Genomic DNA, 72,089 nt, shown 5'->3' on the forward strand with positions numbered 1-72,089 from the left:
ATGCAAACGCATTCTTGTCACCCTCTGCTTAAAACTTCCTGTCTGGATCCTACTAAACTTTGAATCAATTTCTGTCTGTGGCTTATATCTTCTGGAGTGGGACACTGTCTCCGTCTGTACAGTCATACCCTACTTACCATTCTTCCCTTCTGTCTTGTATCTCAAGCACACTGGCCTTCTGGCTCTTCCTCAAAAGGCCAATCTTTTTCCTCAAAGATTTTCTTAAAAAAAAAAAAAAGATTTTATTTATTTATTCATGAGAGACACAGAGAGGCAGAGACACAGGCAGAGGGAGAAGTAGGCTCCCTGTGGGGAGCCCAATGCGGGACTCGATCCCAGGACCACGGAATCATGCCCTGAGCCACAGGCAGATGTCAAAGACAGTTGCTCAAGCCACCCAGGCGCCCCTCCTCAAAGATTGTCGATGAACATTGTAATTAGATTATTATTTAGCAAATGCTCATTTCTGCTTCCTCCCAGAGTGGGTGGAACGTACTTTCGTACTTTCGCACTCTCTGACCACGATTTCAGCCATGAGGCTTGCTCAGTTAAGGGGATGTTAGCAGACATTAGGAAAACAAAGACTTGATGTTTGCAGCCTGGGGCTTGCCTCCTTGCTCCTCTGCCACTGCCACAAGAACTTTTCCTGGATGGTCCCCAAATGAGGAGAAATATGAGTCAAAGCCAAACTAGCTGTCTTGCAAGCCTGCAGTGTGAAGCAGAGCTTCCTAGGCTTAAAGCAGAGTCACCTGAGCTAACTCACATATGGACAGGATTAAATAGTCTCTTTGAAGTAACAGAGCTGTAGGGTAGTTTGTAATGCAGCATTTTTGTGGGGTTAGTTGACTGATACAACTATTCATTTCAAAACTCATCCCACTGCTATCCCATTCAATCTTATAGTCTTTTTTTGTCCTTTAATATTTTGTCTTCCGTAAGTAAAAGCAATAATCATCTTTTTGTGTCGGTTATTTCTTTTGCTCTCAGAACACAGATTAATGCTTCCCCCTAATGGTAACTCAGTAAATATTGTTAATAGGATGAATTAATAAACTAATGAAATTCTAAGCACCCCTACCTGATGGGTTTAGGGTAGCTATCTTTCCCTTCCCTCTCACAAGGACATTCTCATTCTCCAATCTGTGAAGAGCGAAATCCAGGAAGCAAATTGCTAGCCAAATGGTATGAGAGAATTTCTTTCTTGAAGGGAGCCTTTATACTATTTTTAATTGCAATTGACATTTTGCAAATTACCATTTTTTTAAAAAAGCAAGAGTACGGTAGTCCTAAAGGCACACATTGGTGTTTCCAACTTGGTAAGCCAATTCGCTCAGAAAAAGTAAGTAGGGCAGGTAGGTAGAGGCAGAGAACTAAAGTGAATGAGACAGCATTCTGGGTCAAGAACCAGCCAGCATAAGCAATACCACAGGCCTCAGAGTAAACTCGAGATGAAACCTGAAAGTCATTCCTTGAGAACCTAGTCGATGACCTGTTGAGGCATGGTGCCAGGTTAATTTGATTTCATGTAACGCAGCACACTATGAAGGAGGGGTCAATATTATTTCCATTGCAAAGCTTAAGACACAAAGCCAGTAGAGAGTTTAAATAAGCATGAGAGGGGGATCCCTGGGTGGTTTAGCAGTTTAGCACATGCCTTCGGCCCAGGTTGTGATCCTGGAGTCCCAGGATCGAGTCCCACATCAGGCTCCCTGCATGGAACCTGCTTCTCCCTCTGCCTCTCTCTCTCTCTTTCATGAATAAATAAGTAAATCTTTAAAAAAATAATAAATAAAAATAAATAAATAAGCGTGAGGGGACTTATTAAGGCTGGGTGAGACTAAATGCTTTCTATTACATTAGCTCATCGTTCTAGTATCAACACTGGATCCAAGCACAAGGTAAAGAATATCTTGTATTAACATGCTCTAGAAAATATATGCCAAGAAAATATAATTTAACATTTTTTAAGTAGAAGTACATTTAGTAAAAAGTCAGATTGGATTGGATTTTCGAACTGATCGCAATTCATCAGTTTAACCTTGCCTTTCTTCCTTTCCAGGCTTAAGTGTGTATTGATTCATACCCACTAAATAAGAAACTTTTTTTATGTATCTTTTTATCAGAGAGACTACCCAGAGGCTCTGCAGGCACTGAATTGTTTTAACTAGGGTGAAGGATTAGAAAGTCTGAACAAAGAATGAGGAGGAAAGGGAGGTCACTTAGAGTCCAAGGGGGAGTCAAAGTGAGTAGTAGCCTTGAAAGAACATTTCCCACTTTGTACTCTAGGTGGAGGCACTAGTACGTATAGAATGAAAATACCAGAAAAGCCCTCAGGGTACCGGACCATATTTTTAATGCTCTCCTAATTCCTTAAATCAAAGAATGTTGGAACTGAAAGGGGCTGTATGGAGCAACTAGTCTTATACTTTAATTTTACAGGGAAGGAAACATGGACCTAGATACGCTAAGTGGGTTATAAATTTCCTCCACCTCCAATCCTTTATCACGTTGGTCATGACTGCTCAGTCTAACCTCACTTCTTAGCCTAAGAGAAAGGTTATTCTCTCAACATCAATCAAACTATTTTGAGAAATTAATTTATCCTCTAGGAGTTTCTCTAGTATCAGTACAGCATTTTCACAAGTTGGGAAGCATCGAAGGGTATTAGTCACTATAAAATGGGCTTTCTTTTTGAACAGACCTCTCCTTTTGTCCTTTCCTGTTACTTAATATCTTGCTTTTGGCATTATTCACTTCCATTGCTATCTTTCAGTACACACAAATCTGTTAGTTTCTAAATCATAGATTCTTTCTTGCTGTGATCTTTTGGCTCCTCCTCTATGTTATAATATCACCTTTTTTCTATACCCTCTCTGGCCTTGAAATCAGATAACCATGATTATCTGGTCATAAATCAGGGATCTACACTCAATTGCCTACAGGGAGCAGGAAGATGATTATGTCCTAGTTAAGCCCTTATTTAAGAGAATCATCGGCTCGCAACTGAGCTTAGATTATTTTTCTTCATGTGGAAATAGAGACCCAAGATGGCAGATCTTTCCATTTTTAGCATTTCCCAGAAATTCAGATTTTTATGGAAATGTTAAAATTGTTAAATGTGAATATTCAGTTTAAATTTCCTTTTCACAACCGTATGGGTCAAGGTGGACCACTTAAGCATGAATATTACTCTGAGCTGAAGGCAATTGAGACTCTAAGGCCTCAAGAGAAACTTCCGCACCTCCCTTAACTATCGGAAAGAATCTAAATTGGAGGTCTTTCCCAGAACAAGAGTTTATTAGCAGAAATAAATTTTATCTGAGTGCCCCATCTGCATGGCAGGACAAACGTCTAATTCTAATTACTACACATCTGGTCTCCTTATTGCCCTGAGAATTGCATTCTTTTCCTCTCATGTCCCAGACTCACACCCCTTCTCCTTAGTTCAGAATAATGTATATATCTCATTTTGCCTGTCTTTGGAATTTCTATGGATTCCCTGTATGCACGCTATTAAAGTTGATTTTCTCTTGTTAATCTGTCTCGTGACAATACGATTCTTACCCCAACTAGATGGACCCTTAGAAGGAAACAAGAAATTTTGTTTCAATCAAATTGAAGTATCTATGTCCTGAATTGAGCCTCAAGATCCACCATTTTGTTAGTCCCTGGTTTAAGTATTATTCCAATCACTGTTGAGTTGTGGCTTTAAATTTTAACTCTCTGAGCCAATTTCAACATCATGTGGATTATATTTTTTCCTATGTGGTATGCATAGATCACAAAGTGTGTATGCACAAAGTGGATGCCAAGCACTCAGTAGCATGAGCTTGTGCTTCCGATTGTTCTCTTTCTACTTGATGTTGACACAGCTCAATCTTTTTGGATCATTCTAGTATCTATTTACAAGATCTTAAATTAGACTCCATCTCAGAAATTCTATGCAAACCTTTTTCTTCTTCATTCTCTCCAAAGACTCCTTGCTTTCCAATTTGGAGATCTTTTAATGGTAGTGCAATATATAACTTTTGTCCCTCTGTGGCTTGTTTTTCAACTGAGGCATAATGCATATATAGTGAAACATAGAGATCCTAAGTGTAAAGACTGATGAATTTTGACAAATGTTTGAATTTGTGCAATTCAAAACCCATTAAAGATGAAGATCATCTTTCACACCTGAAAATTTTCTCATGCACATTCCCAGTGAATTGCTCTGACATCACAGGCAAACACTTAATTTTGCTTATTCTCAATCTTCATATAAATACAATCAAACATTGTGTACTTTTTTGTGAGCATCTACTATTGCTCAGTATAACGTTTTTAAGACTAAAGTTATTGCACATATGAGTAGTTTGTACCTCTATTGCGATTGGTCTGTTGCAGGCATATTATTATAATTTGTGTATACATTCTCCTATGAAGTGCATATTGTGTTTCTCCAGTTTGGAGTTTGAATAAAGCTCTTGTAAATACTAACATTTAAGTATTTTTCTGGACATATATTTTCACTGCTCTGGTATAAAATATTTGGAACGGATATTCTGAGTTACAGAGTAGATGTGTGCTTAACTTAAAAAGAAATGGCCAGTTTCCTATGTGGTTGTTAAAATCCCACTAATACTATTCTTGCAAATGTTTGGTGTGGCCATTCTTTTGAATTTTAGTCATTATACTGGGCATAAAGTGGCATCTGATTTTAATTTGCTTTTCCTTCATGACTAATGACGTCGAGCTCTTTCATGTGTAAACATTCTTATATTTTTCTTTGGGAAGTGTTTTTTTCAGGTCTTTATTTGTTGTTTAATTGGATTGCTTATCTTTTTATCACTACATTATACAGTTTTCTGAGTAGGCATATGTATTGCCAATACTTTTTCCCGGTTTCTAAGTTGGTTATTTTTGTAGGAATGTCTTTCGATAAGAAGTGTTTAAGTTTAATGAAATCTAATTTATCCCTTTTATTCTTTCTGGTTAGTGCTCTTAATATCCTAAGAAATCTTTGCCTATCACAATGTCATGAAATGTTTCTCTATGTTTGCTTTTAGAAGCTTTATAATTTTAGCTTTTTTTTAAATTGGAGTTCAATTTGCCAACATAGAGCATAACACCCAGTGCTCATCCATCAAGTGCACCCTCAGTGCCCATCACCGAGTCTCCCCAACCCCCTGCCCACTTCCCCTACAACTACCCTTTGTTCATTTCCCAGAGTTAGGAGTCTCTCATGTTCTGTCTCCCTCACTGATATTTTCACTCATTTCACCTGCACCCCGATGTTTCTAGCAGCAATGTCCACAATAGCCAAACTGTGGAAGGAGCCTCAGTGTCCATCGAAAGATGAATGGATAAAGAAGATGTGGTTTATGTATACAATGGAATATTACTCAGCCATTAGAAATGACAAATACCCACCATTTGCTTCGACGTGGATGGAACTAGAGGGTATAATGCTGAGTGAAATAAGTCAATCGGAGAAGGACAAACACTATATGGTCTCATTCATTTGGGGAATATAAAAAATAATTTTAGCTTTTAAATTTAGTTCTATAAAACATGTCTATTTTTGCTAAATGTTTTAGAGATCACCATTGAAATTTCCCTTTTAACATTCAATTGCTTCAGTATCATTTGTTGGATAGATGTTTGTTTTCCCATTGACATTTTTTGGCACCTCCTTTAAACAACTGTTGATCAGATGTAGATGGATCTATTATCTTTCATTGATCTCTTTGTCTTTATGTAAATGTCACACTCTATTGATTACTGTGGCTTTATAGTAGCTCTGAAATTAGCAAGCAGAAATTTCTCAACTTTATCTTCTTCCAAATCGTTTTTGCTACTTTAGGTTTTGTGTATTTCCCATCGATTTTAAAATTGGGCTCTTTGTTTATATTTTAAAATCTTATTTTGATTGGATTTAACACGAATCTAGAGACCAAGTTAAGGATAAGAGATACATTTGAATAATTGGGTCTTTGGGTTTTTTTAAAGATTTTTTTTTTTATTTATTCATGAGAGACAGGCAGAGACACAGGCAGAGACAGAAGCAGGCTCCATGCAGGGAGCCCAATGTGGGACTCCATCCCTGGGCTCCAAGGACCATGGCCTGGGATGTAGGCAGCCGCTCAACCGCTGAGCCACGGGGCGTCCCTGAATAATTGGTTCTTCTTAAACTTAAGTTCCCTCAGTAACGTTTTTGTGATTTTCAGACTAGTGCTATGTTTTGTTTAATTTTATTTTCTAATTGTTTATTGTTAGCATATAGACACCAGATAGATATTTGCATTTTATCATTGTGTCCTTCAACCTTACTAAATTTGCTTATTAGATCTACTATCTTTTTTTGTATATTCCTTTGGTTTTTCTACTTAAACAATCATATTATCTACCAATAAAGACATCTGTGTTTCCTCTAAACTTTAAGTCATTTGCTTGTGTTGTTTTTCCCTAATTGAATTTGCTAGAATCTCTAAAACAATATTGAATAAAAGTGGCAAGAGCAGAAATCCTTACCGTATTCCTGATATTAAGTGAGAGGAGTTCAATATTTCACAATTAGGTTTTGTGCTAACTATATGTTTCTCCTTCTTTTTTCTAGTTTGGTGAGAGTTTTTTTTTATCATTAATGAGTGTTTAATTTTGTCAAATACTTTTTCACATGTTAAGATGTCATATGTATTTTGTTCATTCTATTAATGTAATGTACTTGTACTGATTTTTTAAAATAATAAATCCACGTTTTGATACTGGGATAAACTTCATTATGTCTCCTCATTATACTTTTATATACTGTTGGATATAATTTCCTTGTACTTTGTTAAGGATTTTTCCAAATCTTTTCATGAGAGATAGTGGTCTATAGTTTTGTTTTGTTTTGTTTTGTTTTGTTTTCTTGGAATATATTTGACTAATTTTAGTATCAGGGTTTTTATGGCCTTACAAAATGAGGTGGGGAGTGATCTTTCCTTTTCCATATTCTGACAAATTTGTCTAAGATTGGTATTATTGTTTTATCATTGGTTAGAATCTATAAGCAAAAACGCCCTGACCTGGTGGGGAAAGTTCACATTTTTATTTTTAAAACAAATCTAGCCTTATTCATATGTCCTATTTATTTTATCAAATCTATCTTTTACCCAAAACTAATCATGGGGGTAACAGAAGGGTCATCTAGTGCTTATTTTAAGTCCTGTCATGTGGGTCTACAAGATGTTGAGGGGGGTACCATAAATTATTTAAGACATGGATAATCAACAGTTTTAATAAATATAAATATTAAGACTAATACATCTCAATGATTGTCTTCCATCACAATAATGCCAGGAAACAGTCTACTAATTCTGCCAATATGATCACAACATTAATTTAAGATGTTGCCTTGATAAGTATCTTTCTGTTTTTAAATGCATATACAGAATCCAACTGGATTATCCTTGTTCTAATGATTAGTATTTTTCAATGGATTTTACTATATTATCTAAATAATTAAACTTATTCATAGTCATTTGTTCATAGTATTTCTTTATTATCTCTTACTGTCTGGAGGATCTATAGCAACATTCTCTTTTTCATTGCTGATATCGTTTGTGTTTTTTTTTTTCTCCTTTTTTTTGGATCGATTTTGTTAGAGATTTTTTAGTTTTATTTATCTTTTCAAAAGACCAACTTTTGGATATATTAATTTTTTCCATCGTTCTTTATTTTACTGATTTTTGGTCTTATTATTATTTCCTTTTGTTTTGAATTATTCCTTTTCTTTTTTTTTTAATGTTAGGCTTAGAATATTGATTTCAAATGTTTATAATATAAACATTTAAATCTATAAATTTCCATCAAATCATGACTTTCACTATTTTCTTTTTTTTTTTTTTGACTTTCACTATTTTCCAGAATTCTGATAAATAGTATTCTCACATCACTCACTAAAAATATTTTCTAATTTTCTTGTGAACTTTAATTTGATCTACAGAGCCCTGGATCCCACCCACGGAGTTTCTGATTCAGTAGATAGTGTTGGAGTCAGAGAATTAGCATTTTCAACAAGTTCTCACATGATGCTGATGCTGCTGTTTTGTGGACCAAAACTTGAGAGACCACTGCTTTCAGGTTCTTAGTCTTAAGGTGTGGCCTTCCTGAGGTTTCTTCATTCTAGTAGTTTAAAAATCAAATTTCTCCCCAAACCTGGCTACTTCTAGCATCTCTGTTCTTTTCTCATCCTCCCAGCATTTCTTCTATGCTAGGCCTGTGGAGTCAAGCTTTGTACCCCTGCTTTGTGCTTAGCCAAAGTCGGAAATATGCAGCCCTCTGAGGCTCCTTTTCTATGCAAGTCTCTCATTCCTGCTACCTTGTGTCACAGAATATCAGCAGCCTCAGCAATTCCCAGATGGAACCCTGGTCTCTTTGTCCAGTGAGGCTTTGGGACCCCTTCTTCCTGGTTCTCCACTTTGAGAAGTGCTGAGCCAGAAAACCAGGGTGAACATGGGACTCAGCTTACCAGTTACCTTTCTTTCAGGAATTACAATCATATGCTTTGCTTTTCCCAGAGCCTACAAAGAGTTGTTTCACATATTTGATCCTATTTGGTTGATTTTTTTATGCCAGGGCAGCAAATCTGATATCCATTCCTCTGCTGTGGCCAGAACTAGTAGTATATATACATATACATCATTATTGCAACTCTTAATCCTCAACTAAGTGAAAAATATTTCCTGAAAGAGCTAGTTGCTTTTCCTCTTTTCTGTTCTCATTTTCCACTCTCCAATGCCTGCTCCAGTTATAAAACACAGCAAAATATTTAATATTTAGGACTCAATTAAAAGGGACCATCAATGACTCAGAAATAACTCTCTAAATAACACATTGATTGAAACAAGATAAATGTCAGCAAACAACCTGATATAAAGAATCTATTTTTCAAGTATTCACTCATTTTTAGTTAATTAATTCAATTTATATTTATTGACCACTTACTTTTTGTCAAGCCCTGAGCTAAAGATTGTAGACTTAAACAGTGAATAAACAATTCTTTTATACTATTTGCAAAGAGAAAAATATGAAAGAAAAATCTCATGGTGTAAAAAAGAAGACTAACTGCCAAGAGTTCTCTTTGGTTGGCATCTATCTTGATGAATGCACCATGGTTTAAGATCCAGAGAACTGGATCATGTATTAGTTGTAGATATAATCAAATTCTAGGCAACTAATTTGTGATAATTGAACTCACCAGAGAATAAAGTACTTTAATCAGAATAGCAATTTCTTAAATTATACTACGATCTCTAACTACGGTGTCTGCTCTCACACCCTCAGGCCAAGACATTCTTTCATTGCACACAAGTCTATTATAATCAAGAATTGCTTTATGAGAAAGAAATCAGCACAAAGGCCATTCAATGATAAGAATGGTTTTGGGCACCAGGTTCTGGTAATCTAATATTTCATCCTCACAGGAATAATAGCTAATATTTATGGAGTCATTACTTTTTCACAGCATTTTGAGGCGGCACATACCATTATAAATCCCTGATTTACAAATAGAGACACTGAGGCAAAGAGAGTTTGAGAAACTAATACGTCGTAGTGGGATTTGAACATACGGAGTCTGGCTCAAGAGCTCAAACTCTCAACCCCTCAATTATAGGGGTTGAGATATAGTGCAGAGTCTATATCAAATTCTGATACATTGATTCTTGGAAGGGGCAGTACTTTTACTGACATTGTTTGGCAAGTCACTTCTTTCTACTTTCCTGTTTCAGTAGCTGGCTAACCTCTTTGACTAAGACATTGTGTCTTTAGATAGGATAATGAATTCAACTATGTTTCAGTGAAGTTTGTCAGATGGCCTTGAATAACTCTCCTTAATCCATTATTGTTAATTAGTAGTGAGATCTCAACCAGGAACACTCTTTTTAGTGTCTGCATTCAGAAATACCGTATTTGGCTTTAGCATCTTTTAAATTGTAATCTATTGCCATGCATTTAATATGGTAAGGTGTTACATTAAAAAAAAAAAATTCATTGGATCTTCTTTCCTACTTCGTTGAGGATAAATTGACAATATAGCTGTGGATTCATTTCTGGGTTTTCAGTTCTGTTCTATTGATCTATGTGTCTGTTTGTGTGCCAGTATCATATTGTTTTGATTACTATAGCTTGTAATATAACTTGAAGTCCAGAATTGTGATGTCTCTAGCTTTGCATAGACATTTTTCCAAAGAAGATGCACAGACAGCCACAGACACATGAAAAGATGCTCAACAGTACTCATCATCAGGGAGATACAAATCAAAACTATAATGAAAAATCATCTCACGCCCGTCAGAATGGCTCAAATTTACAAAACGAGAACAAGTGTTGGTGAGGATGCAGGGAAGGGGGACCCGTTGCACTGTTGGTGGGAATGCAAACGGGTGCAGCCACAGTGGAAAACAGTATGGAGGTTCTTCAAAAAGTTAAAAATAGAACTACAGAACTACCCTACAATCTAGGAACTGCACTACTAGGCATTTACTCAAAGAATACAAAAATACTAATTCAAAGGGATACATGCTCCCTGATGTTTATAGCAGCACTATCTACAATTCAGAAATTATGGAAACAGTTAAAGTGTCCATCCACTGATGAATGGATAAAGAAGAGGTGGTATATATATATATAATTATATATAATATAGTATAATATATAATATAATATAATGAAATATTAGTTATATAAAAGAATGAATTGTTGCCATTTACAATGACATTGATAGAGTTAGCATTATGCTAAGCAAAATAAGTCAGAAAAAGACAAATACTATATACTTCACTCACATGTGGAACTTAAGAAACAAAACAAATGAGCAAAATGGAAAAAAGGAGAGAGGGAGGCAAACCAAGAAACAGATTCTTGACAATAGAGAACAGACTGACAGCTACCAGAGGTGGGGAGGGATGGGTGAAATGGGTGATGGGAATTAAGGAGGGCACTTGCTGTGAGGAGCACTGGATGTCATGAGGGAGTGTTGAATCACTGTATTTTACACCTGAAACTAATATTACACTGTATGTTAACTAACTGGAATTTAAATAAAATCTTTTTAAATGTTCGGATTTTCATGGGTTCTCTTGAAAAAAATCAGAAAATGTAGCAATAATGGGCCCACATTCCACGTAGTGGCAATCTGCTAGTGCTATCCAGGCCACTATATTCATTAGCATCGCCTACCTAACAACCTCCAGCATTTTCATTAGCAATCCTTGATAGTTTAATTGGAAGGAAAGCAAATTACTGCTATCATTTCATCAAATTGTATAGATGTCTAACTTACTATTTTTAATATTCATAAAATTATCTGTAATTGGAGTGTCTCATTTAAACATTTTCGTATTAAGTTACATTCACATGACAATCTGTAAGATCTAAACCACTAGATCGGGGTAGCAATAGAGTCACATTTTTGTATTTTTCCCATCAATCACTTGAGTAAATGTTTATATTCATTAGGAAATCTAGCATCAGTTCTCTCTCCTTCACTTCCCTCCTCTTTATAAAAACAGAGCAGTTCTGCTAACAGAATACTGGGAAGGGAGTTTTGAAAATGTGAACAGTTTACTTGCACCTCTAGCTTTTTAGCTGTCCCCGTTTCTCTTGCTCTCACAGGATTTCAGGCTCAAAGAGTGGATCCCCAAAGTGAGATCTGTGCCCACTGCAAACAAGCTCAGATCCCTGAAAGTGCAGAAGAGTCAACTTTGAGAGTCCTACATTTCTTCCTAACCTACACTAACAAAGTTAGCAAGAATTTGAAAAGCTATGGCAGCTTTGCACTTTTCAGAATGAGCATTCCCTTTCCCTCACAAAGCTACATACGGGGGTTTCTGTGGTACCCTAGTGAGAAGGATACAACCTGCAAACTTCCTTACAGTTGGATTTGAATCACCCTCTAGCAACTCTGCTATCCTTCAGTTAGCACTTTTATTCATTGAGAAGGAATGTAACATTGAACTTCAAAGAGAAAGTGTGGACTGAGACCCCTGAACTTCCTGGAAGGTTTCCAGATCCAGGTGCAAACCTACCCACCTCTTCTCCCAGAACACAAAGTGGTATTACAAGAGGTAGTTGGGTTTTTTTGTTTTGTTTTGTTTTGTTTTTTCTCCCCTCAAAGGGCAAAAGGTACTGTGATGTTCTTCCTCAGGGAAAACTAGTCCAAGTTTATATGTTTTATGTTATTGTTATATTAGTCTAGTTGGACTGCATAATGAAATATCACAGGCTGGGTGGCTCAAGCAACAGAACTTCATTTCTCTGAGCTCTGGAGGCCAGAAGTCCATAATCGATATTCTGGCAAATTCAGTTCTAGCCCTATTTGATTAAGGCCCCTCCCTAATGACTTCATTTAACCTCATTTAGATAATTCCCTAACCACCCTATGTTTAAATAAAGTCAAATTAAGGAATAGAGCTTCAACATATTAATTTGGGGGGCACAATTCAATTCATAACAATTGCTGTTAGTGCTTTGATACATATGAAGCTAATTTGTTCTCCATATCATAAGGAAATATGGCTGGCAGTATGATGAATTAAACTTACATTCATACAATATTTAATACATTTTAAAAATAAAGCATTTCCAAATCTAATTAATAAAACATTTATTAAGTATCAGTTTTAACACTGGCGTTTGTGAAGCCACAATGTACCAAAAGTACCATGCCAAACATTTATAACTAGTATAAAAATTCCATATCCCCATATTGGCCACCTCAAGATGAAAATGGATAACTCCCTAAATGTTAACTGGCTCTACTCCCCTAATATTCAACATAAAAACCACATGGGAAATATAGAAATTCAAATAGAAGTAACATACACCTGTCATAAATCATAAACAAAGAACTATTTGTGGGACAGCATGAATGACAAATGGTCTACTGTGTAGATTTTAGAATGAAGCAGACAAAAGTTGGAAGGCCGGTTAATTTTCCCCTCCTTCTCCTCCTTCAGCTTTGTCTCCTTGAGTGTCCGATGTCCACAATGTCAAGTTGTCTCTCAGTAATTGCAGTATTAGCGTGCTGTCTTCGTATGACTCTTCACTTAATGTATCAAGCTCAGCAATGGCTTCACCAAAAGCTGTCTTTGCAAGAGAGCAGGCTTTCTCCGGGGAGTTCAGAATTTCTTAATAGAGCACAGAGAAGTTAAGGGCCAGACCCCATCTGATAGGATGTGTTGGTTGCATGTCCTCTCTGCTGATTTCAAAAGCTTCTTGGTATGCTTGTTGTGACTGATCCACAATCCCTTTCCTGTCATCACCAGCAGCAACTTTGGCCAAGTAACGGTAGTAGTCTCCTTTCTTCTCTTTCTTTTTTTTTTCCCTTTCGTTTTCAAATAGAAGACTTTGCTCTCTGCTTGTGAAGCATTGGGGATCAAAAACTTTTCCAAAAGGGACATCATTGCAGAGATCTCTTAGCTCGGTCTCAATGTTCTCTCTGGATTCTTGAGCCATCTGCTGTTTTTCCTCAGCACCTTCTGTCTTTTGCTCAATTCTTGAGATGACCCTCCAAGATGACCTAGGGGCTCCTACAACATTTTTATAAGCAACTGACAGAAGATTCCTCTCCTCATTGGGTAATCCAGCTCCTTGCTCAGTTACGGACTTCATGCAGGCTGCTATGTCATCATATCGCTCAGCCTGCTCAGCCAGTTTGGCCTTCTGCACCAGCTCATTTTTATCCATGATTGGATGTTCTGTGTCCGGAGTGGGTGGCAGTGGACAGGGGCCAGAAATGACTATTCTTTGTAACATTTTTTAAATGCTCTGAATTGAAGAATATTCAAATTATTTCCCTCTGTACAAATGCTTACTCATCTTTAATATTTACTTTTTTAAAAAAGATTTTATTTATTTATTCATGAGAGACATAGAGGGAGAAGCAGGCTGCAGAGGGCTGAAGGCAGATGCTTAACGCTGAGCCACCCAGGCATCCCATCTTCAATATTTACTGATAATATCTATAATCTAGTCAGACCTAAAGACTGACCACCAACTTTAATTCCTTACAAGTAATAATTTTAGCAATTTCATGTGTAAGTAGTCAAAAAGGTTGGAAAAGAAAATGTGATCCTAATTCTGTGTAGGAACAATCCATTCCAGAATAATAATTTTAACCTGAATCATACATACTCAAAGTGGCAGGAGCTGCAGGGAACCGAGCTAACATTTATTGGCCAAGTATTATGTGCTTGGATGGTTTATGTTACCCATTGTCATTTTCATAACAATCCTATTAGGTGTGGATTCTATCCATTTGAGGTTAGTTAGGAAAATGAAGTTCAGAGAGCTTAAATAACTCAATGCCCCAATGTCACCCAGCCAGTAAATAACAGAGGCCAACTTCGAATTCAGATAGGTCTGATTCCAGAACTCATAATCTAAGTCAGTGGGAATGATATCATATGGCAGCAGTTCTTTCTCTTTGGAACATTTGGGTTTTTCTTAAGGGAAGGGAGTATTAACTGGGAGTTTTCATTACCAAGTTCTGAGCACCTACTGTTATATTTTAAAATTTACATCAATCATGAAATAGGACATATCCAATAGCCTTTGCCTTTACTCAGCCTCTCTCCCTTGGAAGTCTGTACCATGATCCTGAAGTGTTTTATCCCCACTTAGCTCATACACAGAAAATGTCTTTTGTCTTGGTCATCTTCTTGGTAGCAATATATTGTAAAACTATTTACCAAATGTCGAATTGTGCATCATTTAATTGTCCTCAACTCCATATCCTTCTGTACTTCCTTCTGTGGCAACAGGGTTAGAAGCTTGCAAAACTATATTTTAGAGACACTTGCCAAGCTAGAGGTGTTAAGTGCCAACCTTTCTGAAATTCCAACATTGAGAAATATTAACAGAGGTTTAAAAAGTGGGAGGAGCCCAGAGACTTGCAAATCCTGGCCCAGCCCTGTTGGAGAACCCACTTCAGGGCTTTTGAAAGGAGCTGCCCTGCAGTTCTCGGGTCACCTGGGTGCCTCGTCAGTTAAGCCTCCAACGCATGATTTCGGCTTAGGTCACGACCTCAGGGTCATGAGCTCAAGCCCCATGTTAGGCTCTGCACTGAGCATGGAGCCTGCTTAAGATTCTCCGTCTCTCCTTTGTCCCTAACCTGTACCCTCCCACCCTGGGCCCCCACTCTCAAGTAGTGTGAGTGCTCTCTCTCAAAAAAAAAAAAAAAGAAAAAAAGAAGAAGAAGAAAGGAACAGCCCTCCTTCTAACAGGCATGGAAGGTCACAGAAGTTTCTCCAGCAGCTAAGAAGCCATTGCTGGCTCTTGGGTTCCAGCACAAATATGGCAGCAGTTTCCTGATATTCTGCTTCCTATTCTTTCCATTTTTTAAAATTTAATTTTATTTTTATTGGTGTTCAATTTGCCAACATATAGCATAACACCCAGTGCTCATCCCATCTAGTGCCCCCCTTAGTGCCAGTCACCCAGTCACCCCCACCCCCCACCCACCTTGCTTTCCGCCACCCCCTGTTCGTTTCCCAGAGTTAGGAGTCTCTCATGTTCTGTCTCCCTCACTGATATTTCCCACTCATTTTCTCTCCTTTCCCCTTTATTCCCTTTCACATTTTTTATATTCTCCAAATGAATGAGACCATATAATGTTTTTCTCCGATTGACTTATTTCACTCAGCATAATACCCTCCAGTTCCATCCACGTGGAAGCAAATGGTGGGTATTTGTCCTTTCTAATGGCTAAGGAATATTCCATTGTATACGTAGACCACAGCTTCTTTATCCATTCATCTTTCGATTTTCCATTCTTTCCAACATCTTCATAACCAATTCTCTGCATCAAACTTCGCTTGGCTTGAACTACCTAAAGTGTTACTTAATGTCCAAATTAGAAACATGATATTACCTTTTCTTTCCCTGTCTATCCCATATTTGCTAAAGGAGAGTTATGAATTTTAAAATCATTAGTCTTTGACACATTAAATTGAAAGACTAAATTTCTAGTACACATATCATAGGTCTTCATAAGAATTAACTTTTTTTTTTAATTGTACTAGTGCTTCATGAGTTCATGAAAATTCTTGTCACTGGATCAAAAATATTTTCTTTCTTTATAAAACTGTGAAACAGAGGACATTTAGGCCTGTGAAATTTGAACCCACGTTATTTAAATACTTGCAGATAAACTGAGCATATACAGCTATATTACTTTAAAAGAATCCTGCATCTGGAGAATTGTCTTTCAAGTGTACTACTGTGTGAAGTGTGACGTTTCAAAATTATTTTCTCCTGCACTCAGAATCTTCTTAGCAGAGAAATGAGTCCTGGCATGGATGAAGTCTAAGGTCTGTTTTCATCCCTAGATATTTATTTTATTTATTTAATAGATTGTTCTATTTTATTTGTTAATTGCAAAGCTGTATCTGAGTTATTAATGTGGCCCACAAGTTCTCTTCTTGGTTCTCCTCTATGCTAACACATGTGCGTAAGCAAGTGTATTTATCTCTGAGTCTCACGTTCTGTTCTTCATTTACACGACAAGAGATTTGAAATTGATGGTATCTATGTTTCTTGCCTTCTCTAAAATCATCTTTGATGCCAGTTTAACTGTTCTTTGTTTTGAGCACTAGTTCAATTGGTTTATCACATGGCTCGAAACTTGGTTTTCTTATTCTTAAAATTGAAATAATAGGTTCCTTTTTACTGACCATATTATAATCAAATGAGGTATCAAACATAAACGTGATTTGTGCAGAGCACTAGAACATAATATTATGATTCTATTATTTAGTATAGCAGGTGAATGTGTATCTGAGGGTGTTTATACATTGACACGCACCCATCTAATTTTATTAAAGTATCTGTGTTTCACAACACTTTCTTTGAAGTTGAGCAGCTTCTAGTAGCAGCCACCCTTCTATGGGTTTGTCACTTTATCTCATTAGAGTTAATAAAAGCTGAGGCTACTAAGTGAAGAAATTTGGCCTTTTATTTAGGACACAGGTATCTGGCCAACACCCAACTAGTCAGCTATTCAAATACTGTTTGTTTAATTAAAAGCTTAGAGCCGCCTATTGAAGCTGGGTGACTAATTAGACACCCTATTATATACCAAAGTTACAAGTGCCATTCTAAGCTTTTCTGGAGAAGCAAAAGATCATAGAACCCTAGAGTTGGAATGGAATCTCTGCTTCTGGGCTTTTCCCAAACTGTACAAGATAGTTATTTCTTCCATGCTCAAAACCTTTTACATAGGTTATTTCACAACCCATGACATCCGTTATTTAAAAGATTTAAAAGATTCTGTGAGAGGTCACATCCATTCCAACTTTTAGACGTGATTTTTATTACCATGAACTAACTTAGGACAGGAAAGAATTTCAGAAAACAGATATTGGAGTAATAATAATTATATTAATAATAGTGGCCTTGGAGTTTAGTTTATCTACTTATTCTCTATGACCTTTGGAGGTTTTTCTACCTTCTGCTATCAACAGCTCTGTACTACTGAGTAGTACCCTTTTGCCATGTCTTAATTGTCTGAAGATCCTCATTTCACTTCTGATTTTACTCTTCGGGCCAATTTTAATTATTCCTCTGTCTTCAGTTGTCCAAACAAAATAGGCTCTGTATCTTACTATTTTTCTATTAGTTGAGAATGGGGTTTTGAGTAAATCAGATAACTGATTGATTACAACAAGCCATATAGTATGTTATTTCCTCACAGATGATCAAATAAGTGACAAATTAGCTCAGACTCAAGTGTCTGTGCATAATACAAGATCTAGAATCTCAGCTGTGGTGAGGTTTTAATGCAGGCCCTGGGGAAAACTGGAAAACTCTTACTAGTACAGGTGTGTATGATAATTATACCAGTAAGGCAAAATAATCATTAAAATGTGAAGAGTAAATTTCTGATAATAAGAATACAACACATTGTCACAAAACAATATTTTCAAAAAAAAAAAAACCTTTTAAACTTACATCTAATGGAATATGAAAGTACATTATTATCTTTTTTTTTTTTTTAATTTTGGAGATCAAAAAACTGAGGCTTAGGTTAGGTAATTTATCTGAGAGCTTTACCAGAAAATGGGAGAGCTATGATATGGATCCCTATTTATGTAGCTTCAAAACTCATTATTTTAATCCTTATGTCTACCATCTTTTTAATGAAGTCATATGGGCTAAAGCTAAAAGAGAAGTTCATAGAATAACAAAAAGCCTCGAATGTAGTTATGAGAAGTAAAGTGAGGGCAGTGGAGACAGACAGGGGGTATTAGAAAAAGGGAGTCAAGAGGTACAAACTTCCAGTTACAAGATGAGTAAGTTCTGGGGATAGGAAGTACAGCATGATGACTATAGTCAACATGGTTCTAAGAAATACATATGAGTTTTTAAGGGAGTAGCTCCTAAGAGCTCTCATCACAAGGAAAAATATTCATTTTCCTTTTTTTGTTTTCTCTTTTCATTGTGTCTATATGAGATGATGAATGGCAAGTAAAGTTATTAAGGTAATTATTTCACAATATCTGTGGTAAGTGAAATCCTTATGCTGTCCACCTTAAACTTGCACAATGATGCATGGCAATTATATCTCAATACAACTGGGGGAAAATTTAATTAAAAAAAAACACCCTTTTTTTTTTAAGTGAGTACATATCTTTTATTATTTTATTTTTCATTTTTTTAAAGACTATATTTATTCATGAGACACACAGAGAGAGACAGAGAGAGACAGAGAGAGAGAGAGAGAGAGAGGCAGAGACACAGGCAGAGGGAGAAGCAGGCTCCATGCAGGGAGCCCGATGTGGGACTGGATCCCGGGACTCCAGGATCAAGCCATGGGCTGAAGGCGGCGCTAAACCGCTGAGCCACCCGGGCTGCCCAGTAAATATCTTTTAATAAATTATTAAACAGTATACAAAATAAAGCTTCCCTCAGAATTATGGATACATGAAATTTGAAATAGGTAAGAATAAATAAAAACAAAATAGGCTAAGGAGGAAAATTATTTCAAATTAGGATGTGGATTACTTGGGAACATTGTAAATATTATTTTTCAACGTGTTTATTTTAAATCAAATTTAGACATTCAATAGTTTAAAAATAAGGGATTCAACCTTTTTAGTTTCTCAGGATGAGTGAGACTGGCTTGATTTTTAAGACCCTGTGATTTTAGATGGAAAATTTTCTACAAAGAAGGATCAAATGGCCAAAATACTAATAATAATGGTGATTCTAGGGGCTGTCCTCAAAAATGCTCAGTCCTTTCAGCAGACATTCACTTTTTAACCATAACTCATACCTCTGAGCAAATTCATTTTATTCACTGAAATTTGGCATTTGATAAAATGTACAGATTTTCCTGAATGTGCCAATGGCTGTGGCTTAGGTAGCTCTGTCTCCAACTCTTAAGTCCATCAGTTTATAAAAGGAGATGTGAAGGGGACAAGTCAGACTCTTTTTTTTTTTTAATTGGGGTTCGATTTGCCAATATGTAGCATAACACCAAGTGCTCATCCAGTCAAGTGCCCCCCATCAGTGTCCATCACTCAGTCACCCCCACCCTCCACCCACCTCCCCTTCCACTACCTCCCCTTCCACTGCCCCTTGTTCATTTCCCAAAGTTAGGAGTCTCATGGTCTGTCTCCCTCACTGATATTTCCCACTCATTTTCTCTCCTTTCCCCTTTATTCCCTTTCACTATTTTTTATATTCTCCAAATGAATGAGACCATATAATGTTTGTCCTTCTCCAATTTACTTACTTCACTCAGCATTATACCCTCCAGGTCCATCCACTTCAAAGCAAATGGTGGGTATTTGTTGTTTCTAATGGCTGAGGAATATTCCATTGTATACATAAACCACATCTTCTTTATCCATTCATCTTTCGATGGACACTGAGGCTCCTTCCACAGTTTGGCTATTGTAGACATTGCTGCTATCAACATTGGGGTGCAGATGTCACTGCATCTGTATGTTTGGAGTAAATCCCCAGTAGTGCAATTGCTGGGTCGTAGGGCAGATCTATTTTTCACTCTTTGAGGAACCTCCACACAGTTTTTCAGGGTGGCTGCACCAGTTCACATTCCCACCAAAAACCTCTCTAATACAAAGAGAGGCTGGATCCATGAATAAACTAGAACAAGAATTGATCCACTTATTTTATTTGTTTCTTTTCTGTTTCAAAACAGGAGTTTCCATCTGCAGATATGCTCTCACACTGTTTAGCTATTGATATCAACTCCACCACAGATTACATAATCCTCCTTTGATTGGGGAATATTCATTCATTCTTTCATTAAGCACAATGCACCATCTTCCATGTTGATTTTTCATACCTTAACCTAAATGTGTAAGGAAATAGACATCTATTTATTTTGGCTGAGCTTCATATTCATAGATGAGTGAGAGGTCATTTTAACTATTCTCTACCATCAAAAATCATTTTTACACATTATATCTTTTTTTTTTTTTTTTAGATTTTATTTATTTATCTGAGAGAAAGAGAGCCCAGAAGCAGGGAGAGAGGCAGAGGGAGAGGGAGAAGCAGTCTCCCCACAGAGCAGGGAGCCCAACTCAGCTAATCCTAGGACCTCGGGATCATGACCTGAGCCAAAGGCAGATGCTTAACCAACAGAGCCACCCAGGCGCCCCTATACATTATATCTTTTAAGAAAGGTAGAGATTGTATAGATAAGTACCCATCTGTCTTCTATGGGTAGAAGACTTCCTACTGGTTCAGAAAAAAAAAACTGATGCAAGCTCAGTGTTATTAAAAGTATAATTTTCAAAAAACTGAAGTGTATGAATCTCATAGAAATACATGGTGGGCAAGTGTCAAAGATTTAACTTTTTAATGAGGGGTCAAATAGAACAGCAAAGCTGGTCCAAAGGTAGATAGGAAAGACTGCTATATATAGTTAGTGAACTAAAGAAAGAATGTTGAAATAAAAATGCGTTGAGTATAAAAGTAGTTGATATCCTACAGGGCAATAAAACCCTAACCTTTTGTGTTCTCTTTCTACTAGACAAAATCATTTGTATTACTTTCTGAACGAAATTTGCAATTTACCTTTTTTTTTAAAAAAATAATTTAACATCTGATTTCAGAGTTTGGGCCGAATCAACAGTAAATGGTGTGTTAAAATATGCATCATTCCAGAGAATTGGGTAATCTTTGGGAGGATCTACTAGACAATGCTCCAGTATATCATTGAAAAGACAATGCATTCATTAGTTTGCCTTACTTTCAAGTTGAGGTAATTTTTCATACCATTTTTTTTTTGTATATCTTTTTATTGGAGTTCGACTTGCCAACATATAGTATAACACCCAGTGCTCATCCCATCAAGTGCCCCCTTCAGTGCCCGTCACCTTTTCATACCATTCTTTACCCTGTACAAGAAATAGTACTTTGTCTAATACTATGTGTCAATACCTTGTATGCAATATTTTATTTAGTTCCTATGAATATCAATAAGCATAGGCCTTATTTGAAACTCTGATTATTTCCTTGGAAAATATTTTTACAAAAAAAAATACTTGGATAGAGCAGTTTGGCTATTTTGAAGATTACTGATATTTAGAGTCAAATTAATTTCTACAAGGGATAAGGCTATCTACACTACTCATGTAGAGAAGTCTACTCAGACAATCATACTGATAGAGTTGGGTATCATCATTTTAAAAATCATGCAATTTGGTAGATGCAAAATAAAACCTCATTTCAATTCACCTATATAACATCTGGTTAGTTAGGAAGTTCCTATTTTAAAACCTGGTTTTATTATTTTCTTTTAAAATTGTTATTTGCTTATTTTTCTTTTTAGATACTAGTGCCCATTTTTCTATTCCTTTCAGCTTTTAATATCTAAGAGACATTAACTCTGTGTTTCATTCTTACACATCAAAGCGTTTGTCTTGAATAATATCAATAGAATATTTTATGTGAGGAATAATAACATCCTAAATGAGATTCATCTGTGCTAACTTGAAACTCAATTTAAGATTATGCTAATAAAGATGTAATGCTGTTTCCTCTTGTTCCATTAAAGCTCTTAATGAAAAATGTTTTATATGAAAACTATATATACACTTAATAGGGTGGAGAACCGAAACTACAGGGAACAGGGATATTTGTAAATGCAAAATTCTTTGTAAATTGACTGCAATCATTATATTAATAAGTAAAGAGTATGGCTTTAGGGATTATATTTTCAGCAATTTGGAGTAACTGGAAAATCTCTCATAATAGTTTAAATCTTTGTTTTTGTGACATGCTGGTAATATAAAATGAAAACTGAAACCAAAGTATACCCAAGATTATTTATGTTGTATATAATGTGTATGATATATATACACACACACATATATATAACAAGAATATATCATCACTGCTTTTGGTATTTTAAAGGTTTTCTCTGGTAACACTACTATAGATCCATTTAAAAGATGGGTATATTTTCTTAAATTGAAAAAAAGTTCATTGAATTAAGGCATTGTCTAGTGTAATGTTTTCTAATTTCTAACACTTTGGGATTTGAATATATTTATGAACTCATAAACAATACATCACCAATTTAAAATAAAATAAGGTCATGTTAAGTCCATCTATGTCCGTATACATGTAGAAATGCACACGTATAGAATATGGAGAACTAGGGAGCCATTATGGTGGTAAATATTGGGAAAAATGATTTTTTCGAGCTCCGTAGAACCTTGCCTAAATCAATGCACATGGAAATTATCGACACCTTTAGGACCGCTTTCTTGTTCGCTGTTGCTGGGGGTGAGAGAGTCTCCTGACCCCGGTCGAGGTGCAGGGGTCCGCCAGCCTGAGCGGGGCCCGCGGAACCCACAGGCCGCAGATTTCCTGCGCGGGGCCCGGGGGCTGGGGGGAGGGTGGGGGGCGGTGAGGAGGCCCCTGCGCCCCGCCGCCCCACTCCCCGGCCCCGCTCCCCCACCCCCTTCCCCGCAGCCCCCCTCCGCTCCCCCCTCCCCCCCGCAGGGGTGCGCGGGTCGTGGGTCGGAGCCCGCGTGGGGCCGGGGGCGCCCGCTGTCGTCCCCCGACCTTCCCCGCGCGCTTCGCCTTCGCCCGGGCCCCGGGCGCGTCCTCCCCAAGGACGGGGGGGGGGGGGGGGGGCAAACGGGAGCGAACGGTCGGCGCGTCCTCCCGCAGACGGGGCGGGCGCCTCGGGGGTCGGGCCCAGGCCCGGCCGGGACCTCCCGCCCCCGCCACTTCCGGACACCAACTTGGGGAGGGGGGAGGGGGAGGGGGGAGGGCGGGGGGGGCGCGGGGCGACCCCGGGCTCCGCGTTCCACGTGACCTGGAGTCCCGGCTCCGGCTTCCCCCGCCCACCTCGCCCCCCGCCCCTCCCCGCGCGTCTCTCCTCGGCCGCGACCCGCTCGTTCCGCCCGAGCCGCTGGCTGGGAGGCGGGGGTGGCTCCGTCCCACCCGGTCCGGGGTTCAGTTCCCGCGACGGACGCGGGCGCTCGGCGGGGGTCGGGGCGTCCGCTGGTGGCCCCGGAACCCGGCAGGGTCCCCGCCCCCCGCCCGCCCTTCCCGCTCCCGACGCCGCCCGGAGGCCGGGGCTGGGCGGGCGCCCGAGGCGCCGGGGCCACCGCGATCGGGACCCGCCCCCGCCGCCGCCGCCCCCGCCGCGCCGGGCCGGCCCGCGAGCCTCCTGCCGCTGCGGCTGCCGCTGCGCTGGGCGCCCGCCGGTCCGCGAGTCCCGGCCCCGCCGCCCCCGCAGCCCCGGGCGCGACCTCGGCCCCGCGGCGCCGGCCCCATGGCTCCCTTCGGGCGGAGCCTGCTGCGGACCCGGCACCGGAGCAGGTGAGGCGCGGCGGGCGGCGGGCGGCGGGCGGCGGGCGGCGGGCAGGGGGCGCCGCGGGGGCCCGGAGTGCGGGCACGGGCGCCCCTCGGGGAGGCCGGGCGCTCGCCCCTCCAGGTCGGGGCGGGGGGCGGGGGGCGCTGGGCCGGGGCGGCCGGGGCGGCAGGGGCGGGGGCGGCGCCGGGGGAAGCGCGGTGGCGGCCGCGGGGCCCGGGGCCGGGCAGGCCGGGAACGTGCCCCGAGGAGGTCGGGGCCCGGGCGCGGGAGGCTCCCGGCAGCTGCCCCCCCCCCCCCGCCCCAGGCCGTTTTCCTGCGATTTAACTTTGATTCCTTTTGCTGCTTCAGGCCTGCAGTGCGCCTGGTGGAAATGTGCTAAATACGGGTTTTTCGCGCTTTCTCCCTCTCTCTGTGGCTGTGTCTCCCTCACACAACACACAGAGTTTTCTTGAGCCGGCAGGTGTGTCTCAGTCCCATTAAATATTTTAGTAACACCCCAGTGTTACTTTTGTTGTTGTTGTTCTAAAACCATGTGAGGATCATTTTAGACGTGGGTTTTGGTCTTTTAAGATATTTATTTGGGGAATAAGGGCTTTTCCATAACTCTCCTCTCCATCATGCTTGTTAGTACTTGTCAAAATTTACTCAGGGTAGATTTCAAAGCATCCAATTACGCGGTAGGAAGTGACACAATTATTTCAGAGTGTCTGCAAGATAATTTGTGGTGATACAACTTTAAAGTCCATCTTTACATTTGGTGCGCAGACGGCTGCTTGAAAAATTCTGTTTTTAACTCATTCCAGATGCATTCATGATTCAGTTGATTGTTTGCTTAGGAAGCCAGAACAATAATCAGTACCATGAAACTCCCTAAACCAGTTCTATTTGCTAATAATTTGGTAACGGATCACAACTATGGCATTTCTTGTACCTAGTGAAACTACGCTAAAAAATAAAGGATTCTGGCTGGATATTCTTTCAAAACATGTTAATGATGGTGGTTGAAAATAAGTGTGCATTTTAGTCGGGTCAGGGCATTAAAACTATCCCAAAAGTCTTTCCTTGCCAAGAGAAGACACTTACTACCTCTTTTTTTTAAAGAAATTTTTTTTGAGACTTACTACTTCCTAAATGATTGTTCAGTAGCATTATTTTTGAAGTATGTTGGTTTAAATGCCATCAAAAAAATATTAAAATTACTGGGGCAAAGTTCGTGGTCTTCTAAAACAGATGATGTTTCTGGCATGCTGATCCTTTTAAACGTACTCTTATATCTTATAGTTCAGGGCTGCTTCATGTATGTGTGTTTTTGTTTTTGATTATTATTAATTCTAGAATTCTGTAACTGGTATGCCAAGAACTTTGTGGTGCGCCCCTGTGAGTTTCCCTCAGGGAGGTGCATGTCCACTTCGGTTATTTCAATTTTGCCACTGTGCCATCTACCCACAAAACTGGCTTTCATCCAGGGAGGTGAGTATACAGTTTTTAATATGAGAGCTTCTATGCAAAATTATAAAATAATGGAGAGAACAATAAAAAAATGAGGAGTTCAACAGTATTTCAAGTTTCTCTGAGAAAATGGAATGGTGCTCCCGGCGGTGATGCTTTATTAAGAACATGTTTTGATAAAAGCGGTAATAATGAGGATATGTAGAAGTTGCTCTGATCCGTGAGTGCTTCCCTTTACAAATTTGTATTTTTCCACCCTTAAGAAAAATGTAAGCCACGGCAGCGGTCAGAGAGATAAAAATATGGGTATCTCAAACTAAGTGGTACAGAAGCCGCATGGTGTATTGAGATAGAATTAATGTGTATTTCTTTTCTTCAGTGTCCAGTATTTGCTATACAGGAGGTATTTTCATTTTGTTCTGTTTTTGCACCTTCTCAAAGGTGAAACTGTAGATAAAACTTAGTGACATGATTACATCTATCTATTTTGTTTGCTGGGTTCCATAATTCTTTGAATAATCTTACTTGGACATATAGAAACTATCTTTCCTTAAATGACAGGTGATTCATCCTTTGATTGTAAATGCAATTGATGATAAGACATTTATCTGATAACAGCTAAGGCATTCCTCAAATATATAGTTTAAAACTCCTTGTAGAATGTAAAGGAAGAATTTGAGAAACCCATTTGTCTATCTTGCGATGTATAATTTACACAAGTAAAGGAGCTACTTGAACATCATTGCATCTTTGTCAGCAAGGGAAAAAATACAGATTACTAGAAGGAATAGTAGGAATTTGAGATCATAAAATTTTGACAAAGTTTATTTATTGAACTTCTCTGCATCTATTCTCTTTCCGTCTTTTCAAAGTCTGAGGCATGAAATCTTCTAGAAAATACGGCTTTAGAGAGAGCAGTGCCCTCTCTAGTCACCATTGTGTTTCTATGCCTAGGACGGTGCCTGGCATATTATGGACCTGTGATGCAGTTATTTATATGATGTTGTAAATTAAATTATAAAAACATAGTTGCTATTTTATTCTCTACTCAACAGCTGGTATTGTATACAAATGAATACTTCTTAAAGGATTGGTTGACATTTGATATAATCCAAAACCCAAGGAAATAGATAAACAATTTTATGGAATTGGATGCCGAGTTAATCCTATTCCACTAGATAATCTTTTTCTAAAATTTAAGAAGCAAACTGGGAAACAGTCTTTAGGAACTAAACTGTAAACTAAACTAGGCATATAGGCATATATCATCTATCAAAAAACTGGGAAACAGTCTTTAGGAACTAAACTGTAAACTAAAATAGGCATATAGGCATATATCATCTATCAAAAAACTGGGAAACAGTCTTTAGGAAATTTGAGAATAATGCATAGCCGTGAATGATTGTATTTTGGCACACAAAACTGGTATGCTTTTCATTTCTAACTTTCATATAAATAAAAGAAATGGGGCCAATCTAGGATCCTTTATGTTTATAATCAGAATTAATCTTTTAAAATTTTCTAATTGTAATAACAGTGCCACAAAGGCTTCATCAGAAGGAAGAATTAAGTTTTGCGGTTAGGGTAAAAGTTGTGGGCAAGATGGATGTTTTCTCTGAAATTAGAAATATGGTGTTTTGTGAATTCTGCAGAATGGAGAATTGTTGTGTACTTTTTTGTCTAACCTCAAATAATACTTAAAATGTCCCTGAAATTGGATTGAGAAATGTCTGATATTTGAGTACGTACATCTTTTTAGTTCCCAGGAGTTTCTGAAAGAGATTTTCCCTAATGATACTTGGTAACTTAAGTAGTTATTAGTTGGCAGCAGATAGCCCATTAGCAACAATGCCTGGAATGCTCTATCTCTGGCAAAACTACACCGAGGGCAGTGAAGGCCGTGAAATTGAGCTCTAGGTTAAATCTTGAATTGTTACCCCAACTGTAAGCCAACTTAAAAATCCACTACATAAGATGTTGTATTATGTACTGTATTAATTCATGAAACATGTCAAGGCGATAAAGGTTCTTAAGTGGACTTTTTGAAAAAAGAATGTTTAAAAGTTTGTATCTGGTTAACAGTTTCATTTATAGAACAACTTTATTACCCGGACTGCATAACTTAGAAAGTTTGGATGTTATTTGATTGGCATGTAGTTCCAGGAGATCTGATGATAGCTCTAAAAATTCCCTAAAAATGGGGCTGTCTTCTTTTAATTTTAGTTCTGAAAATAGAATCAAGTTGGGTAGTGGCATATATTTACCTCCTCCAGAAGTATGTAGGTTCCAGTCCTTGATAGTTAATCTTTGTCTCTAGCAAATTGGCTTTCTAAAATGAGGAAATATGTTATCTGTACTATGTGTATGTGGAAAAGAAAAGTTCAAAATGCTTCTGTGCTCTAATGTTCCTTAATGTATACTTGCCTCGGAATTTTTAAAGACATCTTTTTGGCAAAACACGTACAACACGTACTAGCTTTTTAAAAAGCTAGACTGTGATTCCATTTCTGTGTAACCTGTTGTAATTCTGCTCCTTCTAGAGAAAGTTTGCGTATTTGTTGATTATCATTTAAGAAAAATTACTAAGGTGAATGGTCACCCAAGGGCAAAGTAATTACTTCATGTAAATGGAATAGAATCGTGGGTATGTGTTGAGCACTGGAGGCGAAATGCAAGTTATTTCAAGAATAAGAATGACCAGTGAGTATTAAATATGCCAACAAACAAGGCAAGTTATCCTCAAAGGTTTCTATCTGCAGGTTAGAGTGGCCTCTGTTTTGATAAAGTAACGTAAGATATCTATAAAACATTCTCATGAGTATACTCAGTGAGAGCAGGGACCTTACCCGTCTTGTTCCTTTTTAGATAAGCAGTGAATAGCTTCTCAAATATTTGTTGATTGAATAAATGAATTCAACATATACTCTTCAAATATACAGTACGTGGGTCAGGGTACATCGGTACATTTATGTTGACTGGATGCATAGGTAACTGGAATGAATCCATAAGTTCAAAGTGGACCTCCCATTATTCCTGCTCTTAGGCGCAGCTCCTCCTTCCTATCAAGGGCCATATCTGATAAATAGACTTTACTGGGCTTCTGATAGAAAACAAACCAAAAAAGCAGGATAGCTCATCTTCTCAAGAGATGCTCTTCCTTCCTTTCCTGTTCCAAGCATGTATATCAGTGAGGTTTGGCAGGTGGTGGTGAATGGCTACTATAGATGCCACCACCAAGTGTGGAACATCTTCTTTTGAGATAAGAGGGAAATATGATTAGCAAATATTTGTTTTCTTACATGATATGAGGATCTTTTCTCTTTGTATAAGATAATTATACTTCATGAGACCAAGGGATATTCTAGAAATAGGCAGAAAAATATCTTGGCTAAGAATTCCAGCAGATATTAGGTTATATCTCAGATATACCATTACTAATCATGTGCCCTTGGGCAAATATTTAATCTTTTTAATACAAGCACAATAATAATAATAGCATACAAGGGAAAATCCAAGTTTGGCAATTAGAGGAGGGTTGCTTTTTAATACACAATTATGAATAAAAGTATTACTAAGGTGATTCTGGAGAAGACAACTGTACAAATGAGGCAGTCCTTCTGCTTAAGCTTCATTAGCTTCAGGGTAAGTCCACCTCTGCTAATACTTAGAGCACTCTGTGCTCTGAGTGATTTACACAATACATAAAATAATGTTGTGAAGAAGGTACTATTATTATTTTGCCTGTTTTACATTTGAAGCCATTAAGATCGAGCAGTGCAATAATTAGTAAGTGGCAGAGGTAGGTTTCAAATCCGTGCCTTTAACCATTATTGCATATGGCCTATTTAGGACTTAGTTTTCTCATCTCTAAAACAGAGTTAATTCTAAACCATCAAGTATGAGATAAAGCTAGTTATATTTAAAGGACAGCACAATATTAGAATAGTAATACAAGCTCAATAAATATTCACTCTTTGTTCAGGCCTGTAGGGTTGAAATACTATGAAGTATATCTAAGTTTTTAATATTTAGACATGGTATATTTTGGTCTTTGAAATGTCAACAGAACTTCTCTATCCCCACTGATCTTTTTTCCTCCTTAGATTTAAAGAGGTATATTATAAATTACTGAATATGGTTAGAATGAGTCTATCAGTGTTATATAAAGCTATCTTTTGATCTTGACATAATATTTGAATTCTGATAGCTTTTAGGTTTAATCCTCACACCTCTTTTGAGCCAAATTTTTAGACCATTAACGATTTGGCAATGTGTAGCACGCCATAGTTTAAGGGATGTTTCCTTACGTGTCCTTGATGAGTTTTTATAAAAAGAAAGGATACATAATTTAATTTTTTTAGTCTTAGATTTATCTAATAAAATGAGAGATTGAATTTGATTTTTATTTTTTAATTGTTTTAAAGATTTTATTGATTTATTTGAGAGAGAGAATGAGCGAACGAATGCACATGCGAGAGAGAGCACGAGTTGGGGAGGGAGAGGAGAAGCGGACTCTAAATGGGGGGGGGGGAGGGGGGCTGGAACCCGAACCATGACCTGAGCCAAAGGTAGATGCTTAACAGACTAAGCCACCCAGACACCCCTGAATTAGATTTTTAAAGTCCCTTTAATTTCTAAGGTTCTATAATTCTAAAATACCCACTGCAGAATAGAGTTTAATTCTCTTGTCTTGCTTGTTTACCTTTTCAAGATAACTTATGAAAGCAGAATTAAAAGATGTTGGCTCAGTGGTTGAGCCTCCGCCTTCAGCTCAGGCTGTGATCCCCGGGAGCCTGCATCAAGGCTCCCTGCAGGGAGCCTGCTTCTCTCACTGCCTTTGTCTCTGCCTCCCTCTCTCTATGTCTCTCATAAATAAATAAATCTTCTTTGTTTTTTTTTAAAGAAAGAAAATAGAATTAAAAGATTTTTTTAACGTGTAATTTTATTTTACCCAAAACGTGATGCCTTGCCACATAACTCCTACCATGAAAGGTAGTATTATGGCAAAAATCAGATGTTTATTTCCAACTTGATTAGTTTATAAGTTATAATATCTAGGAATTATTGAGAGTTTGCTGTTTGCTATGCAGAATTTTAAGCTTGATGATACAAGTATATGAATATTAGGAGTAGCTGTCTTTTTATTTCAGTTCTTCAGGCCTCGTGGACTCTCTATTTGGTATTGCCAGACATGCAAAGACACAACCTCATTCCTAAGAGATTAAACTAATTGAAAGAACAGCAGTGTAGTTAAATATCTCAAGCATGAACTTTCTTCCAAATCACTCTTCCATGGGAAACTATCTTTGACAGGGTAGGTAAAATCACAATCTTTATGACGCAATTAAGAATACGAGAGTATACTCTCTTGCAGTTGTAGAAGGCTGTTCCTTTGTACAGTAGGTGCTCAATAAATGTTTTTGATTGCCTCTAAGAAGAAGTCTGAAAGAGGAGTACATGGAGGTAAAGGAAAATAAAAGGAGCATCATCGTAATTAGATAGCATTTATTAAACTCCCACAGTGAGGGGACAGGCTTGGACAAGAGTAGGGAACACAATACGATGCATAAAAAGATGTAGGAGGGGGCTGAATCACACGGTGGTAAGTCTGACTAAGATACAGGATAATCAAGAGATAAGGATCAAGAAGCAGGTGGAAATGGGGTCAGTTTGGCAAGATTCCATAATCTCAGCTGGGTTGGTTTAAAAAAAAAAAACTTACAATTGAGGGGGTGTACAGAAAATTTTAAAGATATGTATATATAGCAGTATTAGACTTACAGTCAAATAGTGGCTGATGTTCCTTCTAATAATCATATTAATATTTTAAAGATTTTATTTATTTATTCACAAGACAGAGAGAGAGGCAGAGGGAGAAGCAGGCTCCCCTCAGAGAGCCTGATGGGGGACTTGATCCCAGGACCCCAGGATCATGCCCTGAGCCAAAGGCAGACACTGAACCACTGAGCCACCAGGTGTCCCCTAATAATAATATTAAATTGGTCAGTTTACATCAGTTTAAATTGGTCAGTTTACATCAGTTTGTAAAATGGGGTTATTCTATTTTGTGGACATTTTTAACTTTATTAATGCAGATAGTGGTCCAACTTTAGCTAAAGTTTTTATGCTCACTGATTATGGTACACGATGGCTGAGGCTTCATGACGGACTGCATAGCGTACGTAGGCTTGTTCTCAACCAATGACTAGGATGTTTTTTAGCCACCTCGGATACCTTCGGCTACTCTAATGCTCCTCATTCACTCTGATGGTTTTCAATCCCTTTGGAATTCCCTAAAGTGATGGTCCAACTGAGGGTACTTATGATCCAGGGACAAAGCATTAGTCTGGGGAGACCATAGTCTTTCATAGGAGATAGAGCTCAAGGATACCTATTTTTCGATCTGCAGCTAAGGAGCTTACATTTGCCTGGAGCCATGAGGGATGCTCTTGAAAAACCGTGGGTGTTTCCATGGAGGTAGACATATAATAACTGCAATCTCCTATGAAGAAGAGTTGTACACAATTAGGAAAAGTACTTGTGAGGCTATTGTGGACCTGAGATGCCATCTTTTTTTAATAGTGCCAAGAGTTAGGCATTTTTTAGCAGAATACTATAAACTATTAGCCTTGGTTTCTTGACCATCTGTTCTACTCTGATAATGAAAGCCAAGGAATTTCTTCCTAGAACTATTAATGATAGGCATGAAACTTAGGCTATGTTACTTTTTAAAAAACTGTTGATCATCTTTAGTGGTTCTACCTTTAATTAGGAGAACTTGATGTGATCACAGTTTCCAGGATTAAGTAAAATGACAACTTGTGCTATATAATACTTTCCACAGTCCGAACATACTGCTGTTTTATCTGCCTTAGCTTCTAAAAACAAACCATTCATCAACTATCCCGCTTTGTCAGATTTGGCATCTACTTATATTTATTTGCCTGTGCTGACTCAAGATGATGGTTATTTGATGATTGTTTTAAAAATTCAGAAATATTAGATGAACCATATATTTGGAGGAGGATGAAAGATTAAAAATGAATCAGATATGGGCTATACTTTTAAGGAGTTTGCTGATTAGGAGATACACAGACATACATAAATAATTAAAATATAAGGCAGGCATTTTAAGGTATCAATAAAATTCATGCATTCAACAATAAAATTTATTTACCTTGTAATATGTGCTAGATGTTTTAGGTGCTGGGGATAAAATAGCGGGAGAGATAGTCGAGATCTCTGCTCTCACTGAGCTGATGGTGATGGGGTGGATAGGCAAACAATAAACAGACAATAAATGAACAAGACATGTCAGATGGTGATTGTTGTTAAAAGTCATTACGGAAGCAGAATTTATAGGAATTCAAAACTGAGTGGATGGGGCAACAGAAAATATCGGGATGAGAAAAAAAGAATAATAACTATTTTGAGTCTCAACTGGGAACATGATTGTATCATCACAAACAGAAAAAATGGCACAGGTGATTTTGGGGAGGGAACATCAGGGTGAAGAGTGAAAAATGCAAGGTGTAATTTGTATGTTCCCAAATATTCCACCTCCAAACACCTGGTGTTTGGACACATTGCACCTGAGATAGGACTGTGAAAGCAGCCTTTCATCCAGCCTACTCTCCTACCTCTGACGTCCATATGGGACTGATTAATATGGATCGTACTGCACCTGGAACAGGGCTTTAAAGGCAAAAGCCTGGTTTCCTAGTCAGGGCCTTCGAGCTGACTAATCCTGTGCTAAACCCACTCAATCTCCGTGAAGCATTTAGCATCCATCCTTTTAGTGATCCTATAATCATTACCTGTGGTCTAAATTAGTTCCAAGATGGCCATCACTTCCAAGATGGTCCAAGAGATTGTAAATTTCTTCTGTTTAGAGACTACAGGATCCCTATAATCCCTTGGAGAGTCATACATAGAATGATGTGGATATGGGAGTTTAAATAATGTCATAGTATTTAGATAATATATTCTTGATCTTTGGTGCAGGTAAATCATCTAGGTCAGCGGTCAGCAAACATTTTGTGAAAAGGCCACATAATTAATATTTTAGGTTTCTTGGGCCATGATATCACTACCTCAACTACTCAACTCTGTCAATGTAGTATTGGAACAGTTGCAGACAATACATAATTAAAAGAGCATGACTGTATTCCAATAAAACTTTACTTACAAAAATAGGTGGTGGGACAGTTGTAACTACCAGGCCCTAGTTGACTGCCAAATTCTCATTGTTTACTTCCCCCAAACGTACTTCTACCTCCATGCTGCAAAACATCAAACAAACATTTAGCATCTACTATGTTAGGCACTTAGGCTTTGTAGATGAAAGATTCAGTCCAGGACCCAACTGACAAACTAGAGAAAGAGAAAAGTAGAAAATGCTGTTACCGAATGCATCAAGAAAGGGCACCCATTTCCATCTGGGGTGGAGGCAAGGGGGTTATTCAGAGAAGGAAGGGGAATTTCCCTAACAGAAGGGACATTTGAAGAAGAGTGTGAGCCAAATGGAGAAGAGGGGAAAAAGGGTAATTCAGGCAAGGAAATAGGTTACAAGAAAAGCCCAGGGTGAAAACAAAACATGAAATCTAACAATCCTCAGAGTTATCAGAGGGTTATCAGTAAATTAGGGATAGCTAGTTATCTACATATTAATGTGCATATTGACAAGTGCTTGGCTATGATTTGGGGGCATCCGATCATGGAAGCAATCCTAGGAGTAGGCAGGAGAGAGAGGGAGAGGCAGAGACAGGAGATGGGGGAGACAGATTTAAAAAGGACTTAGAGACCATTTAAAGACTTTAATAGGGACGCCTGGGTGGCTCAGCGTTTGAGCATCTGCCTTCAGCTCAGGTCATGATTCCAGGGTCCTGGGATCAAGTCCCACATCAGGCTTCCCATAGGGAGCCTGCTTCTCCCTCTGCCTGTGTCTCTGCCTCTTTCTCTAGGTCTCTCATGAATAAAAACATAAAATCTTAAAAAAAAAAAAAAAAGACTTTGATCAAGGAAGATATAGAGGGAGATTTGTAGTTTTAAAGGGGCAGACTGGCAATATTCTGGAGCACAGATGTGAAGTGAGCTGAAGTTTATAATAAGACCGTATGTAATAGCTTACTGCAGTAATCTTGTGAAACTGAGAGTTGTCTGAATCATAATAATCGTGATAGACATAAAGGCGCATATTTAAGACATTTGGGGGAATGAATAAAGCAGACTTACTGACTGGTTGTTAAAGGGGGATGAGACAAAAAGGAACCTGGGAAGACCACAGTTTTCAAGCTTGAGAGAAAGGATGGGTGGACCACAATCACATTCTAGAAGGCAGATGGAAGAGTTTGGAATCTGAGAGAAGAGGATGATGAATTAGTTTTGATCCATTAAATTTGAGGTTCCTGTGGATTATACCATGTAAATATGAAGTAAACAGGCAAAAAGGAAGTTGGGAATGCAGGTCCGGAGCTCAAGGACAAAATATTTAGATTTGAGAATATCAGCATACAATTGACTGATAAAGTTGTTGACAACCTTAGAGTCACCCACTAAAATGCGTTTAGTGAGACAAGAAATGAGTCACAGGAACCAAGGGGATGCCATTTGTATAGTTATTATTATTGCATAATAAAACTTCCTAAAGTTAGTGGCTGAAAACAACACCTTGTTATTTGTCTTGATTCTTTTTAGATTTTTGTTATTTTAAAATATTTTATTTATTTACTTACATATTACTTGTTTATTTTGATTCTGTGGGTAAACTGGGGGAGGTTCTTCTTCTGGTTTCACCTGGGCGCTCTCAATGAAGGCCTCGGGTTGGCCGAGGTCTAGGTTCAGATGGGACAACTGAGAAGGCTGGGTCTCTCTCTCCATATGGTCTTTCATCTCAGGCTTTTTCATCAAGCAGCTGTACCAGGACGGCATTCTAGGAGGAAGAAAGCAGAAGCTGCAAGACTTCTTGAGGCCTGGACTCCAGAAATTGCATACATGGTTCTTACCACATGCTACTGGCCATGGCAAGTCCCAAGGTCTATTCAGGGAGGAGGAAATAGATTCCACCTCTTGATGGAAGACTTTGTGGCCACCCTGCATGACACCAACATTTATTGAATATGCAGAGGAAGAAGAGCCTGGGCGGGATCTGTGAAGGAGAAGCTAAAAAGGTAAAGCAAGAAGCTTCGAGGGTGAAATCCAGGAGTCAAGACGTGGATTGCTTCAAGAATGGGAAGGAAAGATCACAATACATAATGTTGCAAAGAGGTCAGGTTGAATCAGTTCCAGGGTGCTGGGTTTGGCAGTTAGGAGATCTCTGACAAGCCTAAGAAGAAACGTGTCTGTTGAGGGTGGGTGCGGTGGAAATCACTTTATGGTCACTTTATGGTCACTTTGTGGTGAGCTCTTGTAACTGAAAAGTGGAGAATTAATGAAAGTGACTGTGGATTGCTATTTGAGTTTGTGAACGAAAGATAGTTGGTGCAAATGTGTGGCCAAAATGATAGTAGTTACAATGTGACAGGAAAGTGGGAAGGACCAGGGGAAAAGGTAGAGGATGAAAAGAGTTTAAAAGGGGATACATTTTAGGGCAAAGTTCTAGAGGAGGTGGAGGCAGTGAGATTCAAAGCATATGAAAAAGTTTAAAGTTTGGGGAAAGCAAATGGATATATGATGCTTTTGACCTGGATGACCACTGTGTTTCTCTTATCAGCGATACTTTCATGTATCTGCTTTTTTAAACAAAATGACATGACAAGCCCCAGTATATTCCTGCTTCTACAAGGTAGACATCTTTTTGTTGCTCTGCAGGTAATTTATTTGTGACTAATGTAAAGAGCTGATTATTTCAGATGAAGCTTCCATTTGGAAGTCACATATTATTATAGAGTATGTTCAGAAAGTGGAAATCAGGGATAAAGGAGCTCATCTTGTGTTTTTAGCTATCCTACTGGATAATGTAAATTCTTACATATTTTTAGTGCCATTCAAATGCCAACAGATTTCAGAATCCATTTAGGGAGGGAAGAGTAGGTGGCTGCAGGCAGGTACAAGCTAAAAAGTCACCATCATTAGGAAATATCTTCCACTAAGTAGGCAAAACCTATTACGGATTTAGCTGCCCACAGGAAAACCCATGCTAATAGCTGACAGAACTACAACTGTTATTAAACTAAATATTCAGGCTAGGGAACTTTCCTTTAATAAGTATATGTATGGTTTGTTATAAAATATTTCTCTCAAAAGTACAAATAAACAAGGAAACTTGAGGTATTTGCCAGGCACAGGTGACACTGGGAATTGAGCCTAAGAATCTCCAATGAGATTAGATATTTGCTCAGCATTTCATCTGGTAAATACTACGTGTTAAATATTTACATTTTTTATTAAATCAATTTCCGGAATCTGAACTAGGAGCTTAATTTACTTAACCCCCAGTTGTCTCCAATACACATTCTTTACACATTCCTTTCCCTTTTCTCTGTTTATGGGATTTATGTATTACAGTTTACCCTGCAATTATGTTATATGGAGGGTTTTTCTTACCCTGCACGTCTGGCTTACTTCCTAGGAGATTAAATTGGCATTAGTAGAACATAAAATTTGTGATTTCTGTGTGTGTGTGTGTGTGTAAATCCTTAACCTCTTTGCCTCGGTTTCCTAATCTGTAAAATGAGTTTAACAGTAGGACCCATCTGGCAGGGTTGTGATGAAAATGAACTGAGTTAATGTATATAAAACATTTAGAACAATGCCTGGCACATACTAAGCATTCAAGAAAGTGAGCTACTATCCAAAGTACCCTTCATGCACACCCCTTTTCTCCTTAGTCACGTCACTATTTTTTGAGTACCTGTCCTTCTACTATCAGGTCCACACATAATCATGTGAAATCACAATTTGAAGGGGTCTTCTTTACAGTCAAGATCTAAAGTATTTTTATTTGTTTATTTATTTATTTTTACATAGCCTCTACTCCCAATTTGGGGCTCAAACTCATGACATCATCAGGATAAAGAGTTGCGTGCTGTTCCTACTGAGCCAGCCAAGTACCCTTCTAGACAAGATCTCAATTGGCATATTGCCCCAAGTTAAATCTCTTGAACCTCTTTTATTTAATCAGACTTTCTTCAAAGAGTTGCAGGACTGGATAATGAACTGAAGACATTGAGGCCAATTACTATGCCTTTATTATTATTTATTAAATATGACTTCTTAAGTTTTATGATTATTGTTTTTTAGTTTTTGGAATTTTATACTATATTGGTTCAGAGTCTGTCTCATGATTTTCAATAATGTTTAAGATGGTCTTGAATTTTTAGAATCTAAGTGTAGCTTTTCTCCTTCTGAGCTACATGACAAATTCCTGAACATAAGGATCATCGTATCTTCTCTATCATTTTATCCTCAGCATTCATTCACATTGGCTAAAACTACAGTTTCATTAACAACTATTGAAACAAGTTATAAAACTATAAGACCATGATTCAGAATGGACAAGTTATTTGGAAGATAACTAACTTGGGATGGATTCAATTACTTTTGCATAGAACTTTAAAAAAACATTTAAGTTTATATCCTTACCCAATTTTGTCTTTAGATTTCTGTTTGTGTTTGGGTCATTCCTTTTATTACAGAGTTGCCCATTCATATACAAAATATAAATTTTTCTCATATAGATGAAGCTAAGTAATTTATTAACTAAACTAATTATAGTTGTACTGTGATAATTTTGATTATTGGGAAAAGATGCTATTAAATTTGGAAGTATGTGGTAGTTTTGTTTGAAAATAACATGTGATTTAAATGTTCAGCATCCAGACTAATTATTTATGGCATCCTCAACATTTTAAATTTTATGATTGGCATGAAGTTGGGCTTGTAAACTCAAAATTAGTTCATAACCTTTGGTATGGAACTTAATTTGGCAGACTTGCTTTTTATCATCATCTATCTTTATTCTTCAATGAATTAAGTGCTTTTATTCAAAGAAATGTGAATTTTTACAGGGTATTGTCAGGTTTGAGCCTGAGATAAATATGCTGAGATCAAATTTCTCTTCTTAATATTGTCTTGTAGCTCCCATTCCCATTCATCATTTCTGAAGCTTGCATTGTTGGGTTATTCTATCTCCCAGTATTATTTACTGATATGTTTTTAATATGAGTGCCACATCTAGTGAGCTATACATTGAAGGGTCTATTTGATTGGACGTCATACAGTGTGAGAGTCATACCTCTCTCTAGGGTAAGATGTTTTGAGAAAGAACTGCCTAAGAATGGTTTTCATAATTTCATAGCCATCCATCTTTTCTATAAAAAATACATTATGAGGCACTAAAACCTGCTTTCTGCTGGATCAGAATCTGTGCAAGAACTAAGTTTTATTTCTCTGTGTTGCTATCTTGGATTTCATTAATCAGGATACAGGACACAAAAATGAATTGCATATGTATTCATGTTCATATGTTCCTCACTATAGCGTTGAATTGCACAGTGATATCAGGATAAATTAACTTCTATCTTTTGAGGAGTATAAATGTTTTGGGGTTTAATAAATAACTTGAAGGGAAAAGGTTGTATTATGAATGAAGAAAATACACAGGAGACAGTTCTCATTTCCTTATGGAATGAGAAGTTTGAAAAGCATTTATTTACTTTCACCCTCATAGAAAAAAACATTATGACAATATCTTTGCTTGACCAAAGGCCGGTAAAATGTAGAACATTCACAACCCTTGCTTTGTATTCGGCAATCAGCACAAAGCCCCAGATTTGTAAATATAATGTCATCTGCCATTTCATTTGAGCAGTAGTGACTTCTGGACAGTATTAAAATTCAGGGTGTCTTCTAAATAACCCAAGCAAGACAGTGTTTTATTCAGTGTAGTTTTATCCCTAGGGTAGTTTTAAAGGCTATTTCTGACTTATCTAGACATATTTTACGTGCGTACAAGGCCCCTTGCCTTGCCTGGGCACTAGAGATATTTTTTCTCTCATTTCCCACGGTTGTTTCTGGGAATTTCCCGTTCTTTCTTTTCTTTTTTTTTTTTAATTTATTTTGAGAGAGAGCAGGAGCAGGGGGAGAGGCAGAGGCAGAAGGAGAGGGAGAAGCAGACTTCCAGTGAGCAGGGAGCCAAACATGAGGCTTAACCCTGAGACATGACCCCAGTGGAAGGCAGTTGGGTTAACCAACTAAGCCACCTGGGGGAGCCTGGGCTCAGTGGGTTGGAGCTTCCCTTTTATCCTGTAAAGACTAAGGTATTGTTGGGCCAGCTCCTGGGGGGCTTGGTCAGTTAAGTGGCTACTTTTCGGCTCAGGTCATGACCTCCAGGTCCTGGGATTGAGCCCTACATCATCTCATCGTGCTCCCTGCTCAACAGGGAGTCTTCTTCTCCCTTTCCCCCTCCCCCCACCTGCTCATGTTCTCTCTCTCTCTCTCAAATAAATAAAATCTTAAAAAAAAGAAAAAGCTAAGATATTGTCTTGACCTCCTCTTCCCTCAAACTCTGGGTCCGTTCCTAATTCTGGTCTTTGTCCCTTACGTCAGGGCAGAAGAGATTGCAAAGTAGTAAGAGAGCAACACAAAAGCCCCTTCTACAGACTCCCATCTCCCAGCACACCGCTGACACCGTGCTGGCCTCTTGACCATTTCCTTCATGTCATAGGTATTCAAATACTATTTCTTAATGAAGAACAAAGATTTACTAGTCCTGAATGGAAATTAAAGATTTACTAGTCCTAAACTAAAACTAACCCTATTCTGAATGTTTGTGTTTCTATTGGATCTAAATGCAGATATCAATATTCCTTATAGGACTGGTTCTGAGATTAACAGAGGGAAATCCAGTTGGGCAGGCAGGATAATAATAACAAACATAAAACAGGATTAATAATAACAAACATAAAACAGGCCAGTATCAGACTTTCTGAGATGACCTCCGAAAATGTTGCATTTTATTCCATTAAGGAGAATGCCAACTTTCATCATTTATTTTAGCGTATTTAAGATGGGAAATGTCTCCTTTGTTTATTATTTCTGTTTTCATAAATTTTAGTATTAGATTTTCCAAGAAGATGCAAAAAAAAAAAAGGGGGGGGTGGTGGTAAAAGGTGAAGCTTTGTAGTAGTAAATCTGGAACACGATTTTTCCATTGCACCACTATTAACATTTGTGGCTGGATAAGCTTTTACTACTAGGCAACTATTCTGTGCATTGTGGGATGATTATGTTCCCAGACTCAACACACTAGATGCTAGGCTAGTAGCACCCCTGGGCTTTAACATAAAAATAAAAAATGTCTCCATGCATTGTTAATATCTCCTGGGGTGGGGGGGCCAAAATCACCCCTGATAGAGAACCATTGGTTTAGAAGGAAGGAATCTCCAGTTTAAAAAATAGGTAATAGGAATAAGAAGAAAACAGAATAGTGTTTGAGCAATGGACCAGGACTGAGATACGCCCCCAAAGCTCCACAGTTCTTCATCTTTCATACGGATGGATCCTTCCGTCAGAATGTTCAGGCACAGGTACCAGCAATAGCTGGGAACTGAAAAAGTTCTAACTATTGATTTCTAAGCATGGAATATGGTTCCCAAGAGATATAAGCAATTAAAGCATTTCACTGAGTCACTCCTATACATAGCAGCTAGTTTGTGCCAGTATCAGACTTTCTGAGATGACCTCCGAAATAGTTGTAATAGAATAGTTGTAATATGTAATATTATTTGCAATTTATTTGCATGTTCAAATATTTTCCATAAATATCTATAGACTGCATTCTAGTGATCATATACTGGGTTTTAAAAGCATATCTTGTAATTCTTAATTAGTGATTTATCATTGTAATGATTCTTATTGGTTTGAAAAGTAGGCCTCCATATGAAACATTTGTCCTAATAAGTTTTATATGTCAACTTTCAATTAAACTTTAATGTCTAATATACACTAGGAATAAATGTTGCTCTTTGATTTTTTCCCTGTACCCCAATTCAGTGTCCTTTTCCTCTGGACAACTGAATAAAGATGGCCACAGTTTATCCATTTATCTTCATTTTTCTCTGCTTTCACACAGAGTCTTTTCTCAGGAAATATGTATTTTCCGAGATCCTCAAATTGTCACTGTAATATCATAGTAAGTATTTTATCTTAACAACTCCAGATTTAGATAGTTAATTTATCCTTTGATGCTTTGTGCATAATTACTCAGTGGAAATGTGTTGAAGAAATATTTGGGCGTATTAACATTGCATTTGTAATTACAAGCCAACTCAGTTCTGTGTCATTGTTTTTGTGGTATTAAAATTAATTATCAATGGAGAAATATTTTCAATTTCATAATTGACAATAGAGTGAAGGCAAGAAATCCAATATCTAATTTTTATTATTTCAGAGTGAATATGGAAAAGTACCCATAAGTGGAGTTAATACATGTTGTTTAAGAGTTTTATTTAGCATATAAATCTTATTTTTCTGATGATATTCCAAAAAAGGTAAACAGTGAATTATGAAATAGCTGAAATATATATATATATATACAACACACACATATGTATATATGTATTAGTGTATTGAACCTCATTAGTACAATTTTAATCCAAATCAGAGGGTTATAAATCAGAGAAAGAATAAAAGCATTCTTGGCTGATCTGTGATCCAAAGATTCTATTAATGATGTTTTAAAATGTCTCTTATTGACCCAACAGTTATGTTACACTGGAAGTACACATGCAAAAAAATTGATGAGTTGAAACAGGTGAAAAAATATTGTGAGGCAGGTTGGAAAATATTTGTAAAATAATATTGTTAACTACCATAGCAAGGTCAATAAGATTGCTGAATGGGCATACTAAAAACACTCCTCCCCTCTCTGCTTTAAATAATAATAACAGTAATTTTGTTATTAGTGTTAATAACCTATATTTACCCAGTAAATTTTTCACAGTCCTCAAAGGTCTCTTACTCATTCTGTTATTTAATATTTGCAGCAACCTTATGAAAAATGTGAGTCAGATATTACAGTATTACAGTGAAGGGTACAGAGGATTGGAAAATGAATGGATAGAAACTTCATCAGAGGCCATATTGTAAAATAAATACAGTTTTCAAAGTTAGAGGTCTGTTTAAAAAGTAGATTTTAAACATGATGAATCTTTTACTAGGTATGGAAGATTTATTATGGAAATTCATTGGTCATTACTTTTAAACATATTCAATCTAAGGGCAGAACTTTTGAAAACTATCTGGTTTGAATGATGGTTGTAAAAATTCCTCAAAATATTTAGAGATAAATGACTCAAGAAAATATAAAGATGTTTAAGGTAGACTTAAAAAAATGTTTGGAACAAGTGAGACTGTGAGGTTACTATTGAGGCACTAATTTTCTCATACGTAATGTGGAAATAATAGTATCTTTAGGTGTGCTTAATGACTATTAGGGTTACATTATCCACATGGGCTGAAAAGTAGCAGATATCTTTGGGAGGCCACAATAAACAAGCACTTAATCTTCCAAAACAAAAAAGGTCCCAACTGGGATAGGGGTATGGAAGTATTGGGGAATTGTCACGTACATCATCATTATTATTCGACGAAGGGTACCAAAGGATTCCCTGATCTCTGCCTCTCAGTCTGCTTCGCCACTATAGTGTAGGGCTGAAGAAGTTACAGGTCATGTGTCATCCTTTCTTACAGACCCAGAGCTAATGTTTCCAGAAAATGGAACAGGGCATTTGGATGACTCTAAGAAAACAACAGTAAGGTCTGAATATATATTATGTGATCTGTCAGGTAATGCCAGTGCCCAGGCCAGGCCTGTCAGTAGTTTTTTAGTACTGCATCAGAGTAAGAACAAGATTAACAAGGAAAAGGCACAGAAGAAGATAACACATTCTTGCACACTTTTCTCCATGACTGGCCATTGGGAAAAGTCTTCCCTTGACCAATGGAGTATTCTAATGGGACATTAGAGTTCCATTCCTGTCAAAGGCAAATTTATAAAATAATGTTCCTAGTAAAAAGTAGTGTATTTTATGATTTTTTTCTCCAACTTAATCCACATATCTAAATGATCAAACTAGGGACACCTGGCTGGCTCAGTCAATAGAGCACGTGACTCTTGATCTTGGGGATGTAAGTTCCAGCCTCATATTGGGTTTAGAGATTACTTAAAAAAAATTTTTTTAAAAAATCATCAAACTAATAAACTTGTTTTTACATTGCACTCTGGAGCCTGCTTTCTTGCTTGGGTTTGAATCCTCAATGCACCTCGAACTGTGCAAGTCATTAAAAACCCCTGTGCTTTAGTTTCTTTATCTGTAAAATGGTGATAATATTATTACCTAGCTTACAGATTGTGAGGATTAAATGACTTGATATATGCAAGAGCTTAGAACAGTTTATTAAATGTTTTATGACTGATGGTTATAATCTTTAGTGTTACTTATTTTTAGTAGGATATTTTTTGAGTTTAACCATGAATACTAAAAAAATAGTATAAAATAAAGATGTCCTATGTTCTTAGTTTTAATGTAATAGCTATCGGCACTATCTTATAAGCTTGACATTTACAAGTTACTCCATTTTGTTATTTTTACCATTATTTATACAAATTACATATTGAAATACTTGTAATTTTTTAAAAGATTTTATTTTTATTTATTCATGAGAGACACAGAGAGAGGCAGAGACACAGGCAGAGGGAGAAGCAGGCTCCATGCAGGGAGCCCGATGTGGGACTCGATCTCGGGACTCCAGGATCACACCCTGGGCTGAAGGCAGGCGCTAAACTGCTGAGCCACCCAGGGATCCCCAAAATAGTTGTAATTTAATATAAAGTAAGTGCATGGCAATGGTTTACTTCTTTTCAAATTATGTAATTTGAAAGGTAAACTTCCAACACCTGCATAAAGTAAAAAAAAAAAATGTTAATTTTGAGTATCTCATATGCATGATCCAAACAGATGAAAGTAATGATTAATTTAGAAGTAATTTGTGCTGTAGAGCCATAACACAAACAGTAGTTACTTTAAGTGCATATTTATTTTTGCTTAGAATGTATTTGTGTGCTATTCCTCTACTAATTAAAATATGAAATAATTCTGTTGTTCTAAATTCTATTCTACCCATATTGTTGCTGCTTAGAATTATTGAATGATGAGTTGTAAATATTATCAAATATCACATTATTCAATGCTGGCTCATTAAATGTTAAATATTTTATAAGAGAATAATTACAGCCCCGTATGACTTTTTGAATAATTATTTATAAAATTTTGGTAGAGTTGGATATTTAAATTTGGAGGGTATCCTTTTTTATTTGGTGTCATTGATTTGTTCTTTCACTATTAGTAGTCACTCTATGACCTCAGGAAAGTCAATAACCAAGGTGTAATAATTGGGCATTTAAAATAAAGATAATCCTGCAGGATTAGTCACTATTGGTACTAAAACAAACACTATAAATTCTAAGTGTTAAAACATTCTAGAAGCCAGGGAAAATTTCTTTCATATAATACTTCAAGAATCATATGCTTTGAGGGTGGTACATAAATAAAGTAACTTTCACAGCAAGCCAATTACTACTTGAAAATCTTGTCTCCACAAATCATATTGGATTATAATTCAGTATATGTCATTTCTTACCATTCTTTTAAGGATATATTATGAAAGACATGGTCAATTTGATTTACGCTCACGATGGAAATACAATAATAAAAATTCTCTACAGGGAATAACCCAGAAACCACTGAACTTTCTTCTTTTACTACCTCTGTGTTTTTTTCTTTCCTTCAGAAAATTGATTTTTCCCTGCCCCTCTGTGCTACAAAGGAGATTACAATCAAGTCTTTACTTGTATATACGTCCCACCTCTGACCACTTCCTAATACCTCTGCTGCTAAAACCCTAGTCCAGGCAATTCTATCTTTTTTAGATCTCTGCACAAGGCTTTCAACTAAGCTTTCCTGCCTCTGCTTTTGCCCTCCCCCCCCCCTTTTACACCCATGCCATTAAACAAGCCAGATATACCTAAAGCATAAATTTGATCATAAATCTCCTTTGCATAAACCTTTCTCATGGCTTCTCCGTAAAACTGGAACAAAATCCAAATGCCTTATCCTGTGATATGCATTTCTGCTAGATCTCATCACTTTTCATTCGACCTTTCCTCCAGCAACAACCCCCACCTCCACTACTCTCAAGTCTCCCAACTACATTCTCATTCTTTCTGTCTCTAGAACACATGCCTCATGACCCTTGCACTTCTGTTCACTTTTAGAATTCTTCCCTTAGATCTTTGCCTCCTCAAAATTTATGCCCCTATTCAAAGGTCATCTTCTTAGAGAAGTCTCTCCTAAATACTCTGAATAAAATAGACTTCTCTTTCTTCCAAGTCTTTCTCTGTCCCTTTACCCTGTTTAATTTTGTTTAGTATTTACCACTACCTGCTATTACAATAATCATCTGTGTTGTCTTCTCCTTTGTGTACTGCTGTGTCTTTAGTATTGTCAGACATGTCTGGCATATGATTGGTATATAATAAACATCTGTTGAACGAAAGTATGGCTGTTTTCAATAATGGGCTGTTTTTTAGCTCTATGACTCTACTATCATTCCAGCATTCCTACCTATGCTTCCATCGTCTTTCTCTGGTCCTAAGGCTCCAGGCAAAACGGTCTTATTTTATCTCTTTTTATTCATCTCCACTTTGATTATTGTCTTAACTCTAGCCATTCTGATCGTAGTTATATTGTGGCTGACTTCTGTAGATAAAATAGCCTTAGTTGTCTTTGATGACAGTTTGCTCTTTCCAGAGCCCACCAGGGAATAAAAGGAATTAAGATATTTTCCAATTTTTTTCTTGCAGTAAAACTTCTGATTCATATGTAGTCTCAAGCTCAAGATACATCTCTCATTAAGGATAAAATCTGGAAAGAGTATTAAAGTTAAATCATGTTTCTGAGCTTACACAGGTGATGACAGAAATATAATGTACTTTGTTTTTCTTTTAGATCTCCCACTAAAGGCATGGATTCAGAGGAGAAGGAAATTGTGGTTTGGGTTTGCCAAGAAGAGAAGATCGTCTGTGGGTTAACTAAACGCACCACCTCTGCTGATGTCATCCAGGCCTTGCTTGAGGAACATGAGACTACATTTGGAGAGAAACGATTTCTGCTGGGGAAGCCCAGTGATTACTGCATCATAGAAAAGTGGAGAGGCTCAGAACGGGTTCTTCCTCCACTCACTAGGATCCTGAAGCTTTGGAAAGCTTGGGGAGATGAGCAGCCCAATATGCAATTTGTTTTGGTTAAAGCAGATGCTTTTCTTCCGGTTCCATTGTGGCGGACAGCTGAAGCCAAATTAGTGCAAAACACAGAAAAAGTGTGGGAACTCAGTCCAGCAAATTACATGAAAACATTACCACCAGATAAACAAAAAAGAATAGTCAGAAAAACGTTCCGGAAACTGGCTAAAATTAAGCAGGACACCGTTTCCCATGATCGAGATAGTATGGAGACATTAGTTCATCTGATCATTTCCCAGGACCATACTATTCATCAGCAAGTCAAGAGAATGAAAGAGCTGGATCTGGAAATTGAAAAGTGTGAAGCTAAGTTCCACCTTGATAGGGTAGAAAATGATGGAGAAAATTATGTCCAGGATGCATATTTAATGCCCAGTTTCAGTGAAGTTGAGCAAAAGCTGGACTTGCATTCTGATGAAAACCAGATTTTGGAGGACCTGACTGAAAGTGATGGAATCGTACACCTGGAGGAAAGATTAGCATATTACCGAATGCTCATTGAGAAGCTCTCTGCTGAAATAGAAAAAGAGGTAAAAAGTGTTTGCACAGAGATAAATGAGGATGCAGAAGGGGCAGCTGCAGGTGAGCTTGAAAGCTCCAATTTAGAAAATGTTAAGTGTGATTTGGAGAAAAGCATGAAAGCTGGTTTGAAAATCCACTCTCACTTGAGTGGCATCCAGAAGGAGATTAAATACACTGACTCATTGCTTCAGATGAAAGCAAAAGAGTATGAATTCCTGGCCAAGGAGTTTAATTCACTTCATATTAGCAACAAAGATGGACACCAGCTAAAGGAAAACAGAGGGAAGGAATCTGAGGCCCCCAACAGCAGTGGGGAGGTTCCCTCCTTGACTCAAAGAGTATTTAACTTGTATACAAATGACACGGACTCGGACACTGGTATCAGCTCTAACCATAGTCAGGACTCAGAAACAACTGGAGGAGACATGGTGCTGTTGTCAACATAATTTGACTGGCTTGTCTCTGACCTACCTTAATGTTCATGTTTGTTTAATAGGAAACTTTATTTTAGATGTCACATTCTGAGAACGATGTAAATCATGTTAAGTATTCAGTAGCTAATACAAACTAGAGAAAATTTATTTTTGATTTAAGAGTTCTAAAGTGACCTAATTATTACAAGTTCATACGGTGAGCTGTTTATTAGGAATGCAGCACAAATAGCTTGCAGGTGTAGAACAGAAATAATTTGATGGGAATTATAATCTCTTACAGTTTCTGTGAGAAATGATTTATGCAAACAGAACCAGTTCTTAATATTGCAGTCAATATATTGGAACTATTCACGTGAACAAGTAAAATCAAAAATGTGCTGTAACATATTTTTTCAAAGCTGTATTATTGGAATTTTTAAGTCTGTAAAGTACATGACAGCTATTCTGTTGTAACTGTATGAATTCAAGTCTTGGTTCTTCCTGTTGATACTTGGAATGCACTTCATCTCTGTCACTTTCTGAACCCCCCTACCTGTTTTAAGATGACGGGAAGTGGGAAGGGCTGCCCATGGGACATGTATATAGATCTAGCAGTGGATTGGATGGGGGTTACAGATGAGAAAGAGCCACGTGGTTAAGAACTAAGTCTGGGCTTTCTCTGACAAAGCAAAAATCTTCTGATCGAACAAATGGTGGGAGCAGGTTCGTTTTTTGAGTGAGGTGCGATGTGGGTTACAGAGAAAATCACAGGGTCGCAGTCCTGTTTATTTACACCCTGTCTACAAAAGTCCAAGAGAGGCAACTTGTGGTCCTTTGTGTGGGTAAAACAGAGTTCTGTATACTCTAAGTATTAGCATTTTGTCTCTGAACCTACAGAGGGGAACTCACATGGACAGAAACCTTTTATTCTGTTACACTGGAATTCAGATTGTCTCTGTAGATCTTCAGCTAAGGTGCGAAAAAAAAAAAAAAGATTAGCTTTAGCTCTAACCCCACTCCTCCCCCAAGAATGCTAGTAAATATCCAACAAACTGAACGGATAATATAGGATAATTTAGATCCTACCTTGAGTGACACTCATTAAAGTGCCAAACTAGGCTTGGTTTTACCTGGTGTTTAGTTAGGAAGTTTTCCTCCCTCTCTCCCTTCTCTGCTTCTTGCCAGTAAACACATGATGTCATCATATTGTAAACAGTTTTATTGTACTGCTAAATAAATATCACTGTGGTTTATTTTTTCTTTAAGACACTTTTCCTGTATGTCAGTGTGCATGCAAGTAAGAATATTATTTTACTTAAGTTTTCATATGTGGATATGGTGAAGATTTGTTTTTCTCATTCCCTTTTATTTCCATGCTTACTGTAGTGCATGTTTTAACTGAGTTTCCTAACCTACTTTTTCATTTCTCCATCCCCCAGACTTTTCACCAGTCTTTGGGAAGATATTTAGAATGTTTAGGATTTCACTTTTGGAGAGCATCTGTGTTATTATTTCTCACACCTAAGATAATGCTAAGGCTTCGGTTGAAATTGGCTAGTAGAGAATGTAGGAATTTCAGGGAAAACATAGTGATTAAAAAGTAATAATGTTAACATTATTAATTTTAAAAAAAGAAAGGAATTGAATAGTCATCTGAGAAAGGGAAGTATATTTGCCAAATATCTCATTAAATCATTCAACAATAGGGCAAGTTATTGATAAAATCATTGTTCACTTCTGGGGATTAAATTCATAAGATTGTCATTAGTGATAAACCAATTGCAATGTTGAAAGCAATCTCTTTGGATTACTCCGGTGAGAAAATAATGAAAAGAACATTACTTATATGCTATAAAATTTGATTACTTATCTGAATTCAGAAGAGGTTCTGATAAGAAATCAGACTGGACAGATAATTTCATTTTAGAATCTTTGAATTAACTTCTGCTTTTATATAGTTAAGTACAGTGATACATTCTAAGGACCACTCCTATATTTTTACAATATATTATGTTATAAGCTCTTGTCAGAAAGCAGAACCATTGATTTTTAAATTCACTTTAGAATTTCTAGTTGTTTTTTAGTTACACAAATGTATTTGTGCTTTTGATTCATGACAATATTAAATCTTCAGTTACCATGCTGAATCTTTAATTTAGAGTAATACATTAGTACAGATATAAGGCAACTACAATTGCCCTCATCTCTGGATACTGAGCTATTCTTTATTAAATTGAGAATTTGAATTATAAATATAGAACTTGACCTAAGCTTTAATGTTTAGTTTTAATTATGTATAGAATCTTTAAAGTGTTTATAAATTTTTGAGTAACCTAACCTCAGGTTAACTATGAAATTGCTATATGCAGCTAGAAGTAGCAAACCAAAGCTGACTATTCTTCCTTCTTGTAACATATTTTCATGGACTGTACCGTGTTCATTCTCCCCCTCGTAATGCCTTTTTTCCCCTCCATCCAACATACATGGAAACCTACCCATTTTGCTTTTTTAACATGTTATGTCTTCTACGAAACACTTATTCCATTTAATCAGTTGTAATATCTTATCTCTGAGCCTACAACTATTTTAGGTGTACTTTTCATAGAGGGGCACTTATATTACTGCTTAGTTTATTTATGCACTTACCTAATTTCCCTTGCCCAATGTATTTTTTACTGTTTTATTACTTTGTTTTCTGTCTTGTTAACTGTAATCCCTCCAATCAACCTCTTTACCTCTTTGCCCTTCAATTTTTGAATTGAAATGGTAAATTTTAGAAGGCTGCAGCCATTTAAAAAAATCATTTCTATGTGTGGTAAATGATGCTCATGAGTTTTATATGTAAATATGCATTTTAGCAGACTTAAAAGAGTAACAGTAATTCTACTTATGAATTCTTTAGGGGAGGCACTAAATCTTTGTGGTATGAAAAAAATTTTAAATTGGCAAATTTTTTAAAGTCAAAGTTACTGATTTAAGGCAATGCAAATATTACCTTTTACAGGGCTCTCAATGGTTAAATTATGGTATTTTCCTTTGCATTGTATGCATGTAGGAAAAAATATATTATCCTGCATAATATATTGAATTGAATGGAGTTGAATTTTAAGTAGTAGACACAAACTTTCAAACAATATCCTAAATGAAATAATCTATTTTATTTTCTCTAACTCAAAAAAATAAATGTCCTCTCAGTGTATTGAACCTATTCTAATAAATTTTTATTTTTATATTATTTAAACATTGTACGTGACAAAATACACTTCTGTGGCTGCATTTTATAGTTTTTCAAAATAGGATTGTTGTTTTATTTAGATTGTATTTTTCTAGTTGACAAAAGCAATATCTTTTAATCCAGATATAGATTTTTAAAAAATATTTAGGCTATTTCTTCTCATACTACCTGACTGATTTAATAAACCTGATGTAACAAATATAAAATATATATCATTTCTTCAAGTGTAACTAATCCAGAATAATAAAAGAAATAGTTGTACCCTTTCATGTGATATTGCTTGTCTTTCTGGGTGTGTTATTTGACTATATTAAAAATAAATTTTATATTAGAATTATATAATTGTTGAGCTAACTTAAACAAATAAAGATCAGGTATTATTTCATGAGAATATATAGCAAATAAGACCTAATAAAACTTTTTATTAGGTTTCATACATATCTGTTTCAATTTGTCATGAAAGCATGTCCTTACTTCTATACTAAATGACTGTTTTTATGAGCTGGTATCTTGCTTTCCAGAATGAAATACATTTCAGTGTAATAATATTCAAATGCACATCTTCAAGTGTAATAATATTCAAGTGTAAATTTTCCCTGCTATTATTTAGTTGGTCACTACCCTTATTTCTCAAAATAGTCCTGTAATTTTGACTGTCTTTAATAATTGAATCACTTGAAAATTAAGAAAACTCATTTGGTCATTCTATAAATAACCAGGAAATGACTCTACTAAAAGATTGTATATAATGTCCAGTGGCAACACATAGGAATAAGTTAACCCTATTTTCTTAGCCATAGATTATCTCTAGAACAACTCATAAATAACACTTAACAATGGACATTTCGGAGAAGGATACCTGGGAACTTAGGCCATGGAGTAGAAGGAAGACTTATTTTTCATGCTGTACATTTTTTAGTAATTTGGATTATAGTAATAATGATTTGAATATGAGTTTGTTTTACTTGTGACAATTTTTACATTAACCTGTAAATGTAATGTATACAGGATCCTATATTATTCATATAGAGAGTCCTTTTTCTGTTTGACAGCAGCAGGGAATCCTATTATATCAATTATCATAATTTATTTCACCATTTCCCAATGCGCATTTAGGTGCTTTCCAATCATTTACTGTTATAAAAAGTGTTATCCAATCAATAACATTACTGTGAGGGTGTATTTCTAGATTAGAAATGCTGTGTCAAAGGATGAGAAATGGATTTTTAAATTTTAATAAGCTTTACTAATTATTCTTTATGGAAATTGATCATTTATGACCTGAGTTGAAAATATAGCTCCCCCATCCTCAGTGAGTGCTGTTTGTCTCTTTATTGGTTATTTTATTTTATTTTTTAAAGATTTTATTTATTTATTCATGAGAGACACAGAGCAGGAGAGAGAGAGAGAGGCAGAGACACAGGCAGAGGGAGAAGCAGGCTCCATTCAGGGAGCCTGACCTGGGACTCAATCCCCGGCCCCCAGGATCAGGCCCTGGGCTGAAGGCGGCACTAAACCACTGAGCCACCCGGGCTGCCCTTTATTGGTTATTTTAATACAAAAATTGTTAAGGATATTTTTGAATTTAAAGTTAAGGATTTTTCTCATTAACAACTCATGAGGGCAGCCTGGGTGGCTCAGTGGTTTAGCTCCTGCCTTTGGCCCAGTGCCTGATCCTGAAGTCCCAGGATCGAGTCCCACGTCGGGCTCCCTGCATGGAGCCTGCTTCTCCCCCTGCCTGTGTCTCTGCCTCTCTCTCTCTGTGTGTCTCTCATGAATAAATAAAATCTTAAAAAAAAAAAAAAAAAAACCTCTCATGAGCTGTTTTTTTCTTTGTTGTTCTTAAAAAGGCCTTCCCCCTGCATAACTCATTTTAAAAGTACATTTCTTCCATGCATTCTTTATACTACATATTTTTTGGTTTTACTTTTAAACATTTGAACTGTCTGGAATTTATTTTGTTACAATATGCAAAAGTGGGTAGACAATATTTTTTCTTTTTTGATATGTACCAGTTATCCCACATCACTTACTGAAGAATGTTGTTCCACTTTTTAAAAGTCACCTTTTTTTGGGAAGCAAATTCTGGTATATAGTTGAGATCTATTTCTGGACTTTACGTACCATACCATTAATTTGGTGAAGAACACGTTCTCCGACCAAAAATAATATCAAAGAAAATCTGAATATGAAAGAAGTCTAATATTTCTCCTGGTTTGTGTAGGACAAAGACTATGAAGTATATATACCTAGTAATATTTGTAATGACCATGACCATAAGATAGCACTAATCAAATTATCAGTTTTCGAAACCACTGTCTCGTTACAAGTATTCTGTAGTTTTTGCTACAATGAAATCAAAGTTCAAAAGAAATCTTGGTGGGGGGTAGCGTATTTCCCTTCAGTATTGTTTGATCCTTATCTATAGGGATGGTTAATAATAGGTTAAAAAACTATTCTGAGATAAGAAAATGTTGCTTACAAAAGTTACTACTTCAGACTCCAGACAATGGGCAGAAAGAACAGTTACTAAGTTTATCCATAACGACTGATTTCTACGGGGGTTCCTGGTATTTAGTTCTTAAGCTTTTTGGCATTATTAGGACTCATGCTGGTACCAGGCTCCAGCCCCACCACTCAAATTACTGAAGAATTTCCCACTTTGAAGATAAAATAAATAAGATGGCTTTACGTGATAGCCACCGAGATTTACTCCTGGTGATTGCTGTAACACGCTGGAAATTGGAAAAATTGGTATCTATCGACAGTCTTCAGTTATTCACAGCTTTGAATCAGTATTCCTATCATTCATAATAAATGGAAGAAATGTGAAAACAAAGGCATTTAGGTATTCATCTAGCTTTATTTATAAAAGCAAACTAAGGGATCCCTGGGTGGCGCAGCGGTTTGGCGCCTGCCTTTGGCCCAGGGCGTGATCCTGGAGACCCAGGATCGAATCCCACGTCGGGCTCCCAGTGCATGGAGCCTGCTTCTCCCTCTGCCTGTGTCTCTGCCTCTCTCTCTCTGTGACTATCATAAATAAATTTAAAAAATTAAAAAAAAAAAAAAAAGCAAACTAAAAGCACGATACTGAATTTAGTTAAGTTCTGAGGTATTATTTGGGTGAGAAAGTTGTAAATATTGATGGTCATGAGGCCATACCAAGTGAAATCCAGTTTTTAAAGGAGAGGAATTAAAAATATATACAGAACAATGATGTTTAAAAAAACTCACGCACCCCAAAAAGCAAATACAAATGAAAATGGACATGCATAGTTTTTGCTGATAGTTTTGAATTCAAGTGATAATTTGGGGCTTAGTATATTTCTTTTCATTATAAGTATATTTTAAAATACAGATTATTTAAACTCTTAACTCTAGAGAACAAACTGATGATTGCCAGAGAGAAGGGGTGATGGGAGGAGAATGGGTGAAATAGGTGAAGGGGATTAAAAATACACTTCTCATGATGAGCACTGAGTAATGTATAGAATTGTTGAATCACTAAATTGCACACCTGAAACTAATATAACTCTGTATATTAAGTATACTGGAGTTAAAAATTTTTAAATGCACAACTTTTATAATTTGAATACATTAAAAACATTTCCTGTATATAATATCCCTGACTTTTTTCTTTTTCTATCTCTTTAGAGCCTTTTACAAACATCAGAGAGTGATAAGACAAGATCAACTAATTGGAGACTAGAAGCCTGAATCCTGTAAACAAACCATCTGAATCCCAGAATGTCTGATTCTTAACTATAAAAAAAATTGTCTTTAAAGAAAAGTTAAAAAATCAAATTAGATAACTCTTATAGTTCTCAGCTTAGTTAAATTATGTGAGGTAACACATTCAATGGATTTGGTAAATGCGTAACAAATACTGGATATTTGCTTATTGTTCCTGGCTCTATTCTCTTTATTTTTAAAGCCAACACAATGTTAAATTAAAATAGCCTTGGGATGCCTGGGTGGCTCAGCAATTGAGCCTCTGCCTTTGGCTCTGGGCGTCACCCCGGAGTACCTGGGACTGAGTCCCACATCAGGCTTCCTGCATGGAGCCTGCTTCTCCCTCTGCCTGTGTCTCTGCCTCTCATGAATAAATAAATAAATAAAATCTTTAAAACAATAATAAATTAAAATAGCCCACTGACAAAAGAGGGTAGGTTAAAACTCAAAATTCTTGTCTCTCCGGACACTTTCACTTTTATCTCATTTGTTTCCAAATTAGTTAGGGTGGGACTGCATGGCCGTTAGTATGGGCTTGAATAGACAAAAAAGTCACATTTATGTTAGCTAACCAGTATATGGCCAGGAAAAAGAGAACACCATTTGTATTTCCAGAACAGAAAAACTATGCTGGAAATAGAGGTGGAGAGGAAAGTAACTTGTTTTATTTTTACAGTGCCCCAGTGTCTAACAGAGATTAGCACCTAGTATTTGCCAAAAAGAAAAAAAAAAAAGCTAATAAAACCAGATGTATAACTAAAGGGCTAGCACAGTTTTTGGAACATGAGTTGTTCTATTTTTATTTTAAGTAGTGAAAGAACAGTGAAACTTCTATCCTTGAGAAAAAATGCGTACATATGTAATAGATTTGAATCTACATAATAGATTCTAAATGAACATACCTCTTTTTCTTCCTGCAAATTAATTCTTTCCTTATTATAATTTAAGTATCCTGGAACGTACATATCATAAGTGTCTATCATTCAGCCCAAATACACTGGCACTCATTCAGATACATATTCAAAGTTAGGTTTTTTCATTACAATTCCTATTTTTTAAAGGTTGTGTTTGGCTTTTCCCCCCTCTAAGTAGCATTGATCATACCTCAGACAAGAGAGTAGGAAAAGTCTTACATCTTTTTAGAACTCAAACTAAGATTTTAAAATGCTTCTCAGCATTACCTTCTATGTATGTGAAATTCTCATGAGTCACTCTCCTCTAATTACATGCAGGTATTTGATACAGAGACTTTAAAGATTTTTCTGCTTTTCAAGTATAGATCATTGACCAAAAAACTAAATTATCTGAAGGGCAAAGAGCCCCCAAATGGAAAATGATCTGGTAGGTTGTATCAGAACCCAACCACACTATCTGCTCCCAAGTTCATCTTCCAATAAAATGGACAAATGTCAGCTAAAAAAAAGGACAGACTAGAGAGGAAAATGCCCTTGGGTTGGATATTTAAGTTTGAGGTCATCCTGAGCCATGAGTTGTTCTGTGGCAATTCCCAAACCTGTCTCCACAACACAATCACAAAGAGTGTTTATTTAAAATACAGATTCCTGAACTTCACCCTGGAGAATTTGATTGAGGAAGTCTGGAATATGGCCCCACCTTTTGTGTTTTTAAAAAACTACTCAAAGGGTTCTAAAGCAATGCCATTCGAGTGTGGTTTATTAATTCTAGGATTGCTGGTGAGTAACTAAAGACTTTCCATCGCTAAAATGAAAGGATGTGAAGAGCAAGCATGCTCAAGATGACCAAGGGAGGTCATGGGCTTTGAAAAGACGTAAAAGGTTGTAGGGTCCCAAGCCAAAGGCAGTCTGAGAATAGAAACTTATTAAAAGCTCCAGAGACTGTGGGTGCCCAAGGACAGAGGGTTATTGTTTCATTCTAGATAAGGTACTTAGTCTGAGGTGAAATGCTAAATGAAATTAGACTATTGTGGGGACTGCTGTCATACGAGTACTACAGCTATTTTTGCTGTGCCTTATATTCTTTTCCTCAAATTTGCCCAGAAGAGGGCTTGAATATTAAGAATAATAAACTGTCCAAAAGTGATGTTTTCTTAGCTCAAATTAAATGTGATTTCTCCTCCAAGATAACTAAGGTAGTTCTCATTCAAGAAGCCATGTAGATTCAGTTCAAATTTGGGTTCCAGCCTTTGCTACCTATATGATTTTAGTCAAACTATTCAACCATTCTGTGCCTGAATTTCCTCAACTAGAAAAGTGAGATAATTAGAATGTTTTAAGGAGGAGATGTAGCATGAAAAACACCTACCATTGCACCAAGCACAGAGTAAGCTTTTATTATGATGACAACTATTACTACTACAATATTTTCTTGATTTTATACCTTTTAAATATGTTAGTGATAATAAAAGGAGCATGCAGTTTTCTATATACATCAAAATGACTTAAATGCTCATCAGTTTGAAGAGCAGGTTATACCGTAGTTTTTGCTATCAGTTTTGGGGGATTATTTACAGAGTATCTATTTGTTCACCTTATTGTCACTTCAGTTGGTCTTTTTTTTTTTTTTTTAAGATTTATTTATTCATGATAGACATAGAGAGAGAGAGAGAGAGAGGCAGAGACACAGGCAGAGGGAGAAGCAGGCTCTATGCTGGGAGCCCTACACGGGACTCGATCCTGGGACTCCAGGATTGTGTCCTGGGCCAAAGGCAGGCACCAAACCGCTGAGCCACCCAGGGATTCCCTTCAGTTGGGTCTTTATGCAATTTGCACCACATTGTAAAACTTCACTTAATATATTTTGCTACAATCCAGCAGCATTGAAATGAAAAAAAAAAAAGTGCATGGAAAAAATAGAAAATATAATACAGGTTTTACAAGCAATGCATGCAGTTTTTCTTGGAGGGCGACCACTTGAGACAACAATCAAAAGTTTTATATGCTTCAAGTCATCAAGATAAAGTTACACTATATTTGATCATTGAAACATATTAGGAATGGATTGCCTATTTACAAAACAGACAATTGCAATTAAAGGTGACAAAAATTGCCGAGTATCTCAAAAGAGAGCACAGAATTTTGAAAGTTAAGAGATGCTAGTATGAGTAACTTATGTGTCTCAGGCACCAAATGATAATTTGTCAAAAACATCTGATTGATTTTCAGAAAAAATTAATTCCCAGCAATATTTAATTTAATTATGTTCAGGAATCAAGTTAAAGCAGAAGGTACAGATTGTTAAGAGATCACATTCATAAATATTCATTATGAAAATTAGAAGTTTATATACATATGAACAAGTTATAATCGCCAAGGCTCAAAAGTGATTTAGAGCAACCTAGGGACGTTTCATGGGAAGATGTAGACTCAACTCCTGTTATAACAGAAGAAGACAGTGACAGAACTGTTGGCTAAAAATGCTATAGCATGGAGAATTTCTCTTATTTCTCAAAAAATTATTGAGCAAATATGCATTATTGTAAGTATAGTACATTTTATTTTATAATGAACGTTTTATAGCAGATAACATCAAGAATGACATAATCAAGATCCCAGTTTCCAAAAGGAGCATCTTCCTCTAATTTTATTTCACTTTAGTGGAGCTAGAGAGAGTTTTTGTGACAGAACTTGGGCTTGTAAGGAATTACACAATGGCTGTGATACAATCAGAGATCTGACCTTTATCTGATGTCACAATTTTAAAGATTGTTTTAGCAGTCAATATGTTGGAGATACAAGGGATAAAAAACATAGGGAAAAGTTACATGACTGTTATAAACTCAATATCAATCACAATGAGAATAAAGAATTACCAAATTACTATAAAAGACAAAGTTATCTACTTATTTTGAACTTGAAATATTTCAAACTTGTCATATAGATATAAATAAATAGGCAACTATTCTGTAGATAATGGAATTGGAGTGTGTGGTAAGAGTTAAAGCCTTGACGCAGTCATGGGTTATTCCAAGTAGACTTTTACAGCATTTTATGTGGGTCTTTGTCACCATGGAAACTCACTTGAAACTGGCTCTGGAAGCCTCTGGAAGCCTCTGTCTCCACCTTATAGTACTTATTATCACCATTACCTGAGATCATGGGTGGTCACAACTTCATGCTTTACCCCACTATCTCAAAATCATAGTTCAGGCCCATGCTTAGTGTTCATCATTCCTTGCAAATACAGATTAAATGAGCCTTGAAGAGTGTATGCTTTCTGCACGCTAAGTGAGTAATGAGTTTTTATGCATTATGCCAGGGGAATTTTCTAGAATGATAGAACAAGAACACACACGTTGGAGACAGAAAAAAAAAAAAAAAAAACGGTTATAGTTTTCCCAGGCAATCAGTGCTTAATTGTCAAACATGTGAATCACCCTGGCTGCTGCTTTCTCCTCCGTTTGCCTGCATTTTGAAGGAGGTACCAGGGAACTAACTTCTCTAAAACTGTTACCAGATATCTGTTATCCAAATTGAAATCCTTAAGATCTCTTTGGACTCCCCAATCTACGCAATCCTCAGATGCAATGTTTCCAAATCCTATTGCTTTTTGACACTCACATAATTCTCAAAAATCCCATCTTTCTTTATCATGGTTTTAAGGTAGATGGTGACTGAAACAAACTGAAGAGTTCATATACTCCAAATGTCTCATCTCATAAAAGAGTAAACAGAGTCCCAGACAACCAAAGTTTTATAGTTAATGGTGGAATTATGACTGAGATTCAGGCCTTTGAATTCACAAGTGTCCTTTTCTGCCACAAATCCCTCTAGGAAAGTGGATTCCTCGTGGTCTTTGCATTGATATAGCACTTGGTGTTTCAATTCTAATTTTCTAAGAATATTTACCTTACTGTCATTTTCTTTGGAGAAAACAAAACAAAACAAAAAACAAACAGAATGGAGAGAAAAGTATCATGGAGACCTGGAAGAGATAGAGCCTGGGACCAACTCCTGCAGGTCACACCACATGTCCATAGGAGCAACAATGGTCCGGGACACCATCTTCCTTAGTTTTTCCATCCTTAGTCACTAAAAAAATGCCTAGAGTTGATAAGTATTTAATGAACATTGGTTGAGTTCAAATCACCTCAGTCACTGGCAACTAGCTGCACAACTAGAAGGTGTGTGTGTGTCTACCCAAATATTTCAAAACAGTTTATATTTTTCTGTGTATCTACTACAGGAAAATCAACAGCACTTTCCAAAGAAGCTGAAGAGGGACTGTTTCTGAATTGGGCAATCTTTATAGAAACATTTTTAAAAGTGTATTTTATTTATTTATTCATGAGAGACATACAGAGAGAGGCAGAGACACAGGCAGAGGGAGAAGCAGGCTGATCCCAGGACCCCAGGATCATGACCAGAGCCAAAGACAGACACTCAACCATTGAGCCACCCAGGTGACCCCAGAAGCATTAATCTATATTTAGCATTGATTTTAAAATGCTTCATTGTTGTTTGTTGCCTTATTGCAGTGAATATATTTTATAGAGCACCCACCAAAAATGTCTCACATTCAACTATAGCTGCCTTAGTTAAGAGTTTGCATCACCAGTCTCTGCAGTGAAATGTATTTATTTCACACTTGTGAAGCTCCACCAAGTACATCCTCTCATTTATTCATTTACCAAACAAATGTTTGCTGCTAGGGGCTCTGCATTTTGTCAGGCCTTTTGCCCACAAGAAGTGAATGACACAGGGACACTGCAGAAGTTAACTGTGAAGCTTCCCTCCGCAGCTAGAGTCTCTGAGAAGCAAGCCTGCCTGCTTCTCCCACCCTGCTCTTTCTGCCCCTCCCGAGGGAGGGGAGAGTTTACTCAAGGTGATGAATCTCCAAAGCTATTTGTTGATACAGACTCTCCCAGTAACCCATTATCATAGATAATTGAGAGTTTACTGCACTCTGATTATAATAAAGGCATCTCCAGGCTTAGTCTGAAACAAAATGCCGACAGTCCTAGGGATGGGTGAAGAAGCCAGACCTGGATGGGCCTCCACTTCAAGGGAGCATGTTCAGCAAGAGATGCAGGGGAGGAAGAGTAGTCATATCATGTGTAATGTGTGATATGTAAACAAAAACTAGGACTAATCAGAAGAAATTTTAAGAAAAAATCAAATATTAGAAATCTTTGGGAAGAAACACATCTATACAATATTTGCACTATATACAATGATCTCATTTTATGTTTAGTAGTTCTTTGACATTTTTCAAAGCCTTCAGATCTCTGTATATGATATCGTCCTACCATCATAACTCACATGGAAGACAGTGAAAAGAGAATTTACCTACATTTTAAAGATATGAAAACTAGGGTACATTGGAGTATTTCCCTCCCAGCATTACCATGTGGTCAATGTTGTAGGAAGAAAAATCAAACCAGTTTTCTGACTCTCCTATCAGTATCTTGTCTTAGACTGTATACATATTTTGCTTTTCAAAAAAAGATTTTAATCCATCCTTCTGCCTTTCCATCTTATTTTCCTTTCTTTGCTTTCTTTTCCCTTTCTTTCTATCATCCTTCCTTTTTTTTGTGTTTTTTAAAAATACTGAAAGTTAGGTTTTTATTTTTAATCTATCATATTAGGAGCACCCATGAGATCCTTCACCATTCAAACTTGCAAGATTTTGATTTGTACTTCAACAGAAGATTTCATAATTTCTTTAGAAAAATCTACTCAACAAATATTTGATGATCCTAACAATAAATATAATACATGTTAAGTACTATGATGGATACAAAAGAAGTATGATTCAAGACAGGGGTGCAGTTTCCTAAGCGCTTACTGAAGAAGCAAGATGCATAATCATAAAAGAGTTGAATGATTATTATAATAGAAAGAAACATGTCAGAAATTTAAAGAAGGTTTATATGGGAGGGAAAACCAGGAAAGAAAGCTAACATTTTGAAGATCTATATTTAGCTAGGGACTTTGCAATCATTATCTCATATTTCAATTTCACAACTCTGAGAGATATCATCTCAACCATATAGATAAAAACAATCAAACAAAAAACTGAGGCCAAAAAAGAATAAACAAATTTCCCATGATAATATGTCAGATTTGAAACTAAATCCATGAGTCAAAAATCTTATTTTGGATCCTGAAGGACTTGGAAAGTTACAACTGGAGATAAAACATAAGCAAAGTACTATAGATTAACGAGTGAGCAAGAGATCTGAGGAATCTAGTCTGGCTAAAGGAAATGTACTTGGAAAAAGAGATAAAAAATGATGCATTTGTTTATAATTGGTTTTTTAAAAAAATATTTGATTTATGGGGCACCTGGGTGGCTCAGTGGTTGAGTGTCTACCTTCAGCTCAGGGCATGATCCCAGGGTCCTGGGATCAAGTCCCTTATCAGGCTCCCCCCAGGGAGCCTGCTTCTCCCTCTGCCTATGTCTCTGCTTCTCTCTGTGTCTCTCATGAATAAATAAATAAAATCTTAAAAAAAAAAAGATTTTATTTATTTGAGAGAGAGAGTACAACGTGTACACACATGCACACAAAGGTGGGGCAGGGGCAGAGAGAGAGAGGGAGAAGCTGACTCTTCACTGGGCCGGGAGCCTGACATGGGGTTCAATCCTAGCACTTCAAGATCATGATCTGAGATAAAGGCAGATGCTTAAGCTACTGAGCCACCCAGGAGCCCCTATATTTGATTTGAATAGGCAATAAACTGGGAATAACATGATCAAAAATTTGAGACTATTATTGAGACTATTGTGCATAAATGTTATTGCAAATATCTAGGCCAGAGTCAACTAGGCACTTAAGAGTGGCTGCCGTTAGGAATATAGAAGAAAAATTAGAGATGCTCAGCAATATTATCTGTAGTAAAGGATATGAAAATTTGCATTATGGTGGAGAAAGGAGACAGAAAATATATAAATTATAAATCAGTCTGGACTTAGTGCAATCAAGAAGAGATAAAAGATTTAAGATTCTGATTTGCTGATTTTAAGTCTGAAAAATTCATTGCTCTAACTAAGAGAAAATAGAGCAATGGCCTTAAGCCTAGGCTGTTCATTATAATGACTTTAAGAGTTCCAATTGGTTATATTGATAAATTCAAGGTGGAGGAAAGAGGGAAAGGTACATTGAAATCTGGACTGTGAGGTTTAGTGACAGGGAATTTGTTCAATCAAGAAAAGAAATAAGAGAAGTAAGGACAGAAGAGGTGATAAAAGAAATATTTCAGAGTTGAGATTAAGCAGTAGAAATTGATGTTGAAATACTTTGAGGGCAGCCTGGTGGCTCAGCGGTTTAGCGCTGCCTTCAGCCCAGGGCATGCATGATTCTGGGGACCCAGGATACAGTCCCACATCAGGCTCCCTGCATGGAGCCTGCTTCTCCCTCTGCCTGTGTCTCTGTCTCTCTCTCCCTGTGTCTCTCATGAATAAACAAATAAAATATTAAAAAAAAAAAACTTTAAGAAATACTTTGAGAACTAAAGAGTAAATGTGCCTGAATTTAAAGAGTTCAGTGTCATATGAGGCTATCATGTTAGAAAATTTGCATAAGGCTAACAATGTAACATAGATAGACCGCTGAACGGGAGCTACAAAGGGAAACGTGCCATGTGTTCAAAAAGAATAGTTTTTGGTATTTTTATACAAGCATATTTGTCAGGAAATGTTCACTGAAATACTAGCTAGATCTTTTAAATCTAAGAAGTGAAGGAGTTCCTTGGCTAAAAGTTTTGGGAACTATTGCATTCTATTTCACTTTACTAGATACTTGCAATGGCCATCAGCATATTAAAAGATCTAGAATGTCTGTGTTAAGAACAAAAGGAATACACAATAAGAAACAATGACAACAAATAACCTCCTTTACTTAAGATACCTATGTCCAAACTCATTTGGTTACTAAACTCTTTTTTTTTCTGTTACACCTAGAAAGATCCACTAAAAAAGCATTTTATGAAGCATTTTAGAAAACATGGCTTATTGGGATCCCTGGGTGGCGCAGCGGTTTAGTGCCTGCCTTTGGCCCAGGGCGCGATCCTGGAGACCTGGGATCGAATCCCACGTCGGGCTCCCGGTGCATGGAGCCTGCTTCTCTCTCTGCCTATGTCTCTGCCTCTTTCTCTCTCTCTCTCTCTGTGACTATCATAAATAAATAAAAATCTAAAGAAAAAAAAAAAAAAGAAAACATGGCTTATCTAATCCAAATTAAATTGTAGTTATTTTCTCCTATTCATTGAAAGGTAATTAAATTCTCCTAGAATCTTTTATTTTTTCCAATTTTACTTTATTTTTTAAGTAGTCAGCGGATTTCTATTTTGCCTTGATCTCATAGACAAAGCTTTGTTTCCATTACATTTGATTTTACCTGAGTTGAAGCACACATTTGTATACTAGCATCAAAGGAATATACTCATATTTTTAAGATAATGAGTTATTAATAGGTTAGTGTTTGCCTCAAAATGTTCACAGATGCAGAGAGAAAGAGAATAGATACTACAGTAACAAGAATATACTAGCAGGTCCATCAGCTATGTTTTTTTCTATGTAACTACACACAGAAGCACACAAAATAAGTAATGCATGTGCCTATATTGATTTGTGTAAATACAGGGGGAAAAAATAGAAGGACATACATCAGAGTAGTTCAGGGTGTTCAGTAGTAACAAGGTGTTCTATGTAGAAACTGGTTTTAAGTTTTTTATTTGACTCAATTATATATTCTAGGTTTTCTACAGTGAGAATATGCTATATCTACAATAAAAAAATAAAATAAATCAAGTTGGTCAATCTCTTCCACTGATCACAAGAGAAGTTTAGCCCTGGCTTTAAAAGGCTAATTCATGTTCTCATAGAAAATAGACAGATAATTGAACACAAATATAAGCCTGTGTCAGCTATAGGTCCACACCTGGGTCAAGAGGCAATCTAATTGGTATTATATATACTATTATGTTGTCTGAAGTCTAGACATATGCTGAAAAGTATGATTATAATTAGGTTCGGAAAAGATGAAATCTTCTCATGCAAACATGTTCAGTGTGTTGTGGGTTTAAGATTTTTTTTTTTTTTTTAATTCATGAGAGACACAGAGACAGAGGCAGAGGAAGAAGCAGACTCCATACGAGGAACCTGATGTGGGACTTGATCCCTGGTCTCCAGAAATATGCCCTTGGCTGAAGGCACGCGCTAAACCGCTGAGCCACCCAGGGATCCCCTTAAATGTGTTTTTAAAACAATGTAGGAGGGGTGCCTGGTGGCCCAGGTGCTTAAGTGTCTGACTTGATTTTGGCTCAGGTCATGGTATCAGGGTCGTGAGATTGGGATCCACTGGGTGTGCTTAGGATTCTCTCGCTCTCCCTCTCCCTCTCCCCCTGCCCACCTCCACCTCTCTCCCTCTGTAAACAATAATGTGGAAAGTGGTAAACAAATATTCCTTTCAAGTGAACAATAACCCAGATGTAGGTTAACATTTCTTAAAAGAATAATTGGAAATCAAGTATCCTGCTAGGTTCAGCTATAAAAAAAAATACTGAATACTATTAAGCCATTTTTCACTTAAGAAATTTGCAATTTCACTGCTCAAACCAACACTTGAACATGCATGAAATCAGAAAGTTAATCATTTACCATTAGAATATATCTGCTGAGTGGAGGGCTAGTTCCTGCATAGAAAATAACGTGAAGAAGGAAAATAAGTGTTTTTGCTGTTCAGGACTGAAAAGTCATTCTGTTGCTTTCTCTCTCCTATTTTCTTGTATTTTATGGTAAGGATTTCCAAGGACAAATAATTAATAGTTTGACTTGCATTATATTGAAGACACATAATTAAGCTCCAGGGTATAGTTATACATGGAGACATATCACTAAGTCATGGAGGAAAGAAATATAGTAGTTTTCTTTCAGGAATCCAGTGAGATGAAGGGTATTCCTTCAGGTTACAGCAAACCTTTAATTACATAGATGCAACTCACCGGTAGGAGAAAGGGGCAAGTAATTGCTTTCTTTCTAGCATGAGCCGATCCTAAAATCATGACTGTCTGTTTTCATTCCTCACCTGTTGAAAACTGAGTATATCTTACTTGATCCCATAAGCTCTTTTTCGTCAAGATATTGACCACCCACTGCTTTCATGGAGCTTTAGAGACAGAAATTTTAGGGTAATGATGCTAATTTGGTGACCTCTAAATTCCATTAGTTTTAGTTCCAGCCAATTCTTTTTCTCTAAGAAAAAACTCCTTTTGAGTTTCTTATTTTTACAAATGACCTACTATTGTGTGGTAATCCAAAGGTGCTACCATGGCTTTGTTGAAGTAGGACAGTAACCCCTAAAGCCTTGGAAGTCTTTGGTATTGTTTTTGTTGTAGTTCTTTGGGATATAAGGTCTTAATTACATAAAGTAAAAGAAAAAAAAGTTAATATATCACTCTGAGGGGAAAAAAAATCCAGTAAATTAAAGGAAAACAAGGGTTAGTCAGAAAGAAAGAAAAAAAAAAAAAAACAGTAGTCATAAAATTAAGTGAGAGATTGTGTAGGCTAAGACTAATCTCAATGATGTGCCAAAACCAAAAACAGAATAAACAATCAAAAAGGCTCTAGAAGAGATAAGAAATGGAAAGTCCCACAGATAAGCAATTTCTTTTAGAAACAATAAAATAGACTGTGTGGGAAACCAATTGAACACAATAAATAATTCAAAGCAAGCAATATTTAACCTTTACATGTAATAGGTGATGGAATAATTTATCTAACATTTCCTATTTTTCTTTTTTTTTTTTTTTTTTTTTTTATTTATTTATGATAGTCACAGAGAGAGAGAGAGAGAGGCAGAGACACAGGCGGAGGGAGAAGCAGGCTCCATGCACCGGGAGCCCGACGTGGGATTCGATCCCGGGTCTCCAGGATCGCGCCCTGGGCCAAAGGCAGGCGCCAAACCGCTGCGCCACCCAGGGATCCCACATTTCCTATTTTTCTAAAAAAAAGAAAAAATCTTTTCAAGAAGTTTTGATTAGTCTTAGCTCTGGGTGATGATGCTTTTGAGGGTTAAGAAAAATTTATTTTGGAAGAAACTATACTTCACTAATGATAAATTGCTGAATGAATAAATGAATGAATGTGTTCAGGAAAACACCAGAAAAAATTTATTTTTCAAGTTCTACGCATAAATAAATTCATGCAAAATTACTTCATTTGATTAGTTATTGATTGCAGCATAACAAAGTATCTCAAAGCTTAGCAGCCTAAAAACAATACCGATCTATTATTTCACAGCCTCTGTGAGCAGCAGCCTGGGGAGCTAGGTCCTCCTCTCCTTCAGAAGCTCTCACAAAGCTGTAATCAACGTGATCTCTGCTGAAGGCTCAAATTGGAAAGGATGCACTTTGAATCACTTGGTAACTTGGAAGAAATACAAATATATGTCATATTTACTTTAAAGTTACACATCTAACTCCAAGGTAGTCTTTGTCAAAATCATTTAAAATAAAAACAACAAACTTTGAAATGGAAATGATTGAAGTAATGACAATAATTAGAAAGTTATAAATATTCTTAAATGCTCCATTAAAAATTACAGATGCTGCTCTTCTTTTCATTCATTCTTTCATCCAGTATATATTTTTGAGTCCTCATTTGTTTCTGAGGATATGGCAGTGAACAAGACAATGTCCCTGCCCTCATGAAGCTTATATTGTAGTAAATGGAGATGGAAAATAAACATTCAAAATATTAGCTGGCGATACTTGCCACGAGACAGTAAAGCATGTTACAGGAATGTGGCTAATATAAATGATGGTTAATCAGGGTCTCTATGAACAGGTGACATTTGTGCAGAAGGAAGCACAAGGTGTATAAATAATTGGGTGTAGAGCACTTCAGAGAGAAGAGACAGTACATACCCTGAATTGTAGGCATGTGTGATGTGTTCCCAGAACAGCCAAGAAGAGAAGAGTGGGTGGGTTGGAAGCATGGTGAAGGGTATTCAGTAACTGGGAATCTGAGAGGTAACTGTTAGGTTGTGCAGCCATGAAAGGTCACCATACAGGCTACAGTTTCTCTAAGTAAGTTGAGAAGACATAGGAAGGACGAAATCTAAGCTATGTTTTAATAGGATCCCAATGATACCATATGTAGAACAGAAAGCTGGAAGTGGGGTATACAGGGCAGTAAAACACAGTGACTAGGTAAGAATCCATGGAAATAATTCAAGTGAGAAATGGTGATTGACATAGGGATAGCCGTCAAGGTAATGAGGACTAGTTAAATGGGATATTCTTAATGTTATGGTGAACTTTTTATTGAAAAACTAGAGGAGAGGGCACCTGGGTGGCTCGGTGGTTGAGTGTCTGCCTTCAGCTCAGGCAGACAGGGCGTGATCTTGGGGTCCTGGGATTGGATCCTGCATTGGACTCCCTGCAGGGAGCCTGCTTCTCCCTCTGCCTAAGTCTCTGCTTCTCTCTCTGTGTCTCTCATGAATAAATAAATAAAATATTTAAAAAAATTAGATGCGGTTCAGAGGTTAAACAAGGAGGGATTTTTTTTGTTGTTGCTACAGTTTACAGATATTAAATTCAATAGATGAAATTAATGCCCAATTGTACTGAGGGAATTTTCATAAAAATAGGTTAAATTAGATGCTTTTTACTCAAAAATATTTTTTACTCAAACCCCCCACGAATGTTGCCTTTTTTACTTCACACTCTTTATATGATTTAGAATTTGTTATAACTTTAAAATATTTACACATATTTTTGAAATATTTCCTTTCTCATGAAGTACTTTGAGAAGTATTCAGAGAAAGTGGTGTAAGTCTGATTCACATTTATGTTCACTATTTCTAATAAAGGAAAAAAAATCTTTTAAAAGTCTCAGTGGATGATGCTCACAGTATACAATTATGGTAAATGTCAAAAGCTTAAGAATCAATTCTGTATCCTGGAATGTCATATTGACAGACTCACTCTCTTTTTTACTATTGATTTATTCTCTGTTGGACAAACACAAATATATAAAAGAGAAAGATATCTATTTTTTACAGTGTTAAATTTATAGAATTTTAATTCCCGGGATTTATTGTTAAAAGCAGAAACAATAAATATGAATAATGGGGCAATCCCTGGTGGCCCAGCAGTTTAGAGCCTGCCATTGGCTCAGGGCGTGATCCTGGAAACCCCGGATCGAGTCCCATGCCAGGCTCCCTGCATGAGCCTGCTTCTCCCTCTGTGTCTCTGCCTCTCTCTCTCTCTGTGTCTCTCATGAATAAATAAATAAATAAATAAAATCTTAAAAAAATATATGAATAATGGAACTTATACATAAATGGAAGCAATGACACTAATAAGATAATGAAGTAATTTTATGTAATTTAATTTATTATCTAATTTAATTTATTATTACTTTTGCTTGGATATTACTTTTTTACTATTTTTGTTGTTGTTGCTGAGAAGGATGCCACATACCAACTGTGTGATCTTGGTAAAATTTCATCATTTGGATACCTATACCATTCATCTGCAAAATGACAATATTGGGTTTTATGCACTGTGGTCAAACATAATTTATAATTTTATTATGAGAAAAAAGTTAAAAATATATTATTTTAAAGTTTATAATTGCATATTTGTTTAAATTTGCTTTATTTTAAAAGCTTGCTAGGACATCTATTAATGCATTTATTCAATTATTATGTATTACTGTGTTAATATTTTGCAGAATCAGACATGAGGCACCATCGTCTCTCCTTCCCATCCCCCAACAAAACCCAATTTTCAGTCTTATTTGGGTAATAAAATAAATACAAGAGAAAATGAAAGTACTCTCATAGGATGTGATCCAAGGGAGTCACTGTTATTCATTAGGGCTCTGTGGTTGTGACAGAAATGCAAGTAATTTACTCGTATGAAAAAAGGAAGATATGTTGGAAAGACAAAAGAGAAGCTCTCACAACGTAAGGGAGTTCTAGAGTAACACTGGTATCTCTGGGAACCTCAGTGTTTAGAGAGGAATTCAACTCTGACAATACTATCTTTCTACTTGCCTTTCTTCTCTACTTGGCATCATTCTTTACCTTACAGACAAACTTTTTGTGATGGAGACTATGGGTACTGTCTGACTTAGATTCACATGTTTCCTGTCCTATGTGTCAGGAAAAATAGAGTTTTCTTGTTAGTACAGTAAGAAAAATATCGGAAAGGGACTCTGATTGGACAGGCTAAATCCATCCTAGACCAATAACCATTGTCAGTGCAGTGGGGATATTGTGACTGGCCAACCTGGGGACATCTGGCTTTCTAGCTCTTGTGAGAGGTAAAGAAAGGGATCTGAGCAGGAAACAACAACAATAAAACAATAACTTTTCCAGTGGCTAATGCGGAATATGCAAATTCAGAGGAAGAAATATTTGACTCTTAGGGAATGAAGAGGAAGAAGAAAAGGAGATGGAAACATGAGGGCATGTTAGCACTTCCAGAGTTCAAGAAGCTGGATGTGGCACAGTGAAGAAGGCAGAGTGCTAGTGGAGGAGAGTAAGAAATAGGGTTGGAAATGTGGATTGGGGCACATTATATAATGCCTTTATATTTTAATGTAAAGTTTTAGAATTCCTTGCTTTTGACAGAAGATAATTGATAAAGGAGGCCAGGGGACAATTCACACAAAGCTGGTGAGAGCTTGAGCTCATGTAGAGATTGTGGAAAGAGAGGTGTAAGGAAGAGATGAAGTCTGAAGTATAATAATCGGGCTTTTTGCAAAGAGGTAGGGGCAAGAGAAAAAGTAAAGTCTAGAATAAATCCCTGGATTGCCATTCACACTGAGAGGATGGTACCATTGATGTTGAGAGATAGAACATCAAAGGAGCTAACGTAATTGACTTAGGAAAACATGTTTTTGATGACTTCAGAATATGAAATTTTCTTAGGCATTTACATTATAAATCTTGTCCTGTGGTTTCAGCTTGGAAAGCATGGTAGTTTCCAGTACTAATTTCTTCGGTTTTTCTATAGTTCACACATTTCACTATTTTTTAAGTGTATCCTTGATTGGTTTGATATAATAGGATTTCAAATGGAAATATTTCAATCTTTGAATTTTACTAATCAAAACCTAAGGATGGGGAAAGGGTATACAATGCTATCAGAAGACTTACTAGTTGATTTTAACATGGGGTTAACTTGTGTGATTTAAGACCAATTAATCATTTTTAAATTGAGTTATCTGTAGAATGATAATTGAAATTACCTTGAAAATTTAAATATATTTGGATTACAGCTGATCCTTAAATAGCATGGGTTTGGACTGCACAGGTCCATTTACACATGATTCTTTTTTAATATAAATATAGCACAGTATTGTAAATGTATTTTCTCTTACAATTTTCTTGATAACATTTTCCTTTTTTTAAAGCTTTTTTGTAAGGATACAGTCTATAGTACACAGAACAAATACAATATGTGTTTATTGACTGTTTATGTTATCACTAGGGCTTCTGAGCAACAGTAGGCTACTAGTAGTTTAGTTTTAGGTAGAGTCAAAGGTCAGTATGTGGATTTTCAAAGGCATGGGGCAGTGGTGGTGGAGGGAGGGGTCAGAACTCCTAATCCGTGCATTTGTCAAGAGTCAAGTGTATTTGCTTGGAGCAGAGAATTGATAATATAAAACAAAACTACATTGAAAGCGGACTCATACAATACTCTAAAAATAGGTGGGGAGGAAGAAAAAGAACAAGAAAATAAGAGTCTGGTCCTCAATCACTGTCTCCTTGCATGCTCCTAGAAGGTTGGATTTAGATGAGAATCACTACACTTACTAAGTCTATTTCCTTGAGATTCTCAAATTAACCATTAGTCACCCACATTTGTTTTCTCTCTGCTTCTGGCTTATGCCTTAAACTTTATGTAAAAGCTTTCTTCCATTGAAAGATGCTCTGGACACCTGGACTAGGGATAAAAAATAGTATGACCACACAGTTCATAATACGAACCAGGTACTGTTTTTAGAGTGGTTTTTGTTGTTGTTGTTGTTGTTTTTTTAAAGATTTTATTTATTTGAGAGACAGAGCACAAGCAGGAGGAGGGATGGAGGGAGAGTGAGAAGCAGACTCCCCGCTGAGCAGCAGGGAGTTAGATGGCTTGATCCCAGGATCCTAAGATCATGGCCTGAGTGCAAGTCAGATGCCCAAGGGACTGAGCCATACTTGTGCCCCTGCTTTAGAGTGTTTTGCATATACACAACTATTTGGCCATTTCAGTAATGCTATGACGTAGGTTTTTATTTCATTTGTCTCAAGTCCTAAAGGCAGGGAGTGATAGAGTCAGTGTTTGAATCCAGGTAGCTGTCCCTAGAATCTGTGTGGCTAACTGATGTGGAATTCTGCTTCTGGACAGGCAAGAGTTCAATGCCACTGGTTTCTGCAGGACACGAAAGGCTGGGGTATCCAGTGGCTTTGATACATTTAAATCTTTTATTTTTGGATGAAGCAATTAAGGTTACTCACCTACTAATTTCTAGGAGGCTCTCAGCCAGAAGAGAAGAATATGTAAATTTACTCTTACAGGGAACTGACTCTTTGGTTCCAAGCTTACTAATTAAGATAATTTTTACTGTACATTTTATTTGAGATTTTTTTTTAAAGATTTTATTTATTTATTCATAGAGAGAGAGAGA

The 72,089-nt window shown here is 36.9% G+C and overlaps 1 protein-coding gene and 1 pseudogene across 2 annotated transcripts; one reads left to right on the plus strand and one right to left on the minus strand.

Annotated features, from left to right (window-relative positions):
• Positions 1-12,954: 12,954 nt before the first annotated feature.
• LOC121481569 lies at positions 12,955-13,731 on the minus strand (annotated as a pseudogene).
• A 9,983-nt stretch (positions 13,732-23,714) lies between these two features.
• On the plus strand, positions 23,715-48,579 carry RASSF9 (Ras association domain family member 9). 2 transcript variants are annotated; one of them, XM_041739038.1, is made up of 3 exons: positions 33,222-34,147; positions 43,971-44,112; positions 46,288-48,579. In XM_041739038.1, the coding sequence occupies exon 3, from the start codon at positions 46,304-46,306 to the stop codon at positions 47,546-47,548; it is 1,245 nt and encodes a 414-aa protein (XP_041594972.1). In that variant the 5' UTR covers positions 33,222-34,147; positions 43,971-44,112; positions 46,288-46,303; the 3' UTR covers positions 47,549-48,579. The 2 variants fall into 2 exon arrangements, with proteins under 2 accessions (XP_041594971.1, XP_041594972.1); XM_041739037.1 differs by lacking the exons at positions 33,222-34,147; positions 43,971-44,112 and adding an exon at positions 23,715-23,835.
• The last annotated feature ends 23,510 nt before the right edge of the window (positions 48,580-72,089 follow it).

This window comes from Vulpes lagopus, chromosome 23 (genome assembly GCF_018345385.1).
Source record: "Vulpes lagopus strain Blue_001 chromosome 23, ASM1834538v1, whole genome shotgun sequence".
NCBI lineage: Eukaryota > Metazoa > Chordata > Mammalia > Carnivora > Canidae > Vulpes > Vulpes lagopus.

Bases quoted from the DNA above. Each gene is read 5' to 3' on its own strand.
- RASSF9 (XM_041739037.1), top strand. From the start codon at position 23,789: ATGGCTCCCTTCGGGCGGAGCCTGCTGCGGACCCGGCACCGGAGCAG. The intron at 23,836-46,287 runs GTGAGGCGCGGC...TTTTTCTTTTAG, and splicing joins CGGACCCGGCACCGGAGCAG to ATCTCCCACTAAAGGCATGG.